The sequence below is a fragment of the Sarcophilus harrisii genome, chromosome 1 (genome assembly GCF_902635505.1).
Source record: "Sarcophilus harrisii chromosome 1, mSarHar1.11, whole genome shotgun sequence".
Classification (NCBI taxonomy): domain Eukaryota; kingdom Metazoa; phylum Chordata; class Mammalia; order Dasyuromorphia; family Dasyuridae; genus Sarcophilus; species Sarcophilus harrisii.
Window position 1 is genome coordinate 416,043,210 of NC_045426.1, and position 72,089 is coordinate 416,115,298.

Below are 72,089 nucleotides of genomic sequence, written 5' to 3' on the forward strand. Positions count from 1 at the left end.
ACACACACACACACACACACACGCGGTAACAGGAACAACTGATCACAGAATGAAGAGGTTATACATTTAGAACTGGAATGGACCTCAGAGAGTTTTTATTTCAATATCCTCATTTTAAAGATGAAGAAGTAGAACCTAGGGAGGTTAATTAACTTGCCCAAACAATAAATTCCAGAAGTCACTTATGAACCTACCTGCTCTAACATGAAAGCTACTATTCTTTCCTCTCCCATTTCAATTTTTGTCTCCTAAGTTATTGCTTATCTTTCTTCTGAGTACTTCAGCCATATACCTTAGTTTATCTAATTTTAAGTGTTAACAGTATATATGACACTACATTAGAGCCTGGAAATACAAAGTCAAAAAGGAAATAGTCTCACTTATCCAGAGGTACACATTCTATTAAAGGAAATAATTTAATTCTAATTTCCTTTTGAGTAGGAAAGCAAATACTTATCTAAAATGTGGAAACTTTAATTCTAATTCGTTAATTGATTGTTCTCTATTAGAACAAAAGCAACAGATGCTGCTCTCTATGGGAAGAACAAAATTTCACCCTTTGAATGTCTTTTAACTTGCTTAAAAGGTGATATCTTGACCTCTGCACTTTCCCTTCTTCTGTAGCAAAATAAACTTAATATCTTAATTATAGACACCTTAGCTTTGTTTTCTTGGCCATTTGAGTTAGGAAACTTGTTAATAAAATTACCATTTTTTTTTCTTATGTGAGCAAAAGGAAGATGGACTTGACCTTGGTTTGACTTCTTTAATGTTCAAACTCATGCATATTCTTACCCAGCAGGGATTAGTCATAATGGTTCTTTACATTATCTACTGGAAATACTATTGGCAAGATAAATTCCAGCAGTTATTTTCTGGATAATTATAGAACCAGGTTGCTTTGATATTACCATAACTGAACATATTAGGGATGTACAAAGTTTGGTGATATCCCAAATCCCTGGAGAATAGGAGAAAGCAAAGTCAAAGTAAAGTTTTTTTTTTTTTTCTTTTTGAATTATTATTGTTAATAATAATAATAATAATGGCAATAGGTTTAAATACTAGCATAAAGTTCAAATGAAATGTGACTACTTTTGAAAACCAAATATAAGAATGCATTGTGTAGGTCAGAATTATGAAGGGAATTTAAAGTATAAAACCCTGGATTAAGAAAGCATGACATTTGGGTTATGCGTGCTTTTCACATCATCTTTCATTGAAAAGCATAGCAGGTTATCCTTGCAGAGTGGAAAACTGATTTAACTTTGCTGGATATCTTTAAATGTAGTTATAACCATAGGTACCAGATAGATGTGACCACACATTTTAGACAACTAATAGACTTATTTTAGAAATTTTCTAGTATGCAAATGTATCTTTATATAGGCATGTATATATATATCACACATATATGCTCATATTCATTCATTTTTTGTTTATTTTTATAAAGAAAAAAATTTCCCAAAGTTTTCATGTCAAATATTACATCATATTTTTCATAAACAATATTACACTCAAAGAAATCTATATACCCTGCCTGGAAAAATATAGTTTAGTTAGAATTAATGTTTTCTACTAATTCAAAAAGAAAATAATGTTAGTTTTTTTGAATAGTACATAAAGGTGGAAATTGGGAGATTTACATTTAAATCTTAGTTTAGGACCACAAATTATTTGACCTTAGAAAAGTCACGACACCTGAGTCTAGGTTTTATTATATAAAACTACCATTTTGGGAATTTAATTAGCAAAAAAATACTTGAAACAAGTTTTTTTTTTTTTTCTTATCATATTTCTTCAAAACTTTATGTACTCTCTTTATTTCTGTCTGTTTCTCTCTCACACAAACACATATGTATAGGTACATATGTACACACACAGAGAACTAAGGTAAAAAGGAAAGGAACAGAACAAGACATCAAAACAAGACACTTGGTGTTGGTGAGGAGGTAGTGGTAGAGTGGGTACTGCATAGCAATTCAGTGAGCCTGAGATAAAGAGCACAACATTCTTAATAGAGTCAATTGTTGTTGTTTGTCCTTTATTCTGGAAAAGGACTATGACATCAGGGAGGTATCATGATGTACAAAGGAATTGGATTTCAGAGAGGAAGGGCTGTACAGAGTTACCTGCCTCACTTTCCCCTTTGGAGCCATTCGGGTCCAGTGACAAAGTATAGATCAGGATGACTGGAGATAATGCTAAAATGCAGTGGGAGGACTTGGCTTTTTAAAGGTAAGGTCTTTAACAGCTCTCAGTGTGACTAAATCAAAAGCTTGTTAGTGATTAAGGCTAGGTAAGAAATGAGACAGAGCTCATTGATTTTTCAACAGTAGGTCCCAAGTCAAACTTTACTTGGTCATTGTTCCTTATTAACTCAAAATGAATGTAAATATCAATTGTTTTCTATTGGGCAGAAACCCAGTGAATCTTCTACTCCCAGACTTTCATTTTTATTCATTTATTTATTTTTGACAAAGTATAAAAGGCCATTATCTGCCTCATTTCTAACCTACCCTTAACTGAATCAGAGACCTAGGTTGATGAATCATAAGCTTTGCAATTTAGCCCTCAAAGAGAACAACAACCAGAAAGGAGGAAGTCAAAAAGTGAGTGATGGGAGGGGAAAAAAAGAAATATAAATTATCAAAGTTTTTAGATAGAAGAAAAGGCAAAGATCCAGAATGTACACTTAACAACAAATCAACAGAAAAAAAAAAAAAAAAAAAAAAAAAAAAAAAAAAAAAAAAAAAAAAAAAAAAAAAAAAAAAAAAAAAAAAAAAAAAAAAAAAAAAGATCAGTTGTATAAAAAAAAAAAAAAAAGTAAATGAATTCAGGAATCTATAGATACATATGCAAAACAAAAATAAAAATCTGTTGAACTTGAAGAAAACATAGAAACAACACTTTGTCCTTCAAAAGTATTTCATGAAATACTTCAAAAGTAAGAAAAATGAAAAAATGAGAACAGACTTTATGGAAAAATGATAGATGGATTAGGGAAAAAAAAAAGAAAAAGGAAACCTGAAATCTGCAATGATCAAAGAAATAGAGAACAATAAATTGGAAATAAAAAAAAATAAAGTAAATAATAATAAAAAGATAATCTAAAAAAAACAATCTTATTAAAATAAATTATGCTCACATAAAAACAAAGCATACTAATCTTGAAGTCCTGATGCCTAAATATAACCTAAACCGTATAGGTTTCCCAGAACAATATCACAGGATAAAAATACTTAAAAGCTTTAATGAAGAAAGTAATAGAACTCTCCAGAATTTTAAATACACGAAAGAACATTTGATTATGATGATTCTATTTTATTCCCTAAAAAATACAGGAGGGAATGGAATACACATGGTCTGAAGAGTAATGTAGCTCAAGATGCAGTCCACACTGACTTACCCTGAATTTATGAGCTTACCTATATGTAGGAGGAAAAAAAGATAGAAGCTCAATATTAAAGAGGAGTCTGAAATATTTTTTTTAAAGAAAACCAGAACTGAAGAAGTTATTGCTTCTTGAACATCTCAGATAAGAGAAATGAAGGACTCAGTAAATACAATGGACAAGGGCAATATGTCTGTGTGTATATGTGGGGGGTGGGGAAGGAGGGAAAGAAAAAGGAGGGAGAAAGAGATTGGGAATCTAGGAAGTTACGAGAAGGGGAAAAGCATGAGGATGGAGGGGAGAGTGTGATATGCTAGGATCAAATAAAAAGCAATCAAAAAGCTTCTCTACAGAGAAAAAAAAAATGCATCTAGATCGTGTGTGTGTGTGTGTGTGTGTGTGTGTGTGTATTTGTAACAGCCATTCTCTGTTATATAAATAGTCAAAAGATATGAACAGAGTTTTCAAAAGAAGTATTGCAAAATACTCTCAACAATCTGGAAAAATGTTCTATATAATTAATAATAACATAAATATAAACCAAAATAATTCTAAAATTCCAAATTAAATCCTGAAAATGAACAAAAATGACAACAAAAGATGAGTCAATATTGGATAAGTTTACTAATACATTGTACTCAGAGATGTGAAATATTACAACCATTCTGTAAAGAAAGTATGAATTGAGGAAGCTAGGTGGTACAGTGGATAGAGCACCAACCCTTAAGTCAGGAGAACCTGAGTTCAAATCTAGCCTCAAACACTTAACACTTCCTAGCTGTGGGACCCTGGGCAAAACACTTAACCCCAATTGCCTAAGGAAAAAAAAATAATTATGCCAACCAAGTAATTAATTTGTCTATAGCCTTTGAACCAGAGATTTTAATCCTGGACTAATGTCCCAAAGAATCAACTGATAAGAACAGAATCCTCATATATTACAAAATATCCGTATCAAAATTTATGCGATAGTTAAGAATTGCAATCAAAGTACCTGCCCATTCCTTAGGGAATGGATAAACAAATTGTGATGTAGAAACATGAAAATTCTGTATAAATGTATGCAGAATAAAGTAGAACCAAGGAAAGATATGCACATTCAAATACCAAAAGAAAATATAAGGATCAAGCAGAACTTGAATAAAGATATAAAACACACCTTAACCTACTCTTTGTAAAGGTCAGAGGTCCAGAGATGTTACATACTGAAACTTTTTTTCAGATTTTTATTGAACTGTTATATTGACTCTTTGTTCCTCTAAAAAATACTTTTTCATATTTTTCATATGAGCTGACTGGAAGGAGTAGGGGAATGATGCTTTGGATAATTATTGGCAATGTAAGAAACAGAAGATAACATTAAAAAACATTTAAAGATACATTAACACAGTAAAACATCTACCTCAATTAGATTAACAATGAATGGCCCTACAAACTAACATATATGTTAGTCCTGTGACACTACCTTCTGTCAGGACAATGCAGAAGAACAGCTAGGTAATACAGTTTCATAAATTTTGAGAACAGTAGGTAGATATTCTCTCCACAATTTAAACCAATTTTCTGACAATTAGGTGGAATGAAATTTCTCAAAATATTTATAAATATCATCATAAAAATAGAGTACATAGCCATTTTTGTCACACGCATAGAATTCAACAGGAATTGAAAATTCTTAATCTGAGAAGAATTGTGTATTTTCCACTTAGCATGCATGGAAATCCTTTTTTATACCTCAAGACTTCTCTGTCTTTCTGTCTGTATGTATGTATGTCTCTATAGTCTTTCTTCATACCCTCTAAATTGCAATAAAATAGTATTTATTAGTTTTCATTTATAAATATCGATTTATATACTCACAGACATAGCTCAATTGCATTACTATATTTAATTTTCTATCAAAATCAAGTTAATTAAGTGTACCTAACAAAAACTTATATCATCATGCTCTGAACCATGAGGTGATGCCTATTTCTTATATAAGCTTTATTAAAAAAAACCAGTAATTTTTAAATCTACTGAACAAATTGTGGAAATATTAAAGTATATGTCTAGTAAAACCACGATTCCGATTTGCATAGGATGATTCTGAGAAATAGGAAATTCCAGTTTTGTTGATTTTATAATTTAAGAGACTTATTCAATGCCATGGAGCTCATAAGTCCTGGGGTTATAAGTTGAATCCATGCCTTATGAAAACAAATACAATATTCCTTTTATTATACCATTTTACTTTGACCCAATTTTTTCTGGAAAAAAAAATATATATATATATATATAATAGGATAGATATAATAGGAAGAAGTAGCATAAAGAATGACAAACTGTTGAACAATTGTTTTGCTTCTGTATTCACCATTAAGGAAAAATGTTTTTAATGCTGGAAAAGTGGAACAAACAACACAAAGAACAAATTGCTGTTCAAGATAGATAAGGGGATGGTAAGAAAGAACAGAGTGTTTTTATATGATTTACAGTCTCCTATCTTCCAAGCTCTGCTGCATCAGCATTGCTGAGGGCCCAATTACCTGGCACTTATCTACTCTACATATTTATCATTGACCTGAGTGTTCTTCCTGAATGTACCTGCTGAAGTGTTTAGTTCCGAGTCCCACATTTTAGAAAGGATATTGTACAAACTAAAGGACATTATAAAGTCTTTGGAAGAAACTTAAGACCTTGAAAACACAGGTTTTGTTTTTAATCACTGTTGCTGATCTAAAGCAAAGTCTTTAGAAGAGAAAGTCATGTTTGGGAAGTGAAGAGCTGATTAAGAAGAGGATCTTTAGGAATGGTTTAATAGTCTAGAATAAGAATTAACATAGAGGGATAAGAAGTTCTTGATCAGTAATGGGTTATATCTAACAAGGATTGGTAAGTATATGTTTTCTGGAGTCTTGTAAAATCTCAAGTGTTTTAAACTGAAAAGGAAAAAGGAAGGAGATAATGGCCTCTGAATGAAAAGACTTAGTAAATTTGTTATTGATTAGAACAGACAATATAGGAACTGTTGTATAGGCTAACATTTCCCCCTGTTTTATATGAACATTTTCGTCTTGCGCAAAAATTATTTGCTTAAGTATTACAGCTACTATGGTGATTCAAAAAGAAACTTGTTACCTCCCTGCACATAGCAACTTATCAGTTTTGCTAGCATTGACCTAAACATTAGGGATTTTTTTTTTGCCTGTGTGAAAGACAATAAAACTGTTCTTGCTCTTAAGAGTTCACTGTGAAACAACTATGTATAAGAAAGATATGGACAGAATAAGACAGAGGGAATGCGCCTGAATTAAGTGAAAATCAAACATCTGAGACTAGAAAGAAGCTAGATAAGACAGAAGATAGAATTTGCTTACAGAGAATTCAAGGCATTTGGGATTGGCCATTGAAAATGCAGAATTGGGAGATGAAGTGTCTTGTGCAAGGATTAACAAGGTCAGTGCTTCTGGGTTAGGGTGTGTGAAAATTGGAAAGATAGGAAGGGGACAAGTTATTAAAGACTTTAAATATCAAAAAGAGGATTTTTATATTTGATCCATTAGTTGATAAGGAGCTAGTAGACTTTACTGAATATATAAGTGAAATGGTCACACCTGTGTTCTAGGAAGATTATTTGATAGATGATGAGTGGAGGATGGACTGAGGTACAAAGAAACTTGAGGAAAGATACCATCCAGCATTCTATTTTATTTTATTTTAATTAATTATTTTATTTATTTGTAATACACATTGCTTTATGAATAATGTTAGGAGAGAAAAATCAAAACAAAAAGGAAAAATCATGGGAGAGAAAAAAAAACAGAAAAATAAATGAATATAGCCTGTATTGATTTGCATTCTGGATGAAGATGACATTTTCTATCCAAAGTCTATTGAGATTTCCTTTCGGGCTATTTAAATCTCAGTAGTAAAGTGATAAAGGCCTGCATCAAGGTGATGGTAGTGTCAGAAGAGAAAACTTATATATGAGAAATGTTATAAAAGCAAAATTGATAGTACTTGACATCTGATTCAATTTAGGGAGATAAAAGAATATAAGTAATTTAGAAGGAAATCCTGGGTGAGTGGGAGGACAATGTTCCTCTCATTAGTATTCAAGAAGTTTGAAAGGAAAGGGAAAAAAGGTGTATTGAGAGGGAAAAAAATAATTTCCCTTTTAGACATGTTGAGTTGAAAATGTCTATGGAGCATCTAGTTTTGAAATGTCCATAGGGAGTTGAAGGGGTGAGACAGATCAGCAGAGAGGTTAGAATTGGATAAATTGATCTGAAAATCATCTGCACGGTGTTAATAATTGAATCCATGAAAGGTGATGATATGACTAAAAGAAATTGCATAAAGAGAGAAGAAAAGTGGATTCAGGACAAAGATTTAGGAAGGTCTGCACAGTTAGTTGATGTGACATGGATGGAGTTCAAGTAAAGAAAACTGAAAAGAAATAGCCAAACATACTGGAGAAGAACTTGGAGAGATCAGTATCACTAAAAGTTAGAGAGAAAAAAATATTTATGAGAATAAGATAATCAACTATGCCCAAAAACTTCTGAGAGGCCAAGACAGATGAGAACTAAGAAAAAACCATTCAATTTACCATTTAAGAGAACTTTGGTAAATTTGGAGAGAACAGTTTCATTTAAATGGTGAGATTGCAAGACTGACTGCAAAAAATCAAAAATAAGGGGGGAAAACTAAAAGCACTGATTACAAAAGTCTTTCTCAAGGAGTTATTCACAAAATGAAAAAGAGGGATGATAGCTACTAAAGATGGAAAGAACAAATTGAGATTTTATTTTGTTTTGTTTTTTGAGGATGACAGACATGGGGATATTTGTGATGACAAGAAAGAAATCAATACACAGGGAGATATTGAATATTAGTAAAATAGTAGATTCATTAAAGGAAACAATCTATAGAAGACAATGAATAGAATCAACTGTATTTGATGGAACGGGATGACTTCTATGTATAGAAAAGATTGCCTTGAAAAGAAGGTCTCTCTTCTTGTGAGACAGGTGAAAAGAATGAGTAATGGTGAAAAGACTCTAAGAAGCTTTCAGTAAAAGCTCTTTATTTTCCTTTAAATATAACACAGGATTTTCAACTGAGGACGTTGGAGGAAAGGCAATTATGGGAGATTTGAAGAGGGATGAAAAGGTTAAGAAAAAACAACTGAGATTAGTGGGTTAATGAATTGGTTAGGGAAGTATAAAAGCACTACTTTGCTAGAGTCCTATTGAGATTATGTATTTAAAATTTTTATTGGACTCAGCATGAATTCATTATTCTCTCCAATTACCCTGAATAATACTTGAGTTGGAATAAAAGCATCAAAGAATGTGAATAATTTTAGGCTTAGATTTTCCAGGGCTAGATTAACAATAGGCTAAGAGGGCAAAGCATTTGAGGAAAAAAAAAAGTAAATGGGAGGATTCTGGGAAGATGGTGGAGTAGATCATAAAATTCTAAGCTCTCTAGTTTTACTCATGGACAAAGATAAAATTGCAACTCATGGAGAACATACTGTAATGCCAATGAAACTGAGCAGGACAAGAGATTAGAGACCAATTCAATAGTTTATTAAATGGAGAGAAATACTGGGACCAATGGATCCATGGTTGATCCCAGGGCTAGACAAGATTATCATCTCAAAGAATGTAGCCCTTCCACAGAGAAAGCTCTTCTTCTTGCCAAGGCCGTCCCTCTACATGTGCACTTGAACCCATCTTCTCCCCAAAGGATGCATTCTCAATCATTGCCCCTCTTTTCAATTATAAATCAATTTCAAACAAGCTGAAATCTACCTTATGCTTAAAAAACCTTCAATAGACTCTACTATCCCTTCAAACTATCTATCTCCCTTTCTCCAATGAACTTCCATGAAAACAGCAAGCTTTTTTTTTTATTAGATAACAAGAACAATGACATAGTGGGGGAGGCACCTAGATGGGGATAACCTAATGGTGGGGGAGGCCCATAGGTGACACAGTGGAGGGGGGTTACTGATATTCTAATGACATCTTAAATGGATAAACCTTTATCTTTGTCAAACATTAAGAAGGAATGTCTATAAACTAAAGATATAAAACCTTTATCTCAAACATTAAGAGGGAAAGGTTATAACCTGAGGCAGAATAACTAAATAGGACAATTAGAGAAACTGCTCACGACATAAAAAGGGAACTTTGGCACAACAATACCATGGCAAATAAAAGTTGGAGTAGAACAGTGTTTCTCTAGGAACAATCTGAGATCATGAACAAATGTTTTAAACAGACACAGCAAGCAGCAAAACCTGGGGGTTAGTTGGGTTGGGAAATAACCTGGGCCCCATCCAAAAGAATTTTCACTTCCCAGACAATGTAGGGAGTCCTCTGTTTGTGTTCCTAAGGATTAAGAGAGTATTTGCTGATAAGAAATGGCAGGACCAGTGATACTGCTGAGATGAGGACCTGGGCTAGAAAGAACAAGCACATGTCAGATAAACACAGAAGCAATGGTGCAGGGAACATGGTGAATTCTGGCACTTATAAGACAGTGTGGTTCTTGGTTTGAGGTTTCAGGATTCAGGGGGACAATTGAAGGAAGATCAGAGGTTAGAGACTCCATTCCCCCATCTACAAAAACTAGAGATGATTACACCAACAATCTGCTACAAATAAAAAAAAATAAATAAAATGATCAGGCAAAAGAGAAGGAACACAGCAGAAGTTACTAAGGGAATGGGAAAGAACAGAATTCATCTTCATGGAAGAATACAGAAATAAAAAAAAAATGTTCTTCTACTCCCAAAGATTAATGTTAAATTAAATCATTAAAAAATCATAGAACTCAAAAAAAGACTTTAAAAAATCTAATGGAATGATTGAGGAAAAAATTTTTTTTAAAAATTCAAAAAAAACCCCCAAAAACCCAAAGATATTATGAAAAGAAAGATAACTAGATCCAGACTCTTTTTTTTAAATTCCCAATATTTTATTTTTTCTAGTAATATGGAAAAAACAATTTTTAACATTTGTTTTTAAAATTTTGTGTTTTAGTTTCTTCTTTTTTCCTCCCCATTCCCCACATTGAGAATTCAATTTAAGTTAACTATGTATTCTCACACAAAACGTTTCTCTAATAATCATATTGTAAAAAAAAAAAAAAAAAAAAAAAAAAAAGATAAAAAAATCAAGAAAAATAAAGACAGTTTTAAAAAAAAGTGTTTCAATCATTATTCAGACAATATCAGTTCTTTTTCTAGATATGTAGAGAATTTTTCAACAGAAGTCCTTAGAGTTGTTGCAGATCATTGGGTTGCTGAGAATTATTATATTACTCATTTATCACTTTTAAAATATTGCTGTTACTTTGTACAAAGTATATTTAATTTTGCATCAGTTCATGGAAGTCTCTCCAGATCTTTCTAAAATCATCTTCCTGATTCTTTATTATAGAAGAAGAACATTCCATAACATTCATATATCATAACTTAGTCAGCCATTTTCCAATTGATGGGCATTCACTCAGTTTCCAGTTTCTTGCTGCTACAAAAAGGGCTACCACAAACATTTTTGCACATGTGGCTCCCTTTCCCTCCTTTAAGATTTCTTTGGGATATATGCCCATTAAAAACACTGCTGGATCAAAGGATATAGACAGTTTGTTAAGACAGCATAATTCCAAATTGCTCTCCAGAATGGCCATTCAGTTGCACCAACAATGTATCAGTGTCCCAGTTTTCCAGTATCACTTCCAACATACATTATTATCTTTTCCTGTCATCTTCACCAATCTGAAAGGTGTGTAGTGGTATCTCAGATGTCTTCATTTGCATTTCTCTGATCATAATGAATTAGAACACCTTTTCAGATAATTAAAAATGTTTAAGCATGTTAACAATGTTAAAAAATGATTAGAAATATGTTAAGTGTTAAAATATATGTTAAATACACTATATGTATACATATCATACAGTTATTTTGCTGTACAAGAAGAATCAGACGTTGAAATAATGTACAATTAACCTGTGAAGTTAATAAAAATTCAGGCAGACAAAAATAGAGGGATTAGGAATGTTATGTAGTGGTTCACACTCACTTCCCAGAATTCTTTCGCTGGGTGTAGCTGGTTCATTATTGAACAAATGGAGCTGATTTGATTCATCTCACTGTTGAAGAGAGTCACATCCATCAGAATCGATCATCATAGTATTGTTGTTGAAATATAAAATGATCTCCTGGTCCTGCTCATTTCACTCAGCATCAGTTCATGCAAGTCTCTCCAGGCCTTTCTGACTAGTCTATTTCTTAGGCAGTACCAAGTGATTTTGATGACTGCTGCTTTATAATATAGTTTCAGGTCATTGCCAGACATTTTCAGGATTTTGTTGTAAAAAGAACAGAACTTTGGCATATAGAAAATTTGGCATATAAAATCCCAGAGAAATGTTAAGTATTCATCAACAACTAATTCTAAGGGATTCGAAAAGGGAAAAAAAATTGTTTATGTTTTATATATGGAAATGGAAACTAAGACTGTCATTAATAACTTGGTGGTTCAAAAGAAAGATTATATAAAGCTAAATATGATATCATTCTAAAAAGCAAAACTGACATAGTAAAAGGAAGAAAAAGTAATTATACAAATGAAGTATGAGAACACACAGAAGAATTAGATGTGTGAGGAAGGCTGATAGTTCTGGAATCCTACTTTGGGAATGGTTAAAGAAGAAACTATATATATTGTATCTGTGTGTGTATATGTCGATATCTATATAGCTATATATATATAGATCACTCCAATCCTTTAATGTGGAAGCTGTTAGGTACTGGATAATCCTAATTGTGTCTTTTTGATATTAGAATTATTTCTTTCTTGTTGCTTGCAGTATTTTCTCCTAAATGTGATAATTATGGGAATTTAGCTACAACATTCCTTGGAGTTTTTATGTTGAGATCTCTTTCAAGAGGTGATCAGTGGACTCCTTCAATGACTATTGTCATTGTTCTAGGATATCATGGCAGATTTCCTTGATTCTTCCTTGAGAGCTGTTATGGAGGCTCTTTTTTTTGATTATGTCTTTCAAGTAGTCTAAGAATTTTTAGATTAATCTCTTCTAGATTTAATTTCTCTATCAGTTGTTTTTCCAATGAGATATTTTACATTTTCTTCCAGTTTTCATTTCTTGAAAAATGACTCATTGAGTCATTCACTCCCATTTGTTCAATTCTAATTTTTAATGAATTATGTTCTTCAATTAGCTTTCCCCCTCCCTCTTTTTGCATTTGGACAATTGTGTTTTGTGTTCAGTATGTTTTTCCATTGCATCAAGTCTCTTTTTAAGGAGTTGTGTTCTATATATATGCCATTTAACCAAATTTCTTTTTTTTAATCAATTTATTTTAATTTACATTGCTTTATAAATTAGGTTGGGAGAGAAAAATCAAAACAAAATGGAAAAAAAAAACATGGGAGAGAAAAAAATAAAACAGAAAAAAGAAGAGAACATAGCTTGTATTGATTTACATTCAGTCTTCATATTTCTTTTTCTGGATGCAAATGGAATTTTCTATCTAAAGTCTATTGGGAATCTTTGGATCAATGAGCCCCTGAGAAGAACCAAGTCTTTCATAGTTGGTCATTCCACAGTTCTTTCTGTTATTTTGTGCAATATATTCCTGGATCTGCTTGGTTCACTTAGCATCAGTTCACATAAATTATTCCAGGCCTTTCTAAGATCAACTTATTCATCATTTTTATAGAAAAATAATATTCTATTACCTTAATATACCATAATTTATTCAGCTTTTCCCCAATTCTTGGACAGCTACTCATTTTGCAATTATTTGCTACTACAAAAGAGATGCTACAAAAATTTTTGCACCTGTGGATCTTTTCTTCCTCTTTTATAATACCCTTGCTATCCAGACAGTAGTGGTACTGCAAGGTCAGATTATAGGCAGTTTGATAGCTCTTTGGGCATGGTTCGAAATTGCTCTCCAAAATGGTTGGAACATTTCTATTTCTATCAACAATGCATTAGTTCCCAGTCTTCCTACATCCCCTCCAAAATTTATCATTATCTTTTCCTGTCATTTTAGCTAATGTGGGAGGTGTGATGTGGTATCTCAGAGTTGTTTTGATTTGCATTTTTCTAATCAATAGTGATTTAGAGAATTTTTTCATATGATTATAGATGACTTTATTTTTTTCTTTTGAAAATTATTTATTCCTATACCCTGACTCATTTAAAAATGAGATCCATTCTTATAAATTTAACACAGTCATTTGTATATTTAAGAAATGAAACCTTTATCAGGCTATAAACTGGCTATAAATTTCTTTCTGGGTTTTTATTTCCCTTTTAATCTGATTTTTCTTGATTTTGTTTTTGCAAAAACTTTTAATTTAATGTAATCAAGACTGTCAATTTTGCATTTCATAGTGTACTCTAGTTCTTGTTGGGTCACACATTTCTCCATTTTGAAAAGATCTGACAGATAAATTATCCCTTCCTCTTCTAATTTGTTTATGGCATTATCCTGTATGCATAAAACGTATCCATTTTGACCATATTTTGGTATAGGATGTCAGATGCAGGTCTAGGATGAGTTTCTGATATATTGTTTTCTAGTTTTCGTGGTAATTTTTGTCAAATAATGAGTTCATATCCTAAAAGTTGGAGTTTTATGGTTAATCAAATATTAGATTATTATTGGCCTTGACTATTGGGTTGTGTATATCTAATCTATTCCACTGATCCCCCACTCTATTTCTTAGCAGTACCAAATGGTTTTGATGAATGATGCTTTATAAGATTGTTAGGTTTGGTATTGCTTAGCTACTGTGCTTTGTACTTTTGTTTTTCCATTAATTCCCTTGACAGATTTAATCTTTTATTCTTCCAAATGAATTTTGTTATTGTTTTTTCTAGTTCTATAAAATAATTTTTGGCAGTTTGCTTGGTATGGCATTGAAAAAAATAGAACAATTTAGGCAGAATTCTCACTTTTATTATATTAGCTCTGGCTACCCATGAGCAATTGATACTTTTCCAATTGTTGAGATCTGACTTTATTTATGTGAGAATATTTTGTTATTATGTTCAAGTAATTCTTGTGTTTGTCTTGGCAAGTAGACACCCAAATATATTTTTTGTTTATAGTTATTTTAAATGGAACTTCTCTTTCCATCTTTTGCTGATGGGTTTTGTCAGTAATATATAGAAATGCTGCTGTTTTGTGTGAGTTTATATTATATCCTACAGCTTTCCTAAAGTTGTTAATTGCTTTGAGTAGGTTTTTGGATGATTTTCTAGGATTCTCTAAGTATATCATCATATCATCTATTTAAAAATGCCAATTTTATTTCCTCATTCTCTAATTTAATTCTTTTCTTTCTTTCTTTTTTTTTTTTTTTTTTTACTAAAAGCTTTTTATTTACAAAACATATGGGTAATTTTTCAACATTGATCCTTGCAAATCCTTCTGTTCCAAATTATTCCCTCCTTACACCCACCTCCACCTCTAGATGGCAAATAGTCCCAAATCTGTTAAATATGTTAAAATATATGTTAAATCCAATATATGTATATATATTTATGCAGTTATGTTGCTGCACAAGAAAAATCAGATCAATAAGGAAAAAAACCTGAGAGAGCAAAATACAAGCAAACAATAGAAAGTGAGAAAAGTGTTCGGGTCCACACTTAGCAACCATGATCCTCTCTTTGGGTGTAGATTGCTATCTTCATCACTGAACAATTGGAACTAGTTTGAATCATCTCATTGTTGAAGGGAGCCACATCCATCAGAATTGATCACCATATAGTCTTCTTGTTGTCATGTATAATGATCTCCTGATTCTGCTCATTTCACTCACCATTATTTTATATAAGTTATTTCAGGCTTCTCTGAAATCATCCTAGGGGTTGTTTCTTACAGAATAATAACCTTCTATAACATTCATATACTATAATTTATTCAGGCATTCTCCAACTGATGGGCATCCAGTCAGTTTCCAGTTTGTTGCCATAACAGAAAGGGTTCCCACAAACATTTTTGCACATGTCAGTCTCTTTCCTTCCTTTAGGATCTCCTTGGGATATAAGTCCAGTAGAAACATTGCTGGCTCAAAGGGTATGCACAGTTTGATAACTTTTTGAGCGTAGTTACAAATTATCTCTAGAATGGTTGGATTTCTTCACACTTCCACCAACAATATATCAGTGTCTCAGTTTTCCCACATCCCCTTCAGCATTCATCATTATCTTTTCCTATCATCTTAGCTAATTTGACAGGTATGTAATGGTATCTCAGAATTGTCTTAATTTGCATTTCTCTAATCAATAATGATTTCGAGCACTTTTTCATATGACTAGAAATGGTTTCAATTTCTTCATTTGAAAATTGCCTGTTCATATCCTTTGACCATTTATCAATTGGAATATGGCTTGAATTCCTATAAATTTGAGTCAATTCTCTATATGTTTTAGAAATGAGACCTTTATCAGAAGCTTTGAATGTAAAACTGTTTTTTCCAGTTTATTGCTTCCTTTCTAATCTTGTCTGCATTGTCTGCATTTATTTGTAAAAAAAAAAAAAAAAAAAAAAAAAAAAAAAAAAAACTTTTTAACTCACCATGATCAAAATTGTTCTTTGGTCACAAATTTCTTCCTCCTCCACAGATCTGAGAGGTAAACTATCCTATGTTCTTTTAATTTGTTTGTAATATCATTCTTTATGTTTTGTTATACACTGTTATGTATGAGTTAATGTCTACTTTCTGCTATACTTATAGAGGCCTCAGATAATGGGGAACTCTGAGAAAAGTACACTTGAAGCAGAGATACTTAGAGCAGAGTGTTAACCCAGTGTGATGATGTTTCTCTAGTTTTCATATACTTAGTACTTTGTATGGTGATGTAATGGTTCTCTAGTTCACACGTAGTGTGCTATAATGATGTAATCATACTGAGGTATTTAAGGGGTGATAGGAATGGAAATAGAAACATTCCATCTTTCACCTTTCTCCTGGTGGCTCTCCTGCCTCCTGCACTCCTCCACTAAGATGAAGCTGGTCTGGAGATCCTCCAGAGAGCTAGTCTGGACAGTACATTTTGGTGCACTAACAGGGACCTCCAGAAGGACATTACAATACTAGTTTCCAATTTTTTCAATAGTTTTTGTCAAATAGTGGATTTTTATCCAAAAAGCTGGGGTCTCTGGGTTTCTCAAATGGTAGATTACTGTAGTCATTGACTATTTTGTTCTATGAACCTAACCTATATCACTGATCAACTGTTTCTTAAGCAGTACCAAATGATTTTGATGGCCACTGCTTTAGAATATAGTTTTAGATCTGGTACAGCTAGACCACCTTCATTTGCTTTTTTTTTTTCCATTAATTCCCTTGACATTTTTTAACTTTTGTTCTTTCAAATGAATTTTGTTGTTATTTTTTCTAGGTCAGTAAAATAGCTTCTTGTGAGTTTGATTGATAAAGCGCAAAATAAATAGATAAGTTTGAATAGTATTGTCATTTTTATTTTATTTGCTCGACCTATCCACAAGCAGTTGTTATTTTTCCAGTTGCTTAGATCTGACTTTATTTGTGTGGAAAGTGTTTCATAATTTTGCTTATAAAATTCCTGACTTTCTCTTGGCAGAAAAATTCCAAAATATTTTGTATTATCGACAGTTATTTTTTGGAATTTCTTTTTGTATCTCTTGCTGTTGGATTTTGTTAGTGATGTATAAGAATACATCTTATTATGTATAAGAATATGAATATGTGGACTTATTTTGTATATTACAACTTTGCCAAAGTTGTGCATTATTTCTAATAGCTTTTTAGTTGATTTTCTGGGGTTCTCTAAGTATATTATATCATCAGCAAAGAGTGATAATTTGGTTTTCTCATTATCTACTCTAATTCTTTTCATCTCTTTTTCTTCTCATTGTCAAGGCTAGAATTTCTAATACAATATTGAATAGCAATGGTAATAGTGGGCAACCTTGTTTCACCCCTGATCTTATTGGGAATGGTTCCAATTTATCCCCATTACATATGATGCTTGCTGATTGTTTTAAATAGAGGCTATTGACTATTTTAAGGAATAGTCAATTTATTTCTATACTTTCCAATGTTTTTAATAGGAATGTGTGTTGGATTTTATCAAATGCTTTTTTTTTATTGAGATAATCATATGGTATTTGCAATTTTGGTTATTGATAAAGTCAATTATGCTAATAGTTTTCCTAATATTGAACCAGTCCTGCATTCCTGGTGTAAATCCTACTTGGTCATGGTATATTATCCTGGTGATGATTTTCTATAATCTCTTTGCTAATATTTTATTCAAGATTTTTGTATCAATATTCATTAGGGAGATTGGTCTATAATTTTCTTTCTCTGTTTAAATATCAGTACAATTCTGTATCATAAAAGGAGTTTGGTGGAAGTCCATTCTCTATTTTTTCAAATAATTTATATAGTAATGGAGTTAATTGTTCTTTAAATGTTTGATAGAATTCACATGTAAATCCATCTGGTTCTGGGGATTTTTTCTTAGGGAACTGGTTAATAGCTTGTTCTATTTCTTTTTCTGAAATAGGACTAATTAAGCACTTTACTTCTTCCTCTGTTAATCTGGGCAATCTATATTTTTGTAGGTATTCCTCAATTACACTTACATTATCAAATTTATTTTCATAAAGTTGGGCAAAATTACTGCTAATTAGTGTTCTAATTTCCTCTTCATTGAAGTTCTCCATTTTCATTTTTGTGATTAATAATTTGAGTTTCCTCTTTCCTTTTTCTAATTAAATTAAATAAAGGTTTATCTATTTTGTTGTTTTTTTCATAAAACCAATTCTTAGTTTTATTTATTAATTCGATAGTTTTTTTTTTTACTTTCAATTTTATTGATCTCTCCTTTTATTTTTAGAATTTTAAGTTGATATTTGATTGGGGCATTTTAATTTGGTTTTTTCCTAGCTTTTTTTTGGTTGCAAGCCCAATTCATTGATCTTGTACTTTTCTATTTTTTGCAAGTAAGCATCTAGAGATGTATAATTTCTCCTTATTACCACTTTTGCTGAATCCCACAATTTTTGGTATGTTGTCTCATTATTGTTATTCTCTTGAATGAAATAAGTGATGTGTCTATGATTTGCTCTTTTATCCATTCATTCATTAGGATGAGATTATTTAGTTTCTAATTACTTTTTAGTTTATTTTTCCCTTGCCTTTTGCTGAATATAATTTTATTACATCATAATCTGAAAAATGCATTTGTTATTTCTGCCTTTGAGCATTTGATTTTGAGGTCTTTATTTTCTAATTTTGTATAGGTTCTATGAACTTCTGAGAAGAAAGTGTTCTCCTTTCTGTCTCCATTCAATTTTCTCCAAAGATCTATCATAGCTAACTTTTCTAGTATTCCATTTACTCTTTAACTTCTTTCTCATTTACTTTGTAGTTTGCTGTATCTAGTTCTGAGAGATCAAGGTTGAGATCTCCAACTATTATACTTTGGTTGTCTATTTCTTCTTGCAGCTCTATTAACTTTTCCTTTAGGAATTTCCATGCTATATCATTTGGTGCCTATATGTTTAGTATTGATATGACTTCCTTATCTATTCTACCCTTTTGCAAGATATAGTTTCCTTCCTTATCTCTTTTAATTTGATCAATTTTTGCATTTGCTCGAACTGAGATAAGGATGGCTTTACCTGAAACAAAACAGATTCTGCTCCAGACTTTTACCTTTACTCAGTATATATCACTCTGCTTTAAATGTGTTTCTTGTAAACTACATTTTGTAGGATTCTAGCTTTTAATCCAGTCTGCTATCCACTTAAGTTTTATGATAGAATTCACTCCATTCACAATTACAGTTTAAACTAAATAATTCTGTATTTCCTACCATTTTATTAACCCCAAATTATATTTTTCTCTTTCCTTTCCCCTTTCCCTCCTCCCCAGTATTTTACTTATGAGCAGAAGAAAAATTGGGAGAATTCATGAATATTGGGAGTGCAACAAATTACCAGCATAATATAATTTTGAAAGATTGCCCCAAAAGGTCTGTTTCTTGCCTCAAGCAGTCCTCCACCTTTAAAGTCCCTCCCCCTTTCTTATATCTTTTCCCTACTATTTCTCTTTTTTCTTTCTCTTCTATTTAGTCTACCCCTTTCTTTTTTCCCCTTTCACCTCCCACTTTTCCATAAGCTGAGAGAAGTTTTTGGATGAAAACAAATATGTCTAATATTTTCTCTTTGAGCCAAATCTGATGAAAATAAGATTCACACAATATTCATCTCCCTCCCTTTTTTCCCTCACCTATAACAGGTTTCCTTTGCCTCTTCCTGAGATATAATTTCCCTAATTTTACCTCTACTTTCTCCTTTTTTCCAGTACAATCACGTTCCCACCTCAAGTTTCCTTTTTATAGTGTAACAGTAAATTCAAATGCAATCACATTCATTCTCTATCTATACCCATAAAAGAAATACAATTCTTAAGAGTTCTTTTCTTTTTGCCTTTTTATGCTTCTTGAGTTCTATATTTGGAGGTCAAATTTTTTGTTTAGTTTTGATCTTTTCCTCAGAAATAAATGGAATTCACCTCTTTCATTGAATGCCCATCTTCTTCTCTGAAAGAAAATTTTCATTTTAGCAGGGTAGTTTAGTCTTAGCTGATTTCCAAGTTTCTTTGCCTTTTGGAATATCAGATTCCAGGCCCTTCAATCCTTTAAGGTAGAAGCTGCTATGTCCTGGGTAATACTTATTGTGACACCTCAATATTTGAATTGTTTCTTTCTGGCTGCTTGTAATATTTTTTTCCTTGTTCCAATAGTTCTGAAATTTAGACACAACATTCCTTTGAGTTTTTATTTGGGAGGTCTCTTTCAGGAAGTGTTTGGTGAATTCTTTCAATGGCTATTTTAACTCCTGATTCTCTGACATCATTTCACAAATTTTTTTAAGAAGTTATTTTCTTTTTCCATTTCACAAATTTTGTTTTTCTGGAAGTGTTTTTTTTTTCCATTTTGTCAAATTTGTCTTCTAATGAGTTATATGCTTTTTCCATTTCACTAAGTCTATTTTGTGCTGCCTTTTCCAAAACCTCTTGCAAAGTTTTTATTTCCTTTCTCCATTTTTTTTTCTGGCTCTCTTTTAAGATCCTTTTAAATTTCTTCCAGGAGAGCCTTGTGTGACAGGAAACAAATTATATCATCTTTTGGGGCTTCATCTAGAGATGATCTGCTTTTAATCTCCTCAGGGTTTAAAATCTGTTTCTCTCTTTCACCATAAATATTGTCTATAATCAGAGTTCTTTTTGCTTTTTTATTCATGTTTTTTAAAAAGTTAAGGTCTGTTTTTAGGGCAAGGAAGTTTGTCCAAGCTTCCTCTACAATGGTCCTTGGCACAAAGACTCAGCACATGTACTGAGTTCATGCCGATTCACTCCTGTGCTCGGTGGGCATGGCCAGGTCCTGTGAGTTTCTGGCCTTTTGGGCTTCACTATTTACCATTTAGGTTTGTATTGTGTTCTAACTTCTCTCTGATCAAATAGCTAGCAGCCAGGGCAGAGTAGCCAATACTGCTATAGATTCCTCCCTGTATATAGATTGTCCTCTGCATAGAAGACCCACTACCCCAGGTCTGTGCTTCTGCCACTCATAGACTGTGCTTGGCTTGGTGTGCTTGTAATTGTTCCACCTCCCTCCATGTCTGATTGAAACAGACCTTTTGGGGCAATCTTTCAAAATTATCTTATGCTGGTAATTTGTTGCACTCCCAATGTTTGTGAATTCTCCCAATCCAGTACTAATTCAGAGGCTGGATTTGCTAACTATTCTGAGGGTTATGGGAGAAGATCAGAAAGAAGTGTGGTTCCTCTCTGACATCTTGGCCTCATTCCCCACCTCCCCCCTTTTCTTTTCTTAAAAGCCAGCATTATTGGTACAAAGTTGAATAATAGTGATGATAATGGGTATTCTTGTTTCACCTTTAATCTTTTTGAAAATGTGTCAGACTTCTCTCCATTATGGATGCTTGCTGATGGTTTTAGATACATGCTATTTATCATTTTATAGAAAGTTTCCTTTATTCTTATGCTATCTACTCTTTTTAATAGGTATAATGATATACTTTATCAAAAGCTTTTTCTGCATATATTAAGATTATCATATGGTTTCTTTTGGTTTTGTTATTGATATGGTTGATTCTGGCTATAGTTTTCCTGAGATGGAATCCACTCTTTATTTTAAGTGTAAATCCCACTTGGTCAAATATAATTTCCTTTCTTATCTTTTTTTAAAATTAGATTAATTTTTGCTTTTTCTTGATCGGAGATCAGGATGGCCACACCTGCTTTTTTTACTTCACCTGAAACATAATAGATTCTCCTCCAGCCTTTTAGCTTTACTCTGTATTTATTGCTCTGCTTTAAATGAGTTTTTTATAAACAACATATTGTAGGATTCTGGATTTTAATCCAGTCAGCTATCTGCTAACGTTTTACGGGATAGTTAACTATTCACATTTATAGGTAAAACTATTAATTCTGTATTTTCTGCTATCTTATCAACCCCAAATTATACTTTTTCTCTTTCCTTTTCCCCTTTCCCTTTTCCCCAGTATTTTACTTATGAGCACTACTTGCCTCAAGCAGTCCTCCCCATTTAGAGACCCTCCCCTTTTCTTTTATCTTTCCCCTACTATTTCTCTTTTCCCTTCTATTTACCCTAACCCTTCTCTTTTCCCCTTTCCTCTCCCATTTTTCTATAAGATAAGAGATGTTTCTCTGTGAAAACAAATATATCTAATATTCTGTCTTCGGGACAAATCTGATGAGAGTAAAATTCACACAATATTCATCACCCTAGCTTCTTACCCTCAATTATGTTTTCTTTGCCTTTTCCTGAGATGTAATTTCCCTCATTTTACCTACATTTTCCCTTTTTTCTATTACAATACCTTTTAATATCTAGTTTTTTTTTTATATTATAACGGTAAATCTGATTACATATGTACTTTCAGTGTATATGCATAACAGAAATAAAGTTCTCGTTTTTTTTTTTTTTTCTTTTTACCTTTTTATGTTTCTTTTGAGTTCTATATTTGGAGGTCAAATTTTTTGCTTAGCTCTGGTGTTTTCATCAAATATATATGGAATTCACCAGTTTTATTGAATGTCCATCTTTCCTGAAAGAAAATGCTCTTTTTGGCAGGATAATTTATTCTTGGCGGCATTCCAAGTTCCTTCACCTTTCAGAATATCAGATTCCAGGCCCTTCAATCCTTTAAAGTGGAAACTGCTATGGACTGAGTAATCCTTATTGTGGTCCTCGGTATTTGAATTGATTCCTCTGGCTGCTTGTAATATTTTTTCCTTTGTCTGATACTTCTCAAATTTAGCCATGATATTCCTTGGGGTTTTGATTTTGGGGTCTCTTTCAGGAGGTTTTTAGTGAATTCTTTCAATGGTCATTTTACCTTCTTTTTCTTTGATATCCAGGCAATTCTTTTTGATGATTTCCTGAAAGATAGTGTCTAGATTTTCTTTTCTTCACATATTTCAGGGAGTCCAATAATCCTTAGACTGGCTCTCCTAGATCTATTTTCCAGGTATGTTGTTTTCCTAGTTAGGTATTTTATATTTTTTTATATTTTTTTTTTCTTTTTGGTTTTGCTTGGCTGATTCTTGTTATCTCATTGAGTCATTCATTTCCATTTGTTCAATTCTGAATTTTAGTGAATTTTTTCTTCATTTACTTTTTTTACTTCTTTTTATATTTGTCCAATTGAATTTTTAAAAGAGTTGTTTTGTTCTATGGAATTTTTTTTTCCATTTCACAAATTCTTTTTTAAGGAGTTATTTTCTTTTCCTGTTTCACAAATTTTGTTTGTCTGGGAGTTGCTTTCTTTTTCCATTTTGTCAAATATATTTTAATGAGTTATATGCTTTTTCCATTTCACTAATTCTATTTTGTAGTGAATTTTCTTGAGATAATTTCCATGTTGCCTTTTTCAAAGCCTCTTGCAAATTTTTCATTTCATTTCCCCATTTTTCTTCTACCTCTTTTTAAAGATCTTTTTTAATTTCTTCTAGGAGAGCCTTGTGTGATGGGGACCGGGTTATATAGCCTTTTGGGGTTTCATCTGGAGACAATCTGCCTTTAGTCTCCTCAGGGTTTGAAATCTGCTCTTCTCTTTTGCCATAAAAGCTGTCTATCTTTAGAGTCCTCTTTACTTGTTTTACTCATTTTTTTTTTTAAAGTTAAGGTCTGCCTTTAGGGTGGGGAGGTTTTTCAAAGAGCGGTAGGTGGGTCAGTGCTGACGTGAGCACTCTGGTGCTGGGTGAGCATGGTCAAGTCCAGTGAGATTCTGGCATTTTGGGTTTCACTATTTTGTTTGTGTTTTTGTAACTTCTCTGATCCACTGTCTTGTAACTAGGGCAGAGTGAACAACACTGCTGTAGATTCCTATAGATTCTTCCCCATAGATTCTCTGCCACATGAAGACTTTACCATCACACATATACTGCACCACTCCAGGACTCCGAGATGTCTGCACTGGTGTTTCTATGCAGCTGGTTGTGCTGGCTGCCTCCCTCCCATTTCCAATTGAAACAGACCTTTTCTAGCGATCTTTGAAATTATTGTCTGCTGATAATTTGTTGTGCTCTCAACATTTGTGGGTTCTGCTGGTCCACAGCTAATTCAAAGGCTGAATTTAATAATTAGTGTAAGGATTGTACAGAAGATCAGAGAGAAATGTGTGACCTCTCTGCCATCTTGGCTCTGCCCCCCGGAAGTTCCCTTGTTCTAGTATTTAATGTGTCATTGTCTTCAGTTAACTTTTGTATCTCATTTTTTTAACTGATTAATTCTATGCTTGAAAGTGTTGTTTTCTTCAGTGGATTATTTTTGCATTTAGTTAACTGTATTGTTTAAGGAACTGCCTTTCTTTTCCAAGCTGTCGACTCTCTCTTGCATATCTGTTTTTTTCTTTTTATTTTTTCTTCTGTCTCTGTTATGTTTTTCATAGTTCTTTGTGAGCACTTCCAAGCACTCTTCAGACCAATTCATATCACTCTTTGACATTTTCTCTTTGGAAATCCTGTTCTCATCTGAGTTGGTATTTTTATCTTCCCTGTCACCATAGTAGCATTCTGTGGCCAAAGTTCTTTTCTGTTTGTTGCTCTTTTGTTATTTCCTCTTTTTGTTTTGTTTTGTTTTTACTTTTATGATGAAGCTTTGCTCCTGGTGTAAAGAAGTTTCTGACCCAAGCTTACTGTGCAATTTGATTCTTGGCTTTGAGCACAGTACCCCCTTGTGTTTGCAGGAGGTAGCATTGCCTGCTCTTCTCAGAAAAACAGTCTCGTTTCCCAAAGTTTGCCTTTTCAATTATGTCTGAAGATTTGCTTTACAGGTTTGCTTCAATACTGAGCCAGGACAAAGGGTCTTAATCTCTCTGAGACTAGGTCTCTCTGAGCTAGGTTTAACATATCTTTTGTCTCAATGAGACTGACCTTTCTTGAAGTTTTCCCATTCTGTCTTTTTTTTTTTTTTTTTTTTAATATCCTTTTATTTACAGGATATATACATGGTAACTTTACAGCATTCAATTGCCAAACCTCTTGTTCCAATTTTTCACCTCTTACCCCCCACCTCCCTAAAATGGCAGGATGACCAGTAGATGTTAAATATATTAAAATATAACTTAGATACACAATAAGTATACATGACCAAAACATTATTTTGCTGTACAAAAAGAATCAGACTCTGAATTATTGTACAATTAGCTTGTGAAGGAAATCAAAGATGCAGGTGTGCATAAATATAGGATTGGAATTCAATGTAATGGTTTTTAGTCATCTCCCAGAGTTCTTTTTCTGGATAAGCTAGTTCAGTTCATTACTGCCCATTAGAAATGATTTGGTTGATCTCGTTGCTGAGGATGGCCTGATGCATCAGAACTGGTCATCATCTAGTATTGTTGTTGAAGTATATAATGATCTCCTGGTCCTGCTCATTTCACTCAGCATCAGTTCATGTAAGTCTCTCCAGGCCTTTCTGAAATCATCCTGTTGGTCATTTCTTACAGAACAGTAATATTCCATAATTTTCATATACCACAATTTATTCAGCCATTCTCCAACTGATGGACATCCATTCAGTTTCCAGTTTCTAGCCACTACAAAAGGGCTGCCACAAAACATTCATGCACATACAGGTCCCTTTCCTTCTTTATAATATCTTTGGGATATAATCCCAGTAGTAACACTGCTGGATCAAAGGGTATGCACAGTTTGATAACTTTTTGAGCATAGTTCCAAACTACTCTCCAAAATGGTTGGATTCGTTCACAACTCCAACAACAATGAATCAATGTCCCAGTTTTCCTACATCCCCTCCAACAATCATCATTATTTTTTCCTGTCATCTTAGCCAATCTGACAGGTGTGTAGTGGTATCTTAGAGTTGTCTTAATTTGCATTTCTCTGATTAATAATGACTTGGAGCATCTTTTCATATGACTAGAAAGAGTTTCAATTTCTTCATCTGAGAATTGTCTGTTCATATCCTTTGACCATTTTTCAATTAGAGAATGGCTTGATTTTTTAAATTAGAGTTAATTCTCTATATATTTTGAAATGAGGCCTTTATCAGAACCTTGACTGTAAAAATATTTTCCAGTTTATTGCTTCCTTCTAATCTTGTCTGCATGAGTTTTGTTTGTCAAAAACTTTTCAGTTTGGTATAATCAAATTTTCTATTTTGTGATCAGTAATGATCTCTAGTTCTGTTTGGTCATAAAACCTTCCCCCTTCCACAGGTCTGAGAGGTAAACTATCCTATGTTCCTCTAATTTATTAATAATTTCATTCTTTATGCGTAGGTCATGAACCCATTTGACCTTATCTTGGTGTACGCGTTAAGTATGGATCAATGCCTAGTTTTCCCATATTAGTTTCCATTTCCAGCAATTTTTATCAAACAGTAAGTTCTTATCCCAAAAGTTGGGATCTTGGGTTTGTCAAAGACTAGGTTGCTATATTTGTTGACTGTTTTATCCCATGAACCTAATCTATTCCACTGATCAACTAATCTATTCCTTAGCCAATACCAGATAGTTTTGGTAACTGCTGCTCTATAATATAGTTTTAGATCTGGTACAGCTAAGCCACCATCATTTGATTTTTTTCATTAATTCCTTTGAAATTCTTGACCTTTGTTTTTCCATATGAACTTTGTTGTTATTTTTTCTAGGTCATTAAAATAGTTTTTGGGAGTCTGATTGGTATAGCGCTAAATAAATAGATTAGTTTAGGTAATATTGTCATCTTTATATATTTTCGCCCTATCCAAGAGCATTTAATATTTTTCCAATTGGTTAGATCAGACTTAATTTGTGGAAAAGTGGTCTGTAATTTTGCTCATAAAGTTTCTGATTTTTCCCTTGGCAGATAGATTCCCTAAATATTTTATATTATCAGAGTTACTTTAAATGGAATTTCTCTTTGTAACTCTGACTGTTGGATTTTGTTAGTATATAAAGAATGCTGATGACTTATGTGGGTTTATTTTATAACCAGCAACTTTGCTAAAGTTGTGATTATTTCTAATAACTTTTTAGCAGAATCTCTGGGGTTCTCTAAGTATACCATCATGTCATCGGCAAAGAGTGGTAATTTGGCTTCCTCATTGCCTATTCTTATTCCTTTAATCTCTTTCTCAGCTCTTATTGCTATAGCTAGCGTTTCTAATACAATATTAAATAGTAATGGTGATAGTGGGCAACCTTGTTTCACTCCAGATCTTATTGGGAATGGTTGCAGTTTATCTCCATTACATATGATGCTTACTGATGGTTTTAAATAGATGCTGCTGATTATTTTAAGGAAAAGTCCATTTATTCCTATACTCTCAAGTGTTTTTAATAGGAATGGATGTTGGATTTTATCAAATGCTTTTTTCTGCATCTATTGAGATGATCATATGGTTTTGTTAATTTGGTTATTGACATCAATTATATTTTAGTTTTCCTAATATTGAACCAAGCCCTGCATTCCTGGTATAAATCCTACTTGATCATAGTGTATTATCTTGGAGATGATTTTCTAGTCTTTTGCTAATATCTTATTTAAGATTTTTAGCATCAATATTCATTAGGAGATTGGTCTATAATTTTCTTTCTCTGTTTTCAGCCTACCTGGTTTAGGGTATCAGTACCATGTCTGTGTCATAGAAGGAATTTGGTAGGACTCCTTCATTCCTATTTTATCAAATAATTTATATAGCATTAGATCAATTGTTCTTTAAATGTTTGGTAAAATTCACATGTAAATCCATCTGGTCCTGGGATTTTTACTTAGGAGTTGTTTAATTGCCTGTTCTATTTCTTTTCTGAAATGGGACTATTCAAACAATTTACTTCTTCCTCTGTTAGTCTGGGAAGTCTGTATTTTTGGAGGTAGTCATCCATTTCACTTAGGTTATCAAATTTATTGGCATAAAGTTGAGCAAAATAACTCCTTATTATTTCTCAAATTTCCTCTTCATTGATGGAAAGTTCTCCCTTTTCATTTTTAAGACTACTAATTTCATTTTCCTCCCTCCTTTTTCTAATCATATTTACCAAAGGCTTTTCTATTTTATTGGCTTTTTCATAGAACCAACTCTTAGTTTTATTAATTAGTTCAATGGTTTTTTTACTTTCAATATTTTAATTTCTCCTTTTAACTTTAAATTTCCAATTTAGTATTTGATTGGGGGTTTTTTAATTTGGTCTTTTTTATTTTTAGTTGCAAGCCCAATTCATTAATCTTTTCTTTCTCTGTTTTATTCAAGTAAGCCTCTAAGGATATAAAATTCCCTCTTATTACCGCTTTGGTTTCATCCCACAAATTTTGGTATAATGTCTCATCATTGTCATTATCTTGAGTGAAATTATTAATTGTATCTATAATTTACTGCTTCACCCAATCATTCTTTAAGATGAGATTGTTTATTTTCCAATTACTTTTTGGTCTATTTCCCCTAACTTTTTGTTGAATGTAGTTTTTTATTGCATCATGATCTGAAAAGAAAGCATTTATATTTCTGCTTTCTTGCATTTTAATTTTGGGTCTTTATTTCCTAATATATGGTCAATTTTTGAATAGGTTCCATGAACTGCTGAGAAGAAAGTATATTCCCTTCTATCTCCATTCAATTTTCTCCAAAGATCCAACATACCTAATTCTTCTAATATTCTATTTACTTCTTTAATTTCTTTCTTATTTGTTTTGTGGTTTGATTTGTCTAATTCTGAGAGTGCAAGGTTGAGATCTCCTACTATTACAGTTTTGTTGTCTATTTCTTCTTGCAACCTCTTAATTTCTCCTTTAGGAGTTGAGTGCCATACCACTTGGTGCATATATGTTTAATATTGATATTGCTTCGTTGTTTATGTCCCTTTAGCAGGATGAAGTTACCTTCCTTATCTCTTTTAATTAGATCAATTTTTACTTTGCTTGATCTGAGATAAGGATGGCTACCTCCTTTTGACTTCACCTGAAGCATAATGATTTTGCTCCCTTTTTTTTACTCTATATGCATCCCCTGCTTTAATTGTGTTTCTTGTAAACAACATATTGTAGGGTTCTGACTTTTGATCCAGTCTGCTATCTGCCTCCTCTTTATGGGGAGTTCATCCCATTTACATTACGGTTAGAATTACTAAATCTGTATTTCCTGCCATCCTAATAACCCAGATTGGCTTTACTTATTCTTGCCTCCCCCAACCCTCTTTCCCCTTTTAAACTTATGTACCCCTCTTGTATCACGATACTTATCCTCTTTATAATCCCTCCCTCCCCTTGAGTCTTTCCCCTTCCTTCCCTTATTACTCTTTTCTTTTCCTTTTCCTCTCCCCTTTTTAATGAGGCAGAGAGAATTTTCTTAAAACAAATGTCAATTATTTTTTTCCTTGAGCCAACTCTGATGAGAGTAAGATTACACAATGTTCCTCCCCTCTCTAAATTCCTCAGATATGATAAGTTTCCTTAGCCTCTTTGTGGATGTGGTTTCCCTTTTATCCCTCCTTCCCACCTTATTCTGCCATCATCCCTTTCCATATCTACTTCCTTTTATGTTATATCAGTACAATCAAATTATACATGTTTCTTTTATATCCACAAGAAATACAATTCTCAAGAGTTATTTTACCTTTTCTGCATCTCTTGAGTTCTATTCTTGGAGATCAAATTTTTGTTTAGTTCTGGTTTTCTTCAGAAACAAATGGAATTCATTTGTTTCATTAAATGTCCATCTTCTTCCCTGGAAGAAAATGCTCAGCTTAGCTGGGTAGTTTATTCTTGGCTGCATCTCAAGTTCTTGTGCCTTTCGGAATATCATATTCCAGGCCCTTTTTTCCTTTAATGTAGATGCAGCCAGATCTTGGGTGATCCTTATTGTGGCACCTCGGTGTATTAAATGGTTTTGGCTGCTTTAAAATTTTTCCTTAATCTTATAGTTCTGAAATTTTGCCACAATATTCCTTGGGGTTTTTATTTTAGAGTTTCTTTCAGAAGGTGTTCGATGAATTCTTTCAATGCCTATTTTACCTTCTGATTCTATTACATCTGGGCACTGCTCTTTGATGATTTCTTGTAAAATAGTATCTAGGCTCTTTTTTTCATGATAGTTTTCAGAAAGTCCAATAATCCTCAGATTCTCTCTCCTAGATCTATTTTCCAAGTCTGTCGTTTTTGAAGTAGATAATTCGTGGTTTTTCCAGTTTGTCATTTTTTGTTTTTGCTGACTGATTCTTGCTGTCTCAATGAATCATTAGTTCAATTTGTTCAGTTCTAATTTTTAAAGAATTATTTCTTCAATAGCTTTTTTTTACTCTTTCTGTATATGTCCAATTGAGTTTTTGAATGTATTGTTTTGGTCTGTGGAATTTTTTCCATTTCACTAATTTGTTTTTTAGTGAATTATTTTCTTTTCCAATTCACAGATCCTACTTTCTTGCGTGTTCTTTGTCTTTTTCCATTTCACGGATCCCTTTCTTGGAGTTCTTTGTCTTTCCAATTCACAAACCTACTTTCTAGTGAATTCTTTATTTTTCAATTCACAATTCTTACTTTCCTGAGGATTTTTTTATTTTTCCAATTCACCAATTTTGTTTCTGCACTTCCTGGGAATTTTTAACTTTTCCAATTCGTATTTCAGGAAGTTGTTGCTCTCTTTTAAAGGCTTCTCTTTCCTTTCCCCATTTATCTTCTAACTCTCTTTTGAGACTTTTAATGGTCTCTTCTATGAGAGCATATGTAAGGAGGACAGTCTGATGCATTTTGCTGTTTGAGGTATCTTCAGGTTTGCTGACCTGCTCTTTTTCTGCAGAAGCTGTCGATTGTTCTTTTCATCTTTTTATTCATGTTTTAAAGCCTTTAGGGTAGGTCTCCTAGGCAAGGGGTTACCAGCTTCCTCTGCAGAGTAGGGAAAGATGTAAACCGATTTCCGCCCGAGGTATGGGAGTGCTCTGGTGAGAGTTTTCCCTTCCCCAACAGGAAGTGGATTCAGCACTGGCTGAGCTATCAAACTGCTTAGTAGGGCTGAGTGGATTATCGATTGCCCTTGGCTAGAGACTAAGTGGTGAAAGTGTCACCGCCCAGGCCGGAGCCTCTTGTGGGACTGTGAGTATTAGCAGCTGACCGCAGACCACAGACCACAGACCGCAGAACGCAGACAGCCACAAACTCTGCCCAGCGTCTCTGCCTGATGCAAATTGGCCCTGGAAAAGCTCTTGGCTGCCGAGCTCCCCACTGCGCAGATTGGAGGCTTGGCTGTGTCCTCCTGCTGTGCAGGATCACAACTGCCCCAAGGAAAAGCCCGTACTGCGGGTTGGGGCTCACCTTGTGCTGAGATCTGTGCCTTCACCCTGGTTTGAAACTCTCCTCGAACCTAATTTCTCCCCGTCTCCTAATCTCCCCTGGCCCTGGAACCAACCTTTTGCGAGACTGCAGATTTTCTTGGCCGGTGAGTTGTTCTACTTATCTTTACGAATTGTAGCAGTCAAGACTATTTTTGAGGCTCGATATAATATTGATAAAGAGGGTAAGAGAAGAGCTTAGAAAGTCGCGTGTGTCTTCTCCGCCATCTTGGCTCCGCCCCCATTTCCCATTCTGTCTTGAAGAATTTTATGGATGAAGAACCATAAAAGGGCACTGAAAGGGGTAGACCCAAAATGGCAAAAGGAAGCTAGGACATCTTCTGAGTTTTCCCCAGCTTATCTCAGAATCAACACTAGATCAAGCCTCTGAATGGATTTTAGAGTTACAAAATCAACAAAAAAAAATTCAGTGTAATAATTTATCAGCTTAAAATATTCATTCATCCAACCAATAATATTCCCTGCTTCAAATTCCCCAGCAATTGAATTCTTATGTACTATTTAAATCCCTACAAAATATTACTCTTTCCATAAAGCTTTCCAGATTCCTTCAAGTATTTAATAGTCACTTTCCAGTGGGACCTATTTTATTTACTTATTTAATGAACTTATCATATTTCATGTGTTCATCATCTATCATATGCACAAATGTATATGTATATTTTAAATTATGTAATATATACATATCCATAGAAACTATGTTCCTTTAAAATTTTATATAATCCAATCATTTTCTAGCACAATCTTATTCATAAAGTTAATAGTTTTTGAATAATATTATTGCAATAAAAAGTTTTACATAACATAGGTATTTTTCAGTCATGTATGGTTGCCTCACTGAGGACGAACTATTTTTCATGGTCTTAGATTTCACTGAGCAGGTTCTATAGCATCCTGCTCCTTGAAGGAATTAGCACAGAATAGGCAAAATTGAGCAACCAGAGGACCAAATATCTTTGCATACCATTTTGCCATTTGGACTCTACATAGGATTTCTTCTTTTAGAGTGATCCAAAAACAAAACAAAACAAAACAAAACAAAAAAAAAAAAAAAAACAAAAAAAAAAAACCTTCATTGAGCATATATCTCAAATCTTATACCTTATGTGTTAATATTAGGAGATAATTGAAGAAATTTATCTTTGTCATTATAACTCTTAGAGAATTTGGTAAAATCTTAACATATACTTGAGAGAGACTTTTTTTAAATAAAGCTATATTTTGTTTCAATGGATCAAAATTTTTTTGATATTTAGTAAGCAATTAAACTATGTGGGTCTTGTATTCTTTAAACTTTTCAGTCATTATGCGATTTTTTAAAGTGGGAGGTACTACATGTAATTATATGGAAGAAGGAATGCATGAAAATGATTCTCTTAAACAAGGATAATAATATTTAAGGAAATCAAGTGATTTAGAAATAATTCATAGTCAGCAAAAATGCCCATTGTACAGATGATATGTAATAATATCAGCACTTAATAAAGCTAGAAGTACCTTTCAAACAATAAATTAATGAAATGTTCATTGGGTTGTGTGTTTCTGAAATTTAAGATAAAACCACCTGTTTTAAACTTTGGATCAAAGCTGCTGGAGAGTAAATATGGAACATAAATTAACGAATAATAGGGAAATTGTGCTGAAATGCCAGTGTAGAAGAATACCAGTAAAAGGAATTGAGTTTCTCAGTAAGAAACAATCCAAACCAGGAAAGCTAGGTGGCTCAGTGGATAGAGCACCAGTCCTGAAGTCAGGAGGGCCTGAGTTCAAATCTAGCCTCAGAGAGTTAACATACTTCTTAGCTGTGTGACCCTGGGCAAGTCTTAACTCTAATTGCTTCAGGAAAAAAATGGCAACCCAAACCTAAATATTTGTTAATACTGAGTATGGCAAACTTACCAATACAGAAATAAATTAATTAAAAGAGATAAAATTCCCAGGGTCTAAAGCTCTGAAAAATCCAGGAAGGCTGAAAAATAAAAACTGCAAGGTCAGTGATATGTGACTTACTACAGAACAGATAAAACAAAAAAATTCTATATAGAATATATATATATATATATATATATATATATATATATATATACACACACACACATATATTTGAAGTCACTCTCAAGATACTTACACAGAATATCTTCAGAATGGCCACATAATGAAGTATTAATTATGACCCTTTGATACTAGTCAATGGAGTACCAAAAAAAATTAGGACAAAAATTTCCCTTTGTAAAAATATATATAAGGGTTATAAGAATCAAATATTCTACCTTCAGTGGTAGAAAAGGAGTTGTGGAAAAAAAAGAAAAGATACTTTACTTCCAGTTCCTGAAAAGAAAAATGCTTACTAGTTGTTCTTCTGAGTAGTGTTGGTTTTTGTTGTTGTTGTTGTACCTTAGACTTGGGAATTAAAATAATGCTGAACAATACTATGAAAACAGATGTTGGGAGAGAAAAATCAGAGAAAAAGGGAAAAACCATGGGAGGGATTAAAAAAAAAACCCAGAAAAAAACAAGTGAACATAGATATGTTGAATTACATTCAGTCTCCATAGCTCTTTTTTTTCTGGATGCAGATGTCATTTTCTTTTGAAAGTCTATTGGGATTGTTTTGAATCACTGAACCACTGAGAAGAATAAAATCTTTCAAAGTTGATCATCACACATTCTTGCTGTTATTTTGTATAATGTATTCCTGCTTCTGCTTGTTTTGCTCAAAATTGGCTCATGTAAATCTTTTCAGGCCTTTCTAAAATCAGCTTTTTCACCATTTTTTGTAGAACAATTATATTCCATTACCTTAATATACCAGAACTACTTAAGCCATTCCCCAATTGATGGACATCTATACATTTTCTAATTCTTTGCTGCTACAAAAATTGCTGCTACAAATGTTTTTGCACATGGGTCCTTTCCCCTCCTTTATGATTTCCTTGGGATACAGATCCAGTCATGGCACTGCTGTTTGAAAGGGTATGCATAATTTGATATCCCTTTGGGCGTAATTCCATATTACTCTCCAGAATGGTTGAACCATTTCACAACTCTACCAACACTGCAATAGTGTCCTGGTTTTCCCATATCCCCTCCAACATCTTAGACAGTCTGAGAGGTATAAGGTAGTATTTCAGAGTTGTTGTAATTTGCATTTCTCTACTCAATAGTGATTTAGAGTCTTTTTTTTCCATATGGCAATAACTTTAGAACAGATACTTATCTCCCAAAACATGGGGATTTTTGTTCTTAAGTTTATTGTTACCTTTTAAAAATCAGCTTAATTTTTTTCTTTTAATTATGAATTTCCATTTAGTTTTAGGATATAAAAAATAATATTTGAAATTATAGTCATCTTTGAAGCTAAGGTAGTTATTAGACATAGAGATAATATTTTTTAGTTCTAGGTTTGGAAGCCTGGTGTCATTTGAATGGAGATTGCCTTCCTGTGTGGATTGGTTAATACGAAAGGAACTTGGAGAGCCAGATCTTGGACTACAAAAGGACAGAAGAAACTGGGTATCCCCACTGGTCCAGTATTCATACTGTTCCAATGCAAATGGAACTACTGGACTATATCTTTAAGCCCAAATGACTCACATTTATTAGTGAATAATAGGTCCCAGTCCATCCTCACTTAAATGAAAGAGAAGAAACAGATTTGAGATTTGCAAATTTGACTTATCCCTTTTTACCTTTCACAACTATCTGAAGCCAGAGATACTAGACCTTTTCAACACCCTCTCTTTGCATCTCTTTATAGATGTTTCTATTGATTAAATCAGAGGGTCATATAGATGTCATTATTCAGGGACTTTCTAAAATCTCTAATTGTATTTGAGATCACATTGTTTAAGTGTATTTTGTATCCTCATGTGGTAATGCAATTTTTATAAATTCTCCATATTTGGAGATCATTATAGAGGGTTTTTTTTTTTTCGTTTTTTTTGTTTGTTTGTTTGTTTTGTTTTGTTTTTTGAAATGCTGCTGGATAAGGTATGGTAAATGCAATGCTAATGCAATATTCTCCAGTTATTGTGCAAGAAGAATGTGTGACAGGCCTCTGCTACTTCTTACTTTTATTGAGTTCTATTACTTTATTTTCAATGTTGCTTGACCATAAATTCTCTCTTCACAAACAGTTTTAAGAAGTTCTTAATACAATTTTAATGTTCTTTCTTTTTTTGATAGTTTTTATCAATATTATCTTCTTTGTTCTCTGTTAAAATTTTAAATGATCAATGCATTTGTGTTTTAGATAGAAACCAAAAAGAACTTCACAAATTCACATTCCTGTGGTTAATTTTTAGTTCTATCTCCATTTCAACCAAACATTAATTAAGACCCTACTAGGGACAAGCCATTTACAATATCCTGTGTTAAGAATTCTTCTTTATATGTGGTGCTACATGATTTAAATTCTGGTTTAATCATTCTACAGGATAAGAGAGATAGTGAAAACATTGCTGTATCAGTTTTATAGACGAACAGCTTATGAGCAAGAAATATTTATTGATTTGTTCATTGCTGGACAACTAACAAACTTAAGGGCTCCAGATCATAAGACTCCTTCCCTTAAATCAAATGTTCTTTGTTTCATATTATACTTTTAAATGACATCAGATATTTCTGAAGGAGACAGTGAGGCTGATGACTCTGCACAACTTTCCCTCTCTCAAATCCAATAATTCACTTGCAAATCTTTGGTATTTTTTAAGAACAAAGGACTGAACATAGGGACTGAACTAGTCAACTCCAATTAGACAATATTACTATTTCCCCTTCCTCTTCTTTCTCCTTTTCCTACTGCTATTCCTCTTATCCCTCTATCCAGGTGGAGACTGTTAATTTTACATGTAAAGTCTTTGTTTGCAAACATATACATTTTTACTATTTTGCAGGATATCTTGGGGTTTATGATCTGTTTTTTTTAATTTCCATATTTATTTATCTTATCATCCTCCCCCCCCCAAAGAAAAAAGTAACTTGCCCAATTAACTCTATTGTCTCCTGGATTTTACATTTATGATTTCTTAAAATATAGCTCTGGAAAAATGAGCTTTGATAAAGTTCATTGGGATTCAAATGGAACTACTGGACTATATCTTTAAGCACAAATGACTCACATTTATTAGTGAATAATAGGTCCCAGTCCATCCTCACTTGTTAGTTTGGGTTTTGTCATTTCAGAATGAGTGTAAATAGCAATTGTTTCTATTCTGGTTAGAAACTCTGTATTTCACTCCTATATTCAATTTTTTCTTAAGGCAAATTGGTCATCTTTTCCCTCCATTCCTATTATTAATAGTATTTAATTAATGGTTTTCAACATTTATCTTTGCAAAACCGTTACACATGTTTCTCCCTCTGCTTTTCCTAATACTCCTAAGATAGCAAGCAATCCAATATAGGTTAAACCTGTGCACTTCTTTTTACATGCTCATTATGTTGAAAAAAAAAAAAAAACTGCTCAGAATAGAACAAAAAAAGAAACAAGAAAACCAACACAAATCAAAAAGGCACAAATACTATAATCTGATATACATTCAGTCTCCATAGTTTTCTCTCTAACTGTGATTAGCATTTTCTATCCTAAATCTATTGGTATTGTCTTGAATCATCCCATTGTTGAAAAGAGCCAAGTCCATTGCAGTTGATCATCAGATAATCTTGTTGCTACTTTGTACAATGACCTCTAGTTTCTGCTTACTTCAGTTAGCATCAGTCCATATAGGCTTTTCCAGACCCTCCAAAATCAGCTGGCTCATAAATTACTTCTTATGCTACTCTTGAGTCTTTTAGTTGGAGATCCCCTATTTCAATGAATGCATATCTTTCCCCTGAAAGATAATGCTTAATTATGTTGTGTTAGTTGACTCTTGGTTGTAGTCCAAACTCCTTAGCTTCCTGAAATATTATATCCTAGGAACACTTTAATGTGGAAACAGCTAGGTCCTGAGTAATCTTGATTGGGGCTTCTTGATGTTTGATTTGTTTTCTTCTGGCTGCTTGCTGTATTCTCTTTGATCTGATAATTCTGTAACATAGCTACTATACTCATTGGGATTTTTCATTTTGAAGTCTCTTTCAGGAGGTGGATTCTTTCAATGACTAGTTTATTTTCTGATTTTGAGATAATTAGTGCAGTTTTCCTTGATGATTTCTTGAAAGATGTTGTCTGTGTTCTTTTTTTTTTTTTCATTTCAGCTTTCAGGTAGTTTAAGAATTCTTACATGGTCTCTCCTGGATCCACTTTTCATGTTAGATTTTCCAATAAGACATTTTACCTTTTTTTCATTTTTATGTTTTTGTGTGACTTATTCTTAATGTCTCTTTGGATCACTTACTTCTATTTGTATATTATAATTTTTAATAAATTGTTTGATTCAATTAGCTTTCTACCTCCTTTTGCAGTTGGCAAATTATATTTTAAAGACATTTATTCAGTGGATTTTTTCCCATTTTGTCAATTCTGTTCTTTAAGTAGTTATTTTCTTCAGTTAAACTGTTTGCTTATTTCTCCAAATTATCATAAATTTCCTGCATAGCTCTCATTTATTTTCCTTATTTTTCTATGATTTCTCTCTATCTTTATAATAGCTTTTTATTTTCAAAATATATGCAAAGACTATTTTCAGCACAAATTCTTAAGAAACCTTGTAATATCTGGGCTAGATCTCTGGAGGATCTCAGGATGGGGCCTTGGTCTTGAGGTTGGAGAAGTGATTAAGGCGGGATAGCCACCACAAGGCTGGTCAAAGGTGGATTCCAGAGTCTGGAATCTGGAGTCTTGAGTCTTCTCTGTGTCTGTGGCTGAGAAAGTCTTCTGTGTCGAAGTTTCTCTTAAATACCATAGCATGATTATATCACTACAGCACACTGAGCATTCTCCAGCTGTTTAGGAGAGCCATTACATCACCATATCACATTAATTATATGTTTAGTGAGCCATTATCTTACAATGAGTAGGTGCTTAACTATAAGTACCCTGCTTCCTTGATTCAAGTATACCTTTTCAGAGGTCAGGGCCCTCTACATCTCCTCCTTTATTTTGTTTTAGAACACACGTTTTCATGCCCTCCCTGACTTCTCAGGAGGGAAAGTGATAACACCAAAGGGAAATGGGGAGACAACCAAATATTGTTGGCAAGTTTCCTCTGGGATGAAGGATCTTAACTGAAACAGGTATACTTAAAATCAATCAACATGGGAGATATTACACAATCATATAGCAATAAAGCACTAGTAGTAATGTAATAAACAACATGAATCAACATGAGGAATTATACATGTTCATAAGTCCTAGAAGAAGAGTATATAAATAACAATCCCACATACACACTTCCTTCAGCAGCCAAGAGATAGTCAAAAACAATCTATTGTCCATTACTTCATTTTTCAGGGAATCCAATGATTCCTAGAGATTTTGAAATCTGCAAAAGTCTCATCATGTGTCAGGTAATCAAATGATTCCTGTTGTTTTAAAGTCCTGCATCAGTCTTATAAATAATTTTTGAAGTTCATGAGTCAATTGCCATAACTGTGTGAAGATCGTGTATTTTTAAATCGACAGGAGTCAGGAATTCAGGTTAGGGGAAAATCGTCAGTCTTTATTCTCAGTGAAGAAGGATCGGAGGTGGAAGAGAATCAGCGATAGCAATGTGTGCAGCTGAGTCAAGAAGCTAGCTAGACCAGCAGCCACATGACCAGCAGCCAGGAGTCTTGAACCCAGGCCCAATCTCTCCCAGCTTCTCTTCCTCTCTCTCTCTCTCCTCCACCCACCAAAATCGTCATTTCCTATACAACACATCAGGACTTGCATGGAGAGTGGGCAGAGACCATTCTTAATCCAATCATGTATATTAATAGAGTATAGCCCAATTACTATTTAGCCTCACGTACTTGGGACTTCAGTGCATCAACTCAAAACCTCAGCCCATTACATCTCCCGCTTTCTTTTATTTTAGAACACAGGTGGTCATGGCATCCCTGACTCCTCAGGGAGGTCAGAGCCCCCAAGGGGAGGTGATCACAGCCTCCCTAACTTCTCAGGGAAGGAGGTGAAAGCACCAAAAAGGAGGTGATCACAGCCTCACTGACTTCTCAGGAAAGGCGGTGAAAGCACTAAAAAGGAGATGATCACGCCCTCCCTGACATCTCAGGAAGGGAGATGAAAAGCACCAAAGGGAAATGGGGGTTGCTAGCAGGTTTCTGGGCTGAAGGGTCTTATTATGCACAAACCCATCAGCATGGGAGGTATTATGCAAGGACATAGCAATAACACAGAGGCTATTAGGGATGACCCTCCCCTCAGTCAGTGCAGGGTCTATGTGGTGTAACAAACATGAATTTTACACACAAGTAGTGGAATAGCAAACAATATCAATCAACATGGTGTTGGAAAAGATCACCAGAAGTCCTAGAAAGAGGGTATGTAAACAACAGTCACACATACACCTTCTTCAGCAGCCAAGAGATAGTCCAAAACAATCTATTGTCCATTGTTTCACATGTCAGAATCAATGATCCCCTGAGTTTTGAAGTCCTGCAAAAGTCTTTTTATGTATTAGGAAACCAATGATTCCAGCAGATTTTGAAGTCCTGTAACAGTCTTATCATTTCTCAGAAAGTCAATGATTCCTGAGAGTTTTCAAGTCCCATGTCTCAGAGAATCCAATGATTCCTGAGGGTTTTGAAGTCCAACAATCTTTGATATCCATGAGTTAAACGCCATAACTGCCACGCTCTTTCAATGGTGAGCACAATCAGAAACAGAACCACCCGATATTTCTTGGGTCTGCTCCTTTGTTTCAAGGGTCTGCTCCATCTTTGCGATGGACAAGGCAATATGTCATTCACCAATTTTCTCCACCTGTGAGATACAACAAACCCTCTCCCCAACAGTTAGCCTATCTGGTCTTTCCATTCCCCCTTTCGGGTCTCTCCAATCCGGCGATTATCTAAAGATGTGGAGCTGCTCACTTTGGGACACTGACCTTCCGGTGGGTTATAAAACCTGTCTCCCGGGCCAATTGCATCTTTTCAAAAATAAAGTTAATAGTATAAAGGCTAGATTTGAATTCTCTAGGGTTACCTGGGCTCCCCTTTTTTTTTTTGGGGAGCGTCTTTTCCTGTTTCTCCTCTCCCTTTCCTGTTCTTGAGGTTAAAAGGTATGCCCGTGGTGTAAAATCTTATACTTGCAAAACTGTGCAAAATGTTTTAAAATTAAGCAGGACCATTGTCTTTTTTGGTTTGGCACCATTGGAAATGTTGTTGGATTTAGTGACCACTCAGGCTGTCTCTGTTGCTGCGGCATTGCAAAAGTGAATCCCAAAAGGTGTCTACAATATGGATGAAGACAGACGACCAAAAGATTTATGATGGGTCAATCCATTTGCCAATTTCATTGGGTCTCAAACCACTAGGGTTCTTCCTGGAGGCAGTGTAGGAGCTGGGAAGGAAGGAAGCTGTACGGCACTATGCTCCTACTTTCCCTCTTTTTATTATTTGAAATTAAAGCTCGGCAGCCTGATGATATTTAAATGAGATGCCTGACTTCTTGGCAAAGGGAAATTGAAAAGTTGAAGGCTATCTGCCTTTAATTCCATCAAATATGGGCCTGGAAGTCCACTTAAGGAATGGACATTAATATAAGATCTTACCTGGATGCTTTCTCCTTTTTGAAGTTTCTTAAGAGCTGATATAAAGAAGCTCAAAATTTTATTTGGGCTTGGCAATTCTTTATACCACCCAACTGAATGGCCAATCAGATATTATATTTATGTCTCCTGGATAATAAGTAATTAGAAGTGTACAATTCATTCTGCTATGGTGAAAAGGGTTTGCCTCTCTTTTGTTAGATCATGAGAGTACAAGCACAAATTTATGTTTGGATGCATCCGGAAGATAGTTGGTCCTTTAAGAGGAACTTTGAAACTTTTTTAAGAATCCATCGCCAATTTTAATAGTCTGTTATCTTTAATGGGCCCATGTAAAAATTGACCATGGCTAATAAATTTGCCACTCTGGGATGGTCTACAACACATTAATTTGTGTATTGGTATAAAATTATATCTTGTCAGGTCTTGTCCCCAGATAATTTACTGCTTGCTTAGTGGCCTTTAATAAAATTCTAGCCACAATCATTGGGTAGGGAGTAAAAGGCTTTGTTCTGGTTTTGGGGGTTCCTCCTCTATCCACTTATCCTTGATGAAGGACTGCTTGGGTGCCTCTTGTGTGGAAAAAACGAATTCTCAAAGGGTTTTGGTGACCTTTCAACCCATTGGATAAAGCCGTTCAACTTCTCTCAAACCTCTTGACTTTTTTGAAAGTGGCGTGGTGAATTTAAAAGCACTGTCTCCTTAAAATGTTATAACGGTTGTAACTGATAGGTATCAAATCTAAACTGGTCGCATCCTTTGGATATCTCCTATCAATTTCGAAAATATTCAATGTGTTTAGCTTTTCTGTTCTTAAGGAAAGTTTTGAATTAAAGCACCTTAAATTATCTTCATATCCTAAATATTGAAAAGGGCATTCTTTGAATTTTTCTGGTCTATGTATAATTTTAATTTTAGTTTTCTATCGTCTTTTGTGAACCTCTAACATTTTTTCCTCAGGTTCCAAAATGTCATCCATGTAATGTAAATGCATTACTTTTGGGAATCTTTTTTTACTGACAAAACAGCAACAACATACATTTGACAATAGGGCTGTTTTTTCATTCCCTGGCAAAATATCCATTCATATCTTTTTAAAGGCTCCAGCTAATTAACGTTGGGCCTGAAAAGGCTCTTTCATATCCTTCTTTAGGGATGGAATGAAACAATTTAATATCTATAAAAAGGCCATTCTCTAGGCAACTGAGCAGGAGATGGAAGTCCAGGCTGAAGAGTTCCCATAGTTTCCATCTGTTCATTCACTTTTCTTAAATCCATTAACATCCTCCATTTTCCAGATTTCTTTTTCACAACAAACACTGGAGAATTCCAAGGACTTAGAGAAGGTTTTAAGTGTCCTTGGTCAAGCTACTCCTGTACTATATCTAATAAGGCCTGAATTTTATCTTTACTTAAGGGTCACTGCTCTATCCACACTGGTGTATCAGTTTTTCATTGGATAGGAACAGGTGAAAGTGTTGGCAGGCCTTCAACAGCAAGCCCTGCTTAAAAACCCGAAGTACTCATTTTTAACCCTAATTGCTGTAAAATGTCTCTTCCCCACAGATTGATGGGGATTTTTTCAACTATAAAAGGAGTAAAACTCCTGTTTTGCCTTCAAAAGTCCATCTCATTGGGGCAGCACTAACTTCAGCTGCTATTGATCCTCCTACACCAGACATGTAGGTGACTGCTTTTAATTTTGGCCAGTGACTGGGCCAGCTGGCACCTCTAATGACCGTCCGATCTACCAGTGTCTACCAGTCCTTCCAATGGAAGGCCATTTATATAGATTGTGAGCATAGGTCGGTCAGTTGTTACAGCTGCTTCAGTAAATTGCTGGATTTTGTGATCTGGAATCAGAATCTGGTGACTATCACCAGGTTGCTTATTAGATTCTGTATGAGTGAACTGATGTTACTATTTCTCCTGGGTGATAAGTCACACATTATCTGCCTGTATTGGTGACTGGGATATTATCTACACATTCTGATTTCCACATCAGTATGTGGATGGACACTGTTTGTATGTACTCTCAGGAGGTAAAATGGTCAACCTACTGTGCCTGGAGGCAAGGGATCCATAAGCTGGAGAGGAACAGATTTCCACCTCTCCAGGGGTATCTCAGTTGTCTCAGCTGCATACAACTCTATTCTCCCTAATTGTAATCCCTTTCTCACATCAGGTTGCTTCCTGGCTGATTGATTGTGTAATCCTTTCTGCCATCATATGGCTTCCTGGCTGATTGTCATATTGGGTATTGGCCGTCTAGACCTCTCTGGGTACCATTGGCTGCCATCATGCCCCAAGTGTTTTTGCCTGAGGCCCTGGGGCTGGGCCCCTCATCCGTTTCCTGAACTGTCTATTCTGAGGCCCAATGGAAGCCTCTGTTGCATTTTGGACATGGGGTACTGGGTCTTGTTCTCCACTGTTTTCTCACTCTGACTCTATACCAACATTGAGCTTTCAGATGCCCTACTTTACCACACTGAAAGCATTGACGTGTCTCTCTAGAAGTCCCTTGCCGGAAGGGACCCTGTCTACCCATGTTGGGATCTTGGGAAGTCTGCATCATAGTCTGGCGATAAAAGGCATTTGTACCCACTGTGGCACAGCGTCTTATGAACTCCTCTAAAGGAACATCCTTGTGCAGTCCTAGTACAATCCTTCCGCACACCTCATTAGCATTTTCCTTAGCAAGTTGCCTTATTAAAACATCTGTTGTTGGATTTTCCCCATTAGTTCTTGTGATAGCAGTCTGCAAACGTCCCACAAAGTCAGCAAAGGGCTCATCTGGCCCTTGCATTATTTTTGTGAAGGCCTCACCTTTGTCATTTTTATTGTGAATCGAAGCCCATGCTTTGATAGCATTAGCAGTAATTTGCTCATATGCTGCTACTGAATAATTAATCTGTGCTGTGACGTCTGCATATGGACCTATACCTTGTAGTAGGTCATAGGTGATCGCAGCATGACAGCATTTGACTATTTTGTTGGGCTTGTATCCTACAGAACTCACTATATTCAGAAAGCCACATGTAATTTTGTCCAGGTTCTAGCATACCTTGCTATAGATTTCCAGTCATCAGGAGTCAAGATTTCAAAAGCCAAATTCTGTAACAGCATCTTAACATAAGCTGATGTAGCCCCATAAAGAGTGCAAGCCTTTTTAAAATCTTTAATGATTTCTATGTTAAAAGGGGCGTATCTTCAACTTTGTTGACCTGAGGCATTAGACTGGGAAATTACAGGACAGATAAGTGGCTGAAGCTCCTGGATGTCCACGCCCTTTTCTTTGGCCTTCATTAAGCCCTCTTGCAGCCTACTCAAAATTGGATACTGGGATGCTGGGGGAGGTGCTGGTGCTGTCACTGCCCCCACACTGCCCCTCCTCCCTCATCCCGGAGGGTGGAGTTAGTGGAGGAGAGTCAATCACTTGCTCCTGGGGTGGGGCTGAAGCTGCCTCCTGAGGGGGAAGGTCACCACACCCTTGCTCACTTAAGTCTCCATGCCCTGTGGGGATATGGTCATTAATCTCTTCATTATCTTCCTCCTTAATATCATGGCTAATTTGAGAAGAAGTAGAAGGAGCCACTGTTTTTTCTTTCTTCTAGGGATAGGGTTTCTTAGTGCTAACTGAAATATATTGTATAAATAAAATGCCTTGATGGAAATTGAATGAGGACCACATTCTCTGAAATGCATGGACATCTCTTGTCCAACCTGGGACCAGTTATCTCGAGAGATCTGCTCCTCCTCTAGGAACCAAGGGGAGATACAGTTTAATATACCCACAAATCTAGCTATCTGTTCCCAAGTTATAAGTAACCCATGTATTTCTATCAGCTTAAGCATGCTTTCTATAGCCCACTCTTGGTGGGGTTGAGGGGCAGGGATGGAGAGTCTTTAGTAGCATTTGTCCCATTTTAGCCAAAAAAAAGATTACTGGTTTAGTTTTTAAGAAAATAAGTTCCCTATTTGTCTATTAACAATACTCACCCAAGTTCCTGGTCACCGGAGACTTCTTCAGTCCTTGGTTCCCACCGTTGGGCGCCAAATGTGAAGATTGTGTATTTTTAAATCAGCAGGAGTCAGGAATTCAGGTTAGGGGAAAATCATCAGTCTTTATTCTCAGTGAAGAAGGATCGGAGGTGGAAGAGAATCGGCGATAGCAATGTGTGCGGCTGAGTCAAGAAGCTAGCTAAACCTGCAGCCACATAACCAGCAGCCAGGAGTCTTGAACCCAGGCCCAATCTCTCCCAGTTTCTCTTCCTGTCTCTCTCTTTCCTCCACCCACCAAAATCGTCATTTCCTATACAACACATCAGGACTTGCATGGAGAGTGGGCAGGGACCATTCTTAATCCAATCATGTATATTAATAGAGTATAGCCCAATTACTATTTAGCCTCATGTACTTGGGACCTCAGTGCATCAACTCAAACCTCAGCCCATTACATAACTGTAATGCTCTTTAGTGGTGGGCACAGTCAGTGATGGAACCACCCAATGTTTCTTTGGTCTTCTCCTTTGTTTCAAGGGTCTTCTCCATCTTTCTCCATTTGGACAAGGTAACTACAGCTCACTGGCACCCATCTGATTCCTTCTCCATTTGTAAAGATACAAGCAAACCCTCTCCCCCAAGCAGTTAACCTATTTAGTCCCTTGCATTCACCAGTTTTTGGATCTGTCCACACCTGGCAATTTTCATACTGTCTCCTTGATGAAGGACTGCTGTGGATGACTCTTTTGTAGCAAAATATTGCTGAGGATTACACATTCCTCAGTTTCCCACATCAGTGCATGGACGAACACTGTTTTGTAAGCACTCTTAGGGGGTGAAATGGTCAAGCCTACTGCACCTGGAGGAAAATGATCCATGGGCCAAACAGAGACAGAGTTCACCTTTCTAGGCTATATCTCAGTATTTCCACCTGCATACAGCAACTTTATTCTCCTAAATTGTAATCTCTTACCCCCATAAGCTTTCTTCTGGGCTGACTGATCATGTTAAAGTAATAACTTTCAAAAGACTCTCTGGGTGTAGCATTGGCTGCCATCATTCCCCAAGTGTTTTTTACCTAGGGTCCTGGAGCTGAGCCCCACTTTCCATTTCCCTGAGTCAATATACATTCTGATGTCCAATGGAGGCCCTTTGTTGCATTTTGGACATGGGGTTTTGGGTCTTGTTCTTCCACCCTGTTTTTCAATTTGTCTTTATGCCAACACTGAACTTTCAAATGCCCTACTTTACAAAATTGAAAGCATTGACCAGTCTCTCTGGAAGTCATTTGCCAAAAAGGACCCTGTCTTCCCATATTCTGCATCATAGACTGGTACAAAAGGTATTTGTGCCCACTGTGGCACAGCATCTTATGATTTCCTCTAAAGGAGCATCCTTGTATAGTCCTTGTATAATTCTTCTACAATCCTCATTAGCATTTGCTCTAGCAAGTTGTCTTATCATAATTTCTGTTGCTACATTTTCGCTAATAGTTCATATGACAGCTGTCCATAGATTTCCCACAGAAATCGGTAAAGGGTTCATTTGGACCTTGTGCTATTTTTGTGAAGACTTCCCCTCTATCTTGTCTTCTTGGGAGGGTGCCCCATGCTTTAATAGCAATGGAAGCAATATGCTCATATGATGCTTTAGGATAATTAATCTGCTCTAAAGTATCTGCATAAAGACCTAAACCTGCTAGTTGATCAAAGATGACTAGTATATTAACTCCAGGTTGCCTCTTTTGTTGAGCTGGCATTCTATAGGAGCTTGTATTCTACAGAAAGCCTCAACAAGTTTTGTTGAGGTTCTAAATATGTCTTTGCTATAGATTTCCAATCACTAGGGGTTAAAATTGCATAATGCAAAATTCCCTAATACCATTTTAACATAAGATGATGTAGATCCATAAAGAGTGCAAGTCTTTTTTAGATCTTTGATAATTTCCACATTAAAAGAAGTGTATCTTCTCTTGGCTTGACCTGAAGAGTCAAACTCTTCAATCACAAGGATATGCTTCTATTCTCAAATCAGATGTATCCTGTCCTTCCCCTTTAGCTTTAATTAATGCCTTTTGTAATTGTGTCTTGGGGAGAGGGGAACCTCTGCATGAGTGGTGCCCACAAAGGTGAAATTGAGGGAGGAGGGTCAGGGGATGGGGAATGCCCTATGGGCGCCTGCTTGGGTGTAACTGAGCTGTGAAAGTGAGAAGCACCATACCCCTTAGACTCATCAGCACTATACTTAACTCATTCTTTGCCAACCTCTCCATGCCTTTCATCTGCTTTGTCAATTCCATCCCTCTTCTGATCTTTCTCCTCATTCTTCCTTGTCTGTCTATCCACATTATTATTATTTTTTAAGAATTTGTGGGCTCTTTCAAAGCCAATTGTATTATGTTATATATAAGAAATGTTTTCTCAGGAATTGAATCAGAACCCTTAGCTTCATAATATTCAATTAGTTGCCTCCCACTAGTTTCCACAAATATGACTCTAATTTTTCTTCCTTAGAGAGCCAAGGAGACATGCACTCTAATATCTTTAAGAGACCAATGATCTGCTTCCAAGTGACCAAAAAACCTTGCTTTTTTTTACTAACTTAACTATGCAAGCTTTACACTCTCCTTGGGGTAGGGGAGACTCTTTTTTTAATTTTTTGCCCCATTTCAGCTAAAAAACAAAAGTGACTCGTTTAGGCCTTACCAAAATTTCCTCCTTGTCTATTTTTATACTCACCCTATTTCTGTGTCACAGGGACTTCTCTACTGAGCTTATGATCATGTCAGTCAAAGTGCTGAGTATAGGCCGTTACATTCAGAGCCTCACATATAGTGCCCCATATTGGGCACCAACATGTAGTATCCAAATTAGCTTTCTGGAAAATCTCTGGACAGGCTTTGGTCTTAGGTAGAGAAGTGAAGGAGTCAAGAAGGGAATCTGGAATCTGGAATCTCCTCTGTGTCTGTGTCTGAGTCTCTGAATCTGAGATCAAGCTCAGCATCTCCTCTCCAGTCCTCTCAGCCCTTAAACACCTTAGTATGATTACATCACTACAACACATTGAGCATGTGCCAACTATATAACCATTACATTCTCATATTACACTAAGTATATGCGAATTATCTCATTAATCACACCGAGTAAACACCCTACTGTAAGTATCTTTGCTTCAAGTAGAAAACAGGTGGTCATGCCCTCCTTAACTTCTCAGGAAAAAGTGTGAACACCCAGGGAAAGGGGGAGCCTAACCAGATATTGTCAGCAGGTTTCCTCTGTGCTACAAGATCTTCTCCCTTATCCAGAGTTCTCCCACTATCTGTAGCCCTCTACAGCTCTCCAGAATGATTGGATCTGTTTACAACTCCACCAGCAATGTATTAGTGTTTCACTTTTCCCACATCAATTGCAACATTTATAATTATCTTTTCCTGACATTTTAGCCAATCTGAGAGGTGTATAGTAGTACATTAGAGTCGTCTTTTAAAAAAATATTTTTAATACATATTGAATCATGTTGGAAGAGAAAAATCAGAGCAAAAGAGAAATAATGGGAGAGATAAAAAGAAAACAGAAAAAAGAAGTGAACATACCATGTATTGATTTACATTCAGTCTCCATAGTTCTTTTTCTGGATGCAGATGACATTTTCTGTCCAAAGTCTATTACAATTGCTTTGGATCCCTTAGACAATGAGAAGAACCAAGTCTTTCATAAATGATCATCATATATTCTTGCTGTCATTGTTTACAAAGTATTTCAAGTTCTGCTTGTTTCGCTCAACATCGATTCATGTAAATATATGTAAATATTTAGATCTTTCTAAAATCAACTTGATCATAATTTTAATAGAAAAATAATATTCCATAATCTTCATATATCACACCTTGTTCAGACATTCCCCAATTGAAGGTCATCTACTCATTTTCAATTCTTTGCTACCACAAAAATCTGTTACAAAATTTTTGAACATGTGGGTACTTTTTCCTCTTTTATGATTTCATTGGAATACAGACCCAGTAATGAAATTGTTGAGTCAAAGGGAATGCATAGTTTTATAGCTCTTTGGGCATAGTTCAAGATTACTCTCCAGAATAATTGGATCACTTTACAACTCCACCAACAAATTAGTATCCATTTTCGCACATAACCTTCAACATTTATCATTATCTTTTCCTGTCATTTTAGTCAATTTGGGAGGTGTGAAGTGGTACCAAAATCATTTTTAAGTTCTTCTAAAAAATATTCTTGTGGTTGGGATCATTTTATGTTTCACATTGAAAAGGGAGAAACTTTTAAAGTTCCATTATCTTTTTCTTTTATATAAATCCTGATCTTTTCTATCCCTATGGTAGGTATCTATGGTTGGTTTTTTTTAACCTTTGCTTATAATTTATTTATTTGCTATTAATATGGTCATCATCTAGTCTGAAGGTATGGGGAATAAAGATCCAAGTCTCAGGGCCTTCTTACTGTTATTTTCTTAGGTCTGTGCCAGAAACCAACCCAAGTCTCTCCTCTATACTTCAGTCTTAGCTCTAGTTTCCTTTAATGCTCATCCTGCATGTGAGCTTACTCCCTGCATTCCTTCTAGAAGTGGCTGCAAACTGTAGCTGACCTTTCTTTTCTGGAATTGAAACCTGGGATGTTGGACAGTAGCAATTCTCTCTGTTACTGCATTCAGCAGGTATGTGGTAGCTCCTTGTATTTGGCAGTAGCAGACCAGTCCCAACTATGCTTGATATCCCAGTGGAAGTGCACTTGGGATTCCTTCAGTCTTCTGCCATCAGATCCCTACACTTACCTATATGAAAGTTTTTAAGTCAGAGGTTGCCTCCTAACCCCAGCTTCTTCAGTGGCTTGTTTATTTATTCAGCAGAGTTGGCCTTGGGGTTTTAGAACTTTATAAGCAATTCTTGGGGTCTTTTTAGGTTATCTTAGGAGAAAGGAGAAATATTTATTTCCAATGTTCTACATTCCTTCTGAAGCAATACTGTGTCTCTTTCTGTAGAGGAAATTTAGAGGCTGTAAGTTTTCTGACCTACTATGCCATATTCTCAAATCCTTGCCTCTCATAGTTTTTTTTTTTTTTTTTAAATAGGATATAAACTGAGAATTAATACAAAAAGGTAAGAAAAGAGCTGACTTCTTATGAAAATGAAGCTTTTTATAAAGTACTTTTAGAGAAATCAGATCTTGGCTGTAATGGAAATGTGACAAAGTTTCATACCACTTTGTTTTATCCCCAAATTAGAATTTACTAGTTATATGCCATTGTCTAGCCATGCCTTAAGACATCATGTACATATTCATTTACTTGTTTTCAGAATGAATTCAACTATTTCTTCATTTAAAAAAATCTAATTTAATTCAATCAAAAGTACTAATTGTTCTCAAAATGGATGTTTATTTGTCTAAATTAATTGCATAGTTTTATTAACAGATTATCTAGTTTATGCATAGATATAGCAAAACTGTGTGAATATAAAAATCCAACCTTTTAAAGTTTCATTTAGAGCCTAAAGATTTGTCATACTTAGCAGCTCTATTAGTTACTGAAAATTAGTCCCTTCCCTGAAACTGAAGATAAACATTGCATATAAATGAGGGAAAATAGGAAGGAAAAATGTAAAAAGAATTTCATTCCTATATTGAATTTTTCTGATCAATATCATTACTCATATAAACAACTCCTTATGGAAAATAAACAAAACATAACATTTCCCAATAAAGTGATTTAACAAATATGATGAAAGAACTAAATATTTTTGAAAGTTTTTATTGGAACAATTTTGCTTAAAGATTAGCTTTTTGTATTGTTCAAAAACATTGCCTTTATGTTTCTCTTTTTGTTGTCTTATTTCACTAACTCTCTTCATGTCAACCTCAAATGTTTTCCCTTCATACTTCAGCCTGACTGTCCCATCAATAGTAAAACAGGGCAAAAATAACTTAGTTGAGATTTCAGCCCACTTTCTCTGCCTTCATACTCAGGGCTTTTTTTATGGCACTGTCTCTTTTTGGTACAAAAAAAAAAAAAAAACAAGGAGGGAGAAAATCACTGAGAACTTTGAAATTGTAACAGTGATAGCCTTAATACTTTCTTTAGTTTTTACTCTTTCACTTTAAAATATATTCACACACACAAACACAAACACACACACAGACACAAATACCCTCAAACATTCATACACACATAGAAAAGAAAAATGGTCATTAAAAACAAACAAAAAACCCAGCAGAATAATTACTGGATTCAAACAAAAAATCCAGTAGAAAAGATAAAACTGTGTAGAAAAGAAAAATAAAATAGTCTGAACATTTTAATGAAGGAAGCGTCATTTTCAGATGAGAAAATTAGATAAAGCTATATATGTATGAATTTCTTTTCCAAATATGTTATTCATCTGGCTGAATAAATTGTGGTATATGAATGTTATGGAATATTATTGTTCTGTAAGAAATGACCAGCAAGATGATTTCAGAAATGCCTGGAGAGACTTACATGAACTGATGCTGAGTGAAATGAACAGGACCAAGAGATCATTATATACTTCAACAACAATACTATAGGATGATCAATTCTGATGGATGTGGCTCTCTTTAATGATGAGATGAATGAACCAAATCAGTTCCACTTGTTCACTAATGAAGACAACCAGCTACATCCAGTGAAAGAACTCTGAGAAATGAGTGTGAACCACAACATAGCATTTTTGCCCTCTTGCTTTTTTTATTTCCTTCTCAGTCAGATTTTTCTTGTGCAGCAAAATAACTGTATGAATATATATATACTTATATTGCATTTAACAAATACTTTAACATATTTAACATGTATTAGTCTACCTGCCATCTAAGGGAGGGGGTGGGAGGAAGGAGGGGAAAAGTTGGACTAGAAGGTTTTTCAAGGGTCAGTGCTGAAAAATTAGCCATGTATATATCTTGTAAATAAAAAGCTATTAAAAACATATTTTATTCATCACAATAGTGTATTCAACTGAAATCACTACATTTAGAATAAGAGAAACTGAGTTCAAATGCCAACTTTAATACTTGGTATTTAAGTCCCCTTGGATAGAACATTTAAACATTTTTGCTTTAAGTTCCTCATCTGTTAAATGAGAAAGATGGAGGAGAAAACCAAAAAAGCTCCTTTTAATTCTAAATAAAGTTATGAAACTCATCCTGATACTTGTAATTTCTTATCCTACTTTAGTAAGTCATTTGTTTCATTTTGAATAATATCTGTCAAAGTGAAATGGAGAAATATCTTTTGAATGATAGTGCAGCTCAAGTATTTAGAATTGACAGAATGAATTAAAGTAATTTATTTCATTTATTTTTCATTTTCTCTTTTATTTTATTTTTAGTATACCTTTCTTTATGAATCATGTTGGGAGAAAAAAAAATCAGAACAAAATGGAAAAAAACACAAGAGAGAAAAAAAAAAGGCAGAAAAAAGAAATGAGCATAGAATGTGTTGAACTGAATTCAATCTCCACAGTTCTTTTTCTGGTGCAGATGGCTTTTTCTTTCCAAAGTTTATTGGGATTGTCTTAGATCCCTGAACCACTGAAAACAACCAAGTCTTTCATAGTTGATCAATACATATTCTTGTTGTTACTCTGTACAATGTATTCCTGGTTTTGCTGTTTCACTCAGCATTAGTCATGTAAATATTTCCAGGCCTTTTTAAATTAATTTGTTCTTCTTTTCTTTAGAGAACAATAATATTCCATTAGCTTCATACACCAAAACTTATTCAGCCATTCTCCAAACGATGAGTTTCTACCAATTTTCTAATTATTTGCTACCACAAAAAGAGCTGCTACAAACATTTTTGCACATGTGGTACCCTTTCCTCCATTATGATTTCCTTGGGATACAGATTAATAATGGCACTGCTGGGATCAAGTTTTACAGCCTTTTGTACCTAGTACCAAACTGATCTCTAGGATGATCATTTCACAACTCCACCAAAAATTCATTAGTACCCCAGTTTTCCCACATAACCTCCCAAAATTTATTGTTTTCTTTCCCTGTCATTTTAGCCAATCTGAGAGGTTGAGATGATACTTAAGAATTGTTTTAATTTGCATTTTTCTAATCAATTGTTGTAATATCCTGGCTAGCTTTCCAGAGGATTACTGAATAGGGTCTTGGTCTTTAGGTGGAGAAGTGATGAAGGCAGGAGAGCCATCACTGGTCAAAGATGGAGTCTGGAGTCTGGAATCTGGAATCTTCTCTTGTGTCTGTGTCTGTGACTCTGAGTTCCTGATCCTCTCAGTCTTTACATACCTCACAAGGATTACATCACTATAACAACTGAGCATGTACCAACTGTAGCCATTACATCACCATATCACACTAAGTATATGCCAACTACAGTGATTAAATCATTACATTACCTTAAGTATGTTAACTAGAGAACCATTATCTCATCAGTCACACTGAGTAGGTGCTTAACTATAACCACCCTGCATGATTCAAGTATACCTTTCAAAAGTTCCAGCTCTCCATATCTCCTGCTTTCTTTTGTTTTAGAACATAGGTGACCACGTCCTTCTCAGGAAGGGAGGTAAAAACACCAAAAGGAAATGGGGAGTCAAACCAGATATTGTTAGCAGCTTTCCTCTGGGCTGAAGGGTAATTGAAAAAGGTATACATAAATCCATCAGCATGGGAGGTATTACACAAGCATATAGTAAAATAACTCAGGCTAGTAGTGATGTAACAAACAATATGAATCAACATGAGCTATTATACATGTCCATAAATCCTAGAAGGAGGTTATATAAATAACAATCACACATACACCTCCTTCAACAGTCAAAAATAGTCCAAAACTACTCTATTGTCCATTACTTCATGTTCAGGGAATCCAATGATTCTTGCAGGTTTTGAAGTCCTGCAACAGTCTTATCATGTCTCACAGGGAAACCAATGATTTCTGTGGGTTTTTAAATCCTGCATCAGCTCATTAACAATTTTTGATGTTTATGAGTCAATTGCCATACACGTAGGGTCAATTGTCATGCTCTTTCAGTGGCACACGTTGTCAGAGATGAAACCATCTTAGGTCTTCTTCATTTCAAGGGTCTTTTCTGTTTCTCTCCAATGGACAAGGTGAATACAACTTGTTTGCACCCATCTGTATCCTTCTCCATTTGTAGAGATACAAGCAAACCCTCTCTCCCAAGCAGTTAACCTATCTGGTCCCTTCCATTCACCAATTTCTGGATCTCTCCAAATAACCTGGCAATTATCTAAAGATAGTGCAGCTGCTCTCACTGGACGCTGCCCTTCCAGTGGGTTATAAAACCTGTCTGCCAGAGCCAGTGAATCTTTGTCAAAACTCAAGAAGTTAATTGTATAAAGAGCTAAATTTAGAAGTTCTCAGGGTTACCTGTGGCTCCCCCCCCTTTTTTTTGGAGGAGCATCTTAATATGTGTTTCTCCTCTCTACTATTGCCTGTCCTTGAGGATTAAAGGGTATGCCAGTGGTGTATAAAATCTTATACGGTGCACAAAAGTGTGCAAAATGTTTAGAAGTATATACAGATCCATTGTCTGTTTTTATTACTTATGGCATACCCATAACTGAAAAAGCTTTATAAGGAATTCAGTAACCACTTGGGTTGTCTCTTTTGCTGCTGGTATTGCAAAAGTGAATGCTAAAAATGTTTCTACCACAACATGGATAAAATACAGACTACCAAAAGATTTATAATGGGTCACATCCATTTGTCAAATTTCACTGGGTCTCAAACCACAAGGGTTCTTCCCTGCAGGGACTATGGGAGTGTGGAAAGGAAGGCAAGCTGCACAGGCTTTTACTATGCTCCTAGCTTCCTCTTTTGTTATTCCAAATTGCAAATGTAAAGCTCAAGCAGCATGATGATTTTTAAAATGAGATTCTTGGACTGCCTGAAATAAAGGAGTATTGACTAACAAGTTTAGAAGGCTATCTGCCTTTGAATTTTCATAAAAAAATAACACCTAGAAGTCCACTGTGAGAATGGACATGCAAGATATAAATCTTACCTGGATGCTTTCTCACTTGCTCTTGAAGTTCCTTAAAGAGCTGATATATATTGGAAGCTACAAAATTTATTTGGGCTGTGGCAATTTTTTGTGCCACACCCACTCAATAAGCTGAATCATGTATTATATTTACATCTTCTGGATAAGAAGTAAGAGCTGGAAAAGTTGCATATAATTCATTCTGCTGACAGGAATGAAAAGGAGTTCTGACTACTCTCTTTATAATTAAATTATGATGAGAGTATATAGCACAAATATTACATTTGGATGCATCTGTGAAGATAGTTGGTCCTTTAAGAGGGATCTTAGAAACTTTTCCTCAAAAATCCATTGCCAATTATGTAATAGTTGGGTTATCTTTAATGGAGACTTGTGTGTAAAATTTGAAGCTGGGGCCAATAAAATTTGCCACTCTGGTATGGTCTCACAGAATACATTAATTTGTGCATTGGTATAAAAGGTGTATATCTTATTAGGTCTTATACCAGATTATTGTACTACTTATTAATGGCCTTTAATAAAATTCTAGCCAAAAGCACTGTGTAAGGAGTAAGGCTTTGTTCTGGTTGTACTGGGAGTTTCACCCACTCTATCCCACTGTCTTCTTGATAAAGGACTGCTATGGGTGCCTCTTATATAGTAAAAACTAATATTTCTAAGGGTTTTTGAGTAACTCTTTCAACCACATTGAATAAAACAGTTCAACTTCTCTCAAAGCCTCTTAAACTTCTTTTGTAAGCTGGTGTGGTGAGTTTAAAACACTGTGCTCCCTTAAAATGTCATATAATGGTTGCAATTGATTGTCATTAAGCCTAACACTGGAAGCATCCATTGGATATCTCCTATCAATTTCTGAAAGTCATTTAAGGTGTTTAGCTTCTTTGCTCATAAGGAAAGTTTTTGTAAGCACCTTAGGATACAATTCATATCCTAAATATGGAAAAGGAGCATGCCTTTGAATTTTTTCTGGAACTATATGCAATTTGTAGTTCCTTAGTGTTTCTATGGTTTTTTGTAGACATGATTCTAACATTTGCTCCTCAGCTGCATACCCCAAGACATCTTCTATGTAATGTAATAACATAGCTTTTGGAAAACGCTTTTCTTACTGGAGTCAGAGCAGCAGCCACATACATTTAACACATAAGTAGGGCTATTTTTCATTTCCTGTGGCAAAACTGTCCATTCATACCTTTTATAAGGCTCAGCTACATTAATGCTGGGTACTGAAAATTTATCCATAGCCTCCTTATCTAGAGGGATAGAATAGAAACAATCCATAATGTCTATAACCCAAAGAGGCCATTCTCTAGGCAATTGGGTAGGATATGGAAATCCAGGCTGAACGGTTCCCATGTATTTATTTTTCTTGAATCAGTCAACATCCTCCATTTTCCAGATTTATTTTTTACAACAAATATAGGGGAATTCTAAGGACTTAGAGAAGGTTGTAAGTGTCCTTGGTCAAGTTGCTCCTGTACTATATCCAATAAGGCCTGAATTTTATCACTAGCTAAGGGCCACTGTTCTACCCACACTGGTCTATCAGTATTACATTGAATGGGAACAGATAAGAGTGCAGGCAGGCCTTCAACAGTGATCCTGCCTAAAAAGCTGAAGTACTCAATTTTAATAATAACTATTATAAAATTGATGGAGATTTTTTCAACTACAAAAGGAATAAAATGCCGGTTTCACCTTCAAATGTCCATCTCATAAAGGCAGCACTAACTTCAGCTGCTATTGATCCTCCTACACTAGATATATGGGTATCTGCCTTAGTCTTTGGCCAATGACTGGGCCAGTTGGCATCTCTAATGACTGTACCATCTGCACCTGTGTCTAATACCCCTTCTAATGGTATGCCATTTACATAAATATTGCCTTGTTTTGTAAGCTAGTTCTGTCTTTTAAACATTTTAATGATTAAAATGCTAGAATACATCAATGATATGTCTATCTAATTTTTCAGTTGTCCTAAGAAAGAAGAAATTGGAATGGATAGAATGCATTGAATTTAGTGCACAGAGTCAGGGTAAAAAAATATTCTTAAGATACTAGACAATTGTTCTGAAGCTAAAAATGAAACTTTCTAGACATAAATGTAAAATTATATTTTTTTGCTTTCAAAATTTCATTGAGGCAAACTATAAGATGAATAACTGCATAGAAAACATGCATTTTTGCAATTTTTAATAACAGGTAATTTGCATTGATTGAAAATTCAATATGAGCAAGCATTATTATGATTCAAATTTGAAAATGAATGGTTGTTATTAATAGAAGTATTAATGAGCCAGGGATGTAATTGTGTTGTTGAACTCTGCCCTAATCAGACTATATCTAGAATGTTGTGTCTACTTTTGACTTTGTCAGTCTGGAATATATCCAAAAAAGGACTTTGAAGTTAGTGTAGAGAATTTTTTAAAACAAAGCTTCCAAGGATGCTAACCCTAGACAACAGAATCCTTAGGTAAGCTATTAAAGAAGTCTTCAGTTGTCTAAAAGTTGTCAGGTAGAGACCAAGTTGGATTTCTTCTTCATGTATATAGAGGATATTATAAAGATATATATATATATATTTTACCATCTTCTTATAATATTCTCTTAACTGTTCTAAAAATGAATCTAAAATGGAATGGGTTGCCTTGGGATTTTATAGAGTGCAATGGTAATCATGTCATTGCAGATTTTAAGGAATATAATGAAAAGAAGTATCACATAAAAGACATTATTAAGTACAAGGATACTTTTCAATTTCCTTTTCTTGCTCCTCACTGATTATATCTTCTTCAACTAAGTAGAAAAAATGTTTCATCATTCTTTCAACTAACAACTTTTTATATATGTGACAGGGACTATAATATGTTTTTCTAATGTTCTCTTCTCTAGGTTGAACAGCCCAGCCCCCACCCCTTCACCTCTATTTTTATTTTCAATTCTAATATTTCTACAGGTTTGTCAAATTGACTAAGATTCCTTTATTTCTGGGAAAATTGAAGTCTGACAGATTCCTTCCTCCACTCCTTAAAAGTTATCAGTGTCACCTCCTGCTTCTGACTAGTCATAGTAGACACATCATAACTCTACAGTAAGAGGAGCACATTAAATTGTGCTTTTGATACTGTTTTCTCTCACTTCTTCAGAATCAGTCTGTCTCAAGAATCAATTCTCTCTCATGAAGACTTGTTCAGTAATTCCCTTCTTAACTTTCTTTTCTATATCTCCATAACATTAAGAAAACATGATTCTGCTCAAGTAGCAAAGTAAAAATTACTCATCATCTTGATGCGTGTAATGTAATATATACTAGAGTAGTAAATATTAAAATAATACAAATACTAGAATAAAAAGATATAAAAGGTAGCTAGAGGAAGGTTTAGGAGAGAATAATTAGGAACTACTAAAGATGATAACCTAAGTGAGATGGATGACTACCTCCAAAAATATAGACTTCCCAGACTAACAGAGGAGGAAGTAAATTGCTTGAATAGTCCCATTTCAGAAAAAGAAATAGAACAGGCAATTAAACAACTCCTTAAGAAAAAATCCCCAGGACCAGATGGATTTACATGTGAATTTTACCAAACATTTAAAGAATAATTGGCCCCAATGCTATATAAATTATTTGATAAAAGAGGGAATTAAGGAGTCCTACCAAATTCCTTCTATGACACAGACATGGTACTGATACCTAAACCAGGTAGGCTGAAAACAGAGAAAGAAAATTATAGACCAATCTCCCTAATGAATATTGATGCTAAAATCTTAAATAAGATATTAGCAAAAAGACTACAGAAAATCATCTCCAGGATAATACACTATGATCAAGTAGGATTTATACCAGGAATGCAGGGCTGGTTCAATATTAGGAAAACTATCAATATAATTGGCCATATTAACAACCAAATTAACAAAAACCATATGATCATCTCAATAGATGCAGAAAAAGCATTTGACAAAATCCAACATCCATTCCTATTAAAAACACTTGAGAGTATAGGAATAAATTGACTTTTCCTTAAAATAATCAGCAGCATCTATTTAAAACCATCAGTAAGCATCATATGTAATGGAGACAAACTGCAACCATTCCCAATAAGATCTGGAGTGAAACAAGGTTGCCCACTATCACCGTTACTATTTAATATTGTATTAGAAACGCTAGCTTTGGCAATAAGAGCTGAGAAAGAGATTAAAGGAATAAGAATAGGCAGTGAGGAAACCAAATTATCACTCTTTGCCGATGTCATGATGGTATATTTAGAGAACCCCAGAGATTCTGCTAAAAAGTTATTAGAACCTTTAGCTTTAGCAAAGTTGCTGGTTATAAAATAAACCCACATAAGTCATCAGCATTCTTATATATCACTAAAAAATCCAACAGTCAGAGTTACAAAGAGAAATTCCATTTAAAGTAACTACTGATAATATAATATATTTAGGAAGCTATCTGCCAAGGAAAAATCAGAAACTTTATGAGCAAAATTACAGACCACTTTTCACACAAATTAAGTCTGATCTAACCAATTGGAAAAATATTAAATGCTCTTGGATAGGGCGAGCAAATATAATAAAGATGACAATATTACCTAAACTAATCTATTTATTTAGCGCTATACCAATCAGACTCCCAAAAACTATTTTAATGACCTAGAAAAATAACAACAAAATTCATATGGAAAAACAAAAGGTCAAGAATTGCAAGGGAATTAATGAAAAAAAAATCTAATGAAGGTGGCTTAGCTGTACCAGATCTAAAATATATTATAGAGCAGCAGTTACCAAAACCATTTGGTATTAGCTAAGGAATAGATTAGTTGATCAGTGGAATAGGTTAGGTTCAAGGGATAAAACAGTCAACAAATATAGCAACCTAGTCTTTGACAAACCCAAAGACCCCAGCTTTTGGGATAAGAACTTACTGTTTGATAAAATTGCTGGGAAAATTGAAACTAATATGGCAGAAACTAGGCATTGATCCACACTTAACACCGTACACCAAGATAAGGTCAAAATGGGTTCATGACCTAGGCATAAAGAATGAAATTATTAATAAATTAGAGGAACACAGGATAGTTTACCTCTCAGACCTGTGGAAGGGGAAGGTCTTTATGACCAAAGCAGAACTAGAGATCATTACTGATCATAAAATAGAAAATTTCGATTATACCAAACTGAAAAGTTTTTGTACGAACAAAACTAATGCAGACAAGATTAGAAGGGAAGCAATAAACTGGGAAAATATTTTTACAGTCAAAGGTTCTGATAAAGGCCTCATTTCCAAAATATATAGAGAATTAACTCTAATTTATAAAAAATCAAGCCATTCTCCAATTAAAAATGGTCAAAGGATATGAACAGACAATTCTCAGATGAAGAAATTGAAACTATTTCTAGTCATATGAAAAGATGCTCCAAGTCATTATTAATCAGAGAAATGCAAATTAAGACAACTCTAAGATACCAGTACACACCTGTCAGATTGGCTAAGATGACAGGAAAAAATAATGATGATTGTTGGAGGGGATGCGGGAAAACTGGGACATTAATGCATTGTTGTTGGAGTTGTGAACGAATCCAACCATTTTGGAGAGTAGTTTGGAACTATGCTCAAAAAGTTATCAAACTGTGCATACCCTTTGATCCAGGAGTGTTACTACTGGGCTTATATCCCAAAGAGATTATAAAGAAGGGAAAGGGTCCTGTATGTGGACGAATGTTTGTGGCAGCCCTTTTTGTATTGGGTAGAAACTGGAAACTGAATGGATGTCCATCAGTTGGAGAATGGCTGAATAAATTGTGGTATATGAATATTATGGAATATTACTGTTCTGTAATAAATGACCAACAGAATGATTTCAGAAAGGCCTGGAGAAACTTATACGAACTGATGCTGAGTGAAATGAGCAGGACCAGGAGATCATTATATACTTCAACAACAATACTATATGATGACCAGTTCTGATGGACCAGGCCATCCTCAGCAACGAGATCAACCAAATCATTTCCAATGGAGCAGTAATGAACTGAACCAGCTATGCCCAGAAAAAGAACTCTGGGAGATGACTAAAAACCATTACATTGAATTCCCAATCCCTATATTTATGCCCACCTGCATTTTTTATTTCCTTCACAAGCTAATTGTACAATATTTCAGAGTCTAATTCTTTTTATACAGCAAAATAACGTTTTGGTCATGTATACTTATTGTGTATCTAATTTATATTTTAATGTATTTAACAACTACTGGTCATCCTGTCATCTAGGGGAGGGGGTGGGGGGTAAGAGGTGAAAAATTGGAACAAGTGGTTTGGCAATTGTTAATGCTGTAAAGTTACCCATGCATATAACCTGTAAATAAAAGGCTATTAAAAAAAAAAAAAAGGAACTACTAAAGATCTTGGAGAAGAATGATATCTGGTTGTCCTGAGTTCCCTCTTGGAATGGATATTCTGAGAGAAACCTTCCAATTAGAGGAAAAGACTACAGTAGCAATAAATATTTCCAAAGTGGAAATTCCCAGAATTGAGTGAGGTATCATAATGAAGTGGTGAGACTTGATAAAGCAAGTGATGAGGGTAGCCTGAAAATAAATAAGGTGAATTATCCAACATTAAAAAATGAATTGCTAACAAAAGTCAAATTTCAATCCAACTCTTTTGATTCTTCATTCATTACTCTTTCTGATAAACTTAAAATAATTTAGATACCATGAAATACTATACCTATAAATATTATTTCTTAGGGTTTTTTTTTTTGTTGTTCTTTATTGTTTTTACTGTTATTGTCATGTCATTTGCAACTATTTTGATGGAGTTCAAATCAAAATCATCTTGGTGAAGGATGCTATTTTATGTTCTTTTCCTTTTTTCTAATCTGCATACTGTTGCCAAGGAGATAAAAGGAACAATGATTTTCCTGGCATTAGAGGCTCTTCAGAGGTCCTCAGCATGTATCTATGCTTTTTAAAAATCACATTAGTCTATCTTTTCACATTCCAAATTCAAGTCAAACTGGACTTGTGATTTTCCCACTTGGTCTTGTTTTCTCCCACTGTTTATTTTACTGTTTAACACTTATAACATGTAAACCATTGATGTTTTACAGGGTTTTTGGCTATCTAAATTTTAAAATGCAATATAATTTTTAAAACCATCATTATTATTGAGTAGCATCAGAATTTTAAGAGAAGTTAGCTGGTATAATGGATAGAGTTCCAGGCCTGGATTTAGGAAGATTCATCTTACTGAATTCAAATATGGCCTCAGATACTTACTATGATACTTGGCATATCACTCAATCCCATTTGCCTTAGTTTTATTATCTTTAAAATGTGCTGGAAAAAGAAATGACAAACCATTTCAGTATCTTTGCCAAGAAAACGAAAAAAAATGGCATAATGGAGAGTCAAATATGATAGAAATGACTAACAAAGAACAAATTTAATATAGATTCTGCAATATAAAAAGGCAGTAATCAACTGTAGTTTAGTTAAGAAAAAGAAGGAAGAAAGGGACAATTAATGAGAAGGAAGATCATTTGGGTATTGTATTCTTGGATGTTCTGGGAAGCTCAGTCTTATGTGTTGGGGTGAAAGACACGTTTGGACAGATTTGCATTTGTTTAGTCAAGCAAGGAACACTTCAATGTGCATCAGACTTCTGTTGAATGTCATTTGGTAGATATCATTATTCTTAATTAATTTTCTTGTGTTTTGTTCTTTTTGGATGTTGAAATATATTACTATAATTCTCAGGATGCTTTTAAGTATATGAATTAAAATAACTTTTAAATATCAGAGATAAATTTGCATACCTCTATTAATAGAAGCATATAAACTCTGTGTTAATTGTATCAGAAGCTATAAGGATGTATTTATGCCTCTTATTAGTACTGCATCACTTGTATTAAAGTATTATCTCGCTGGAAATATGGATCATGTCAAATGTCATTTGTGGTTAATAAAATTTAGAGAGATCATAAGGATTATATTATAACATTACTTTTCTTTGATAGATATATTGAGGATTGCCTATAAATCTAAACATACTGAAGAAAATCCAAATCTACCATTAATTTAGACTTACTCATATAGTTGAAAACTATGTATACCAAAATCACCACAAATTTGAAATTTGGATGGAGATAAAGGTGATAATTTAGATTGCAATAATAAGGCCCAGAATGTCAGTAAATGAGATCAAGAATTACTATATTTGAAATAAATAAGAAATAACTTTATATCCTCAGTTACTGATTCAAGTAGTCTAAATGTTTTAAAGTTTGCAAAGTCCTTTACAAATATTATTTTACTTTATCCTCACAATGAACCTAGAAATTCTTACCTGACAACAAGTTCATTACTCTGTCCACTATATCATCTCATTCTCTTACTAGCATGAAAATGTGAAAGTTCTCTTGAGAAGTATTTAGGGGAAACCATTACATTGAATTCCCAATCCCTATATTTATGCCCACCTGCATTTTTTATTTCCTTCACAAGCTAATTGTACAATATTTCAGAGTCTGATTCTTTTTGTACAGCAAAATAATGTTTTAGTCATGTATACTTATTGTGTATCTAATTTATATTTTAATGTATTTAACATCTACCAGTCATCCTGCCATCTGGGGGATGGGGTGGGGGGTAAGAGGTGAAAAATTGGATTGAGAGGTTTGGCAATTGTTAATGCTGTAAAGTTACCCATGCATATATCCTGTAAATAAAAGGCTATTAAAAAAAAAAAGAATTGATGACACTTAAAAAAAAAAAAGAAGTATTTAGGGGGCAAATATTTATAGCACCTTTGGAATTTCTGAGGTCCAATGCTCTTTAACTAGAATTATAATTTGACTATAAAAATAGTTTGGCTATATTTGAAAATGTGGAAGAAAGGACAACAAAACAAACAAAAAGAAATTAAAGAAAACTAATGGAATGGAGGAAATTAAAAAACAAAACTAATGGAATGGAGAAAACTGATTTCATTTTTAATAATCCCCTTTCTGGGATAATTCCTTGTTCTGGATTAGAACTTCACACTTAGTTTAAGTCCTTATCACTTTTCATCTAGATCACTAGTTAGTTTTCCAATTGTTCTTCCTGCCTCATTGTTTTTGTCATGCCAGTCCAATGTACATACTGCTGACAAAGTAAATTTCCCTAAAATCATATCCTTAAGATATGATCATATGACCCCTACTCAACCAAGTCCAGTGGCTTCCTGTGTTTCTAGAATAAAATATGAACTCTGCTTTTCATCTTTTGAACCACCATAAACCTGATCCCAAACTGTCTTCCCAGCCTTAATGAACTTCATTCCATCTCTGCATTCTACAAATGCAGAAAATGTGGTCTTTTACTTGTCATCATTTAATACTCTTGAATGCACACTCTCCTTATGTGTAGCTCAGTTTCCTTCTTTTCCATTAAAATGTAATTCAAGTGCTAGTCCCTTCCCTTCCATAGAAGCTTGCATTTAACTTGTTCAATCATGTCTGAATTTTCATGATCTGATTTGAAGCTTTCTTGGCAAATAACTGGAGAATTTTGTCATTTCCTTCTCCAGCTCCTTTTACAGATGAGAAAACTAAGGCAAAGAGGATTAAACGATTTTCCCAGAGTCACATAACTAGTATGGGGCCCTGCCCTACCTAAGTACATTCAATTCTCTTAGAAAAAAGTATTTGCATTTTGAAAAAGAAAACAGTGAGTGTTAACACATAACTTGTCTTCACAGAATATGATTTACATCTTGTGATTTCTCTGCTAGGAGAAGAAACCAAAGCTCCGCTCTCTTATATGTCTTCATAGATATGTATTTAATAAAAAAAATTTGCTAATAAATGCTTAATAGAATCTCATCAGTCCATATTGCCTCTTTTTTACCTTTTTCCTTTTCTTACCATTCCTACACCTTGTTTTCTATCTATCCACTTCAGCCTTCATATGCATTTTGCAAACAAGAATAGATTTGCAAATAATTTCAGCCTTGTAAACATTAAGCATATTCTAGCTTAGTTGATTTTTTTCCTTTTATTTTTGTGATAAAGGTTTCAGTGAATTTTCCTTTACAACAAGAACTATTGATTTTTTTTTTTTTTGGTATTTATCCTTTTTAACATTAAGAAGGGCAAAAAGCTCCTTCCATGTGTTATATCTATACTTCTAGTACCCATTCATTTGATAACACATGACAAAATGCTACCTTAAAATCCATCACAGTGTTACATGATTTTTTTTCTGCACCAAATTGCTTGGAATTAGGAAGACCTGGGTTCAAATCATGCTGAAGGTATTTGTTATTTGACTCTGAACAAATTGTTTAATCTAAATGGACCTCAGTTTCCTAATTTGCAAAAATTGCACTGGGAGATTTCTGAATCTTTTTTCAACTCTAAATCTATGAACCTATTAATCATATCAGATACTGCATGCACTTGGAAAATATCAGAGTAGGCATGAAAGATTTTTTTTATTTGGTCTTCAGAAGGTACATTATTGTTTGTTTGTTTTTTTTTATATTGTCCTGAATCTTTTAATGAAGTTAACAAAAATTCTACTTCCTCTAAAACCAGTAGCCAATGAGTTAGCAAATGTTGTGAGAAAACACATTCCAAAAACTAAGCAACTAATTTACACATTAAAAAAATATATATATATATATATATATATATATATATATATATATATATATCTGACTAGTGTCTTTAAGATGGGTAAAAAATGGTACTACTGTATGTGTGAGAATATATTATTAGTGAATAATAAAAATGCATTCTTCCAAAAATGTACTTTAATATAAAATTGTGATTGATATAAGCACATTCACATACTTTTACCTGTGTTCATTTTGATGGTAGCATTTTTAGAAGCAGTATCAGCCTTCAAGGAATTATTTAGTTTTGTAAAAAATGAAGTAATTATACTGTTGAAAAAGTGAAGGAATTTTAATACAATGATCCTCTTCTATGGTATAAAAGATATGCTTACCTTGTACTTTAATTATTGTCTAATAAGACAGCAGTATTGAAGTAATAATTGAACACCAAATATAGGCATAGGGATAAGCCTAAAGTAAAGGGAAATCAAGAAAACAGTAGAGGTTCATAACATTTGAAAGTTTTGTGTATAATGTTCATAAGTATGTTTAATGTCTTACCATTAGCAAATAAATATAATATAATAATTCAATACAGAACACACTGTCAGAATCAGGCAAATCATTTTAAAAAATTCATTTGTAGGTGGAAATGTCTAAATTGTGTCAATATTAAAATGATTTTAGATGCAAGTATAGGTAATATATTTCATAAAAGAAACAATTGAAAAGCAATTATTTTATTAGGAAAAAAACACACAAAATGTAGTTAAGACAATGTTCCATTTACCTAGTCACTATTAATACTTGGAGTATTTCATAAATGTCCTAGAAGAAAAAACAAGTTTTTTAATACTATGTTTTTCATAATCCTTTGACTTAATTTTATCTTGATATATATGTATACACACATGTACATGTGTGTACATATGTGTTTATACATACATAATTCTACTTTTTCCATCACTTCTGCTATTTCTTCTCTACTTTCTTCTTTTGTCTGCCTCTTTTTATATCCCTAGAGCTTAGTATAGTACGTCATGTAGGAGTCACTTAATTGGTTGATAGAATTCAGAGAATAAGAAGAATATTGGAATCTCTGATTTCAGAAGCAATATAGCACAATAGCCTTATTTTATAGATGATGAAACTTAGAAACTAAGTAACTAGGTAATGAGTAACTGAAACAGAGACAGATATGTAATGAAAACACAGGAGGAACATTTTTACTCCTCACACCAGAGGGTAAATAAGTAAACTATCTTCTTTTATATTCTCTCCCAAATCCATGTATTCATATATAAAAATCCTGAACTGATCTCTTTAGAAGTTTGGTTCTCAGTAGTGTATTGTTTGTAGAGTGAGAAGACCTGGGCAATTCTGATACTAACTATGTGTATGACTTTAGACAAATCATTTATATTCTCTAGATCAGGGCTTCTTAAACTTTTTTTCATTGATGACCCCTTTTTGCTTGAGAAATTTGTATATACCCCAACTTGAATTTGAGCCCAGGTGTTTCTGGCAGTTTTTATGCTTGTGTAATGCAAAGTACCCATGTTCTATGTTCAAACCCAAGGCTATAGTGAAGTCATATGATGCAGCCTGGGAAAGTACCATCAGAAATACCTCAGATTCATTAGGAATTTTATTTTGAAACAATTTTTGGTCATTGTGTTAAGAAACCTTTTTCTGTGGTCAATTTTTTTTCACTACCTCCATATGGAGTAGCAACCCACAGTTTAAAAAGTTTTGCTGTAGAGATCAGTTTCTCATTAGTATTAAATCTAATTTCTCCATGTACAACCAGTTGGACGAGAAAAAACAAATCAAAAAGGAAAAAATGAGAACAAAAAAAACAAGCAAGTAAGTAACAAAAACAGTGAAAATGTTGTGTTATAATCACCATTCAGCCCCCATATTCCTCTTTATTGTTATAGATGACTCTCTCCATAGGAGTCTATTGGAAGTAACCTGAATCACCTCAATGGTGAAAAGAGTCAAATCCATCACAGTTGATCATCACATAATTTTGTTGTTGCTGTGTACCATATTCTCTTGGTTCTATTCACTTAAAATCAGTTCATTTAAGTCTCTCCAGGTTTCTCTGAAATCATCCTGCTGATCATTTCTTATGGAACAATAATATTCCATAATATTCATATGCCATAACTTATTCAGCCATTCCCCAACTGATGGGCATCCACTCAATTTCCATTTCCTTGCCACTAAAAAAATAGCTGCTACAAACATATGAACCTAATCTATTCCACTCATTAACTAGTCTGATTCTTAGCAAGTAACCGATGGCTTTGATGCCTTCAGCTTTATAATATAGTTTAAAGTCTAGTACAGCTAAGCTACTTTCATTTGCATTTTTTCCATTAATTCCCTTGAATTTCTTGACCTTTTGTTCTTTCAGATTAATTTTTTATTATTTTTTTCTAGCTCTATAGTTTATTGCCAGTTTGGTATAGCACTGAATAAGTAGATTAATTTAAATAGAATTATAATTTTTATTACATTAGCTCTGCTTACCCATGAGAACTTGATATTCTTCTATTGTTTAGATCTAACTTTATTTGTGTGAAAAAGGTTTTGTAATTATGTTCACATTATTCTTGGCTTTGTCTTGGCAAGTAGACTCCAAAATATTTTATATCATCTATAGTTATTTAAATAGAATTTCTATCTCTTGCTGCTGGACTTTGTTGGTAATATATAAAAATGTTAATGATTTATGTGGATTTATTTTATGTCCTGCAACTCTGATAAAGTTATTAATAGTTTCTAGTCATTTAATTGATTTTCTAGGATTCTCTAAATATACCATCATATCATCTGCAGAGTGATTATTTTATTTCCTTATTACCTACTCTAATTTGGAACCTTCCAAACTCTAAGGAGTCAAGTTGCTTGGAATTCAGTTTTTGAACTTGTATCTGGAATTTTGCTGTTTGGGAAATGAATTAAAGTATAAATCCAATCACCTTTCACCTCCCAAGAGACCAAGGTGGCATAAAGGGTGAAATGCAGGGGTTAGTCTCTCGCATGTTAGGGCAGTATGCTGCTATCTTTTTTTTTTTTTTTTTTTTTTTTTTTTTTTATTTAATAGCCTTTTATTTACAGGATATATACATGGGTAACTTTACAGCATTAACAATTGCCAAACCTCTTGTTCCAATTTTTCACCTCTTACCCCCCCACCCCCTCCCCTAAATGTCAGGATGACCAGTAGATGTTAAATATATTAAAATATAACTTAGATACACAATAAGTATACATGACCAAAACATTATTTTGCTGTACAAAAAGAATCAGACTCTGAATTATTGTACAATTAAGCTTGTGAAGGAAATCAAAAATGCAGGTGTGCATAAATATAGGGATTGGGAATTCAATGTAATGGTTTTTAGTCATCTCCCAGAGTTCTTTTTCTGGGTATAGCTAGTTCAGTTCATTACTGCTCCATTAGAAATGATTTGGTTGATCTCGTTGCTGAGGATGGCCTGATCCATCAGAACTGGTCATCATCTAGTATTGTTAATGAAGTATATAATGATCTCCTGGTCCTGCTCATTTCACTCAGCATCAGTTCGTGTAAAGTCTCTCCAGGCCTTTCTGAAATCATCCTGTTGGTCATTTCTTACAGAACAGTAATATTCCATAATTTTCATATACCACAATTTATTCAGCGATTCTCCAACTGATGGACATCCATTCAGTTTCCAGTTTCTAGCCACTACAAAAAGGGCTGCCACAAACATTCGTGCACATACAGGACCCTTTCCTTCTTTATAATCTCTTTGGGATATAATCCCAGTAGTAACACTGCTGGATCAAAGGGTATGCACAGTTTGATAACTTTTTGAGCATAGATCCAAACTACTCTCCAAAATGGTTGGATTCGTTCACAACTCCACCAACAATGAATCAATGTCCCAGTTTTCCCACATCCCCTCAACAATCATCATTATTTTCCTGTCATCTTAGCCAATCTGACAGGTGTGTAGTGGTATCTTAGAGTTGTCTTAATTTGCATTTCTCTGATTAGTAATGACTTGGAGCATCTTTTCATATGACTAGAAATAGTTTCAATTTCTTCATCTGAGAATTGTCTGTTCATATCCTTTGACCATTTTTCAATTGGAGAATGGCTTGATTTTTATAAATTAGAGTTAATTCTCTATATATTTTGGAAATAGGGCCTTTATCAGAACCTTTGACTGTAAAAATATTTTCCCAGTTTATTGCTTCCTTCTAATCTTGTCTGCATTAGTTTTGTTTGTACAAAAACTTTTCAGTTTGGTATAATCGAAATTTTCTATTTTGTGATCAGTAATGATCTCTAGTTCTGCTTTGGTCATAAAGACCTTCCCCTTCCACAGGTCTGAGAGGTAAACTATCCTATGTTCCTCTAATTTATTAATAATTTCATTCTTTATGCGTAGGTCATGAACCCATTTTGACCTTATCTTGGTGTACGGCGTTAAGTATGGATCAATGCCTAGTTTCTGCCATATTAGTTTCCAATTTTCCCAGCAATTTTTATCAAACAGTAAGTCCTTATCCCAAAAGCTGGGATCTTTGGGTTTGTCAAAGACTAGGTTGCTATATTTGTTGACTGTTTTATCCCTTGAACCTAATCTATTCCACTGATCAACTAATCTATTCCTTAGCCAATACCAAATAGTTTTGGTAACTGCTGCTCTATAATATAATTTTAGATCTGGTACAGCTAAGCCACATCATTTGATTTTTTTCATTAATTCCTTGAAATTCTTGACCTTTTGTTTTCCATATGAACTTTGTTGTTATTTTTCTAGGTCATTAAAATAGTTTTTGAGGAGTCTGATTGGTATAGCGCTAAATAAATAGATTAGTTTAGGTAATATTGTCATCTTTGTATATTTGCTCGCCCTATCCAAGAGCATTTAATATTTTCAATTGGTTAGATCAGACTTAATTTGTGTGAAAAGTAGTCTGTAATTTTGCTCATAAAGTTTCTGAATTTCCTTGGCAGATAGATTCCTAAATATTTTATATTATCAGTAGTTACTTTAAATGGAATTTCTCTTTGTAACTCTGACTGTTGGATTTGTTAGTGATATATAAGAAGTGCTGATGACTTATGTGGGTTTATTTTATAACCAGCAACTTTGCTAAAGTTGTGGATTATTTCTAATAACTTTTTAGCAGAATCTCTGGGGTTCTCTAAGTATACCATCATGTCATCGGCAAAGGTATAATTTGGCTTCCTCATTGCCTATTCTTATTCCTTTAATCTCTTTCTCAGCTCTTATTGCTATAGCTAGCGTTTCTAATACAATATTAAATAGTAACGGTGATAGTGGGCAACCTTGTTTCCTCCGGATCTTATTGGGAATGGTTGCAGTTTGTCTCCATTACATATGATGCTTACTGATGGTTTTAAATAGATGCTGCTGATTATTTTAAGGAAAAGTCCATTTATTCCTATACTCTCAAGTGTTTTTAATAGGAATGGATGTTGGATTTTATCAAATGCTTTTGCATCTATTGAGATGATCATATGGTTTTAATTTGGTTATTAACATGGCCAATCATATTGATAGTTTTCCTAATATTGAACCAGCCTGCATTCCTGGTATAAATCCTACTTGATCATAGTGTATTATCTTGGAGATGATTTTCTGAGTCTTTTGCTAATATCTTATTTAAGATTTTAGCATCAATATTCATTAGGAGATTGGTCTATAATTTTCTTTCTCTGTTTCAGCCTACCTGGTTTAGGTATCAGTACCATGTCTGTCATAGAAGGAATTTGGTAGGACTCCTTCATTCCCTATTTTATCAAATAATTTATATAGCATTAGGGCCAATTGTTCTTTAAATGTTTGGTAAAATTCACATGTAAATCCATCTGGTCCTGGGGATTTTTTCTTAGGAGTTGTTTAATTGCCTGTTCTATTTCTTTTCTGAAATGGGACTATTCAAGCAATTACTTCTTCCTCTGTTAGTCTGGGAAGTCTGTATTTTTGGGTAGTCATCCATTTCACTTAGGTTATCAAATTTATTGGCATAAAGTTGAGCAAAATAATTCTATTATTTCTCTAATTTCCTCTTCATTGGTGGAAAGTTCTCCCTTTTCATTTTAAGACTACTAATTTCATTTTCCTCCCTCCTTTTCTAATCAGATTTACCAAAGGCTTATCTATTTTATTGGCTTTTTCATAGAACCAACTCTTAGTTTTATTAATTAGTTCAATAGTTTTTTACTTTCAATATTTTTAATTTCTCCTTTTAATTTTAGAATTTCCAATTTAGTATTTGATTGGGGGTTTTAATTTGGTCTTTTTAGTTTTTTTAGTTGCAAGCCCAATTCATTAATCTTTTCTTTCTCTGTTTTATTCAAGTACGCCTCTAAGGATATAAAATTCCCTCTTATTACCGCTTTGGCTGCATCCCACAAATTTT